Source organism: Dendropsophus ebraccatus, chromosome 3, assembly GCF_027789765.1.
Source record: "Dendropsophus ebraccatus isolate aDenEbr1 chromosome 3, aDenEbr1.pat, whole genome shotgun sequence".
NCBI classification, from domain to species: Eukaryota; Metazoa; Chordata; class Amphibia; order Anura; family Hylidae; genus Dendropsophus; species Dendropsophus ebraccatus.
Window position 1 is genome coordinate 147,289,297 of NC_091456.1, and position 72,089 is coordinate 147,361,385.

The window sequence follows — 72,089 nt, forward strand, 5'->3', positions numbered from 1 at the left end:
AAGTCGCAAGGCAATGAGGCAAACCAGAGTTAAAAAAAAAAAAAAAAAGAGGACAAAAATACAGACCAAGTCAGGAGACAAACATGTAGTCAGGGACACAAGCCAAAGTCAGGTAACCAATAGATCAGGGCAGTAAATCACAGGGTAGGAAGCGATAACAGGCACACAAAGTATACGCTATCACAGGCATCAGGCACAGTGAATGACTGAAGTCATGGTCTCATAGGTGATAGGGGCAGACAGACAAAAAAGAAGAGGGCTGTTAATCACCGGCAAGGCAAGGCGTTAATCATTTAGGTGCTGGTAGAATTTACTCCAGAAAATGAATGGGCGTTCACAATAATACAATCAACTAGGCCAGAGCCGACTCAACCCATGTTCACACTAGGAATATACAGAACCATCCCAGCTGTGTTGCCCATAATGAAGGATGCTACCGGGGTGCATCCTGGAAAGGAGTAGCAGCTGGAGGGAAGCAGGGATGAAGGTGATGAAGGTGAGCAGCAAAGCAGCTGCTCAGTGGATCACTAGAAGGGTGAGGGGAAACCTATACTTTAAAAGGATATTACTATTGCAAGACAGTATCCTACACCCACATGATAGGGGATAACAAATTGACAAGTGTGTTCTGTCTATTGTGACCCCCATGATCCTAAGAACAGGGGAAAAAATGTCCCCAGATTAAGTGGGCACATCATGCATACACACATAGTGATGTATTCTCGATGGGGCTTGCCAATCTCAGCTCTAGGAAACCCCATAGAGAAGGACTGGTCCGCTGGCTACATATGCATGGTGTGCTCTCTTTTTATTCTTGGGGCCATTTGATCTCTGTTTTAATGATCGGTGGGAGGTCTTTCAAGTTGGACCCTCACTGATTAACATGTTATCACCTATCCTGTGAATAGTGGATAAAGTTTTGAGATTGGAATTGCCTCTATCCCCTTTAAGATATATAAATATTCTATTTATCCTGCCTTTTAAGACAACCTGTTAAATTAAAGGGAAATCAGCGGTGGAAAAAATACAACTCACTTATCAACACCCTTCTACTTATATTCTTGCTGATTTAGGCTAGATATCTATGGTGAATAAGGTTTCCCAATGAACCCCTAGCAGAAGATGTTAGGGGGGAGATGGATCAGACATGTTTCTCTTCCCAAGTGGAGAGTAAATACCGCCAGATCTGAATTGATAGAAAACATGCATGCGCCACCATTTCAAACTGTGGCCAGATTGAGGATCTCTTATAATTTATGTTGTGGTTTCTTTTATAATGGAAAACCACAATTTAGTGTCTGATTCCTCACACAATGGACGCCATTGATGCCTGACTGACTCTTATGACTTACTATGGTGTCTGTCGGGTTTCACCAAGCTCTTTATTATTTTACTAGAAAAAACTAGCAAGCTATGTGGCAGAATCTGTCCGCAGTATACAGAGCCCAAGAACAGAAAGCGCGAAACAATAATGCAATGCCAGGAACACCTTCTAAGAGGCCGCTACTTTCTCATATTTATTTATAGCATAATACCTATTGTTTTATATCTACAAACTTATTTACCAATATACAGTTATTCATTGGAATTCATGAATATGTATTCTTTTACGTTTCAGGAGATTTCCCAGGTATAAATGCAATAGCTTGCCGCATAGGTAATATTTTATGTGGAAAAATTACATTTCGTTTGGCTCAAGTGGTAAAAATAGAAAAATATCTTTGACTATGTCAATGTGTTGCTATTTCGATGCCAGGAATGAGACGCTTCTCTAAGCTCATTCATTCTGCTTCGAATACTCTTCCATACCAGAGTCTATTGTTCTGTTTTTGGCAGGGATGGAGTCACAGTACAGTGCCCTATGTTATTACACTGGAATCAGAACCAGACCTCACATGGGGATTCTCTCGGTGACCTCACATATAACACTTTACATGACTGCTTCATTTTCTGTTTAAGAGCTATTAATTGTTGCATGCTTCTGGTAGACAGAGAGACATATATAGTGTCTGGGTGAGCCTGAAGGTCGCTCAGAGTTTCCCGAAGATTTATGGAGCCTTGTTGTGAGACCTTTTAATGAACTTTGACTAAACTTTGCTCTGTGTGCATTGCAGTAAGGTTAAGACTGGACAGCACTGGCATTTTAATGGCTGTGTTAAACACGCAATGGGCCGGTTATGTTATACTGCATGCAACATCATATTTAGGAAAAGTTTACATAAAGTTTCACTTTTGGAGGAAATGTAACTTTCGGTGCAATGATAGTAAATTACCAGTCTATTACCGAGCACCTGCCCGGGCTAAAACACTAGAGGCGGGCTGCCCGTCCGCCCTCCATCTGAGGAAATCCCCGCCCCTCTATGACGTGGCTCCATTGATTCTACAGGGAGGAGGCCCGCCTCCAGTTCTTTAGCCTGTGCCAGCTAATAGACCATTGCCATGCATAGGAACCAGGCCGCGGTTTAAAAAAGGGACCGCGGCATTGGTGCTGTTGTATTCAAATGTAACACTTAAATCGAATGTACCTATAAGGCCAGTTTCATACACCTGGACCCTCTGAAATTCTCCTGAACTGAACTAAGACCATAAATCAGACTTATTACTAAAGGACAGATGACTACACAAGTATAATTTAGAGACACATTTATGATGAGCTGAATCTAGACTGTCTCATAAACTGTGTATTATAAAACAATAATTTTCTGATCGTTTAGTGGCAATAGCAATGCAAATGGACTGGCAATTAGGGATGAGCGAACCGGCCGAGGTTCGGGTTTGTATGAATCTGAACTATCGGCTTCTGATTCCCGCTGTCTGCCCGCTCCGTGGAGAGGGTGGATACAGCCTGAGGACCACCTAGAAAACTGGGATACAGCCTATGGCTATGGCTGTATCCCAGTTTTCCAGGCGGCCCTCAAGGTTGTATCCACCCTCTCCACGGAGTGGGCAGACGGCGGGAATCAGAAGTCGAGAGTTCAGGTTCATAGGAACCTCGGTCGTTTCGCTCATCTCTACTGGCAACGTCAACATTCTTAAAATACAGCAATTAAGAATGTAAGTTATAGAGTATATATTTATAAGAAGGCATAGAAGAAACTGTTAAAAATTAAGGATTAGAGATGAACGAATCTTAAAGGAGACCTGTCACCCTGGCTGCTAGAGTAAAGCCCGCCCGACCCCTGCTGGAGCCCCTTATACTTACCCCTTCCACAAAGTCCCGGTCTCGGACACCGTCCTGCTGCCATGAAATCCCCATCGAAAGCCAAGCGCGCGCTCACCAGAGATGAGTCCGACACCCATAGAGAATGACTGGAGAAGTCATTCTCTATGGGCCTCAGACTCATTTCTGGTGACCTCTTCTGACGGGAATTTCATGGCGGCGGGACGGTGTCCGGGACCAGGACTTCATAGAAGGGGTAAGTATAAGGGGCTCCAGCGGGGGGTCGGACAGCCTTCACCCCGGCAGCCGGGGTGACAGGTCTCCTTTAAGCACACTCAGGTTAGTTTGAACTCGAGCATACGGCAATTACAGTAATTACCAGAGGCTGAAGAAGTTAAATGCAGAAATAAGGCTGCCTGGAGAACTTAGATAAAGCCTAAGGCTATGTTCAAACTGTGTAAAAAAAATATGTTTAAAATAACGTTATTACTAAGTTTTGATAGAAGTCAATGGAATGATGGCCGCCCAGTGCACACATTGCATTGTATAATGGATATCTTTTGCGTCAAAAAACGCAAAGTGACTGGCGCCATTTGGTACTCAAAATGATGGACATCATTTTTTTTAAAAAATAATAATAATGTGAACATGACATAGGCCATAGGCTGTATCCATGTTTTTCAGGACTCCCTAAGGCTGCATCCGACTTCTGCAGCCACTGGTAATCAAATGCCACAAGGACAAACATGAACATGCTCAATATTCACTAATCTGTTTTAAGGACCTCTCTCTATGTAATCACTAAGGCCTTGGTATGTACTGCATATCACTGTATTTGTATTACTATGTACATGATGTGTATGGCAGCTGATGTCAAAACTGCTGGTGGAAAGAGGCGGCCCTAGGTATGCTAAAGCCTAGGTAATGAAGTAATGACTGGTTTATAGGAGCCTCTCTCTCACCTGTAGACATCCTTGTAGCTGTCCGCTGGACACTAATTTAGTTCTTGTCTTTGGATTGTAATGACACTGAAATGTTGTTTATGTAAAAAAATGAAAATAAAATAAATTCTAAGGCTATTATGAAAGTTCTGCTGTATTCCGGCCTAATTCTATATGTTTACACTTTCTGGTCATTAGCAGGTATCACTTCAAGCTGAATGTTAAAGCCCTGAACATCGTGTTTAGTAGAAATCTGACCAGGAAAAAGGGCAAGACACAAATGCAACCCAGATGGCTTCTATTAGAGTGAATTACGTTTGCATTTGTCCGAAGCTGAAATCTCCGCATTTGAATCCATGTTTTAGAGGTAGCCTTATGGCTGCTTCCAACTTTTTCAAACACCGCCGATAATCAAATGCTGAGATTTCGGCTTCGGACAAACCTGACTGTACTCAAAATTTGCTCATCTTGAATTGCTACTTGTGGCTAACATGCTTACTAAACAGTGCACAATATATGTTTAGAATGAATACTTTCCTAATAACAAACAAATAAGATTACAATAACAAAAAAGTCCCAAAAGTCATAAGCCCCTGACTTACAAAGCGGACACTTAAATACTACCATGGAATTCACTATAAACTCTGACATCACTTAAAGGGAATGTGTCACCTAAATTTTCTTTTTCTGATTAGAATCAAATACTAAAACTTGTTCTTTAATTCTAATCTGTTTTTTTTCCTGACAGTATTTTTTTTTTCTATTTGTACATTGTTATGGGGGCTGCCATCTTGCCTGGGCTGTTAACACCTTTTGACATGCTTTACAGCAAGCCCCATGGACATACATGGTAATAGACAGACTCTGTCCCCTTGGGATGAATGTGAAACATTACTAAGTGTGCTCTGTGTTCTTTAAAGAGGATCTGTCACCCCCCCGTGCCGGGGTGACAGGCTCCCGACCCCCCGTTAGAGCCCCCTATAATCACGTGATCCCGCCGGGTCCCGCTTCCTGAGCCGGTCGGGTCACGGAGATATCAGCGCCCGAAGCCCGGCGCACGCGCTGACAGCAGAGTCAGATGCCCATAGAGAATGAATGGGGAGTCCGATGCTCCGTCATTCTCTATGGGCATCGGACTCTCCTGGCAGCGTGCGCGCCGGGCTTCGGTGCTGATATCTCCGTGACCAGACCGGCTCAGGAAGCGGGACCCGGCGGGATCACGTGAGTATAGGGGGCTCTAACGGGGGGTCGGGAGCCTGTCACCCCGGCACGGGGGGTGACAGGTCTCCTTTAAAAAGGTAATTCCACAGGGACCTGCTATTGTCTCCTCTATCTCTAGTCGTGTCAAATGTTCCTGCAATGCAGTACAGATCACTTTACAGCAATCTCCTCTTATCACCACAGATACAACAGGAAGTATCAGCTTAGTTTTAGCCCCAGTGGTGAGAAGGTAAACTGCAAGATCTCAGGATTATTTGTATGATATACTTATATAGATTATATAAAAATCTTAAAAAATAGCTTTAACATAATATTATTTAAACAAAAAGGTTATTTATTTTCTGTTGACACAGAGGAAGATGTACACAACATATGATAAATTCCCCAATGCACACCTCCTACTGTAGGATTGATCATTCAATTCTTTCAGCTAAGGATATAATAAAAGTTGCTGAGGTCAAAAGTTGATGTTGTGCTCTGACCATGCTTCCATATTGTTAGTAATGAAGGACAATAACTCTTCTCACCCTAGTATATTATGGAAACAAAACAAAAATTATTCCCTAAACATCCCAAATATGTTCTTCTTATAGGAAACCAAGACAACATTTCCTGATAGAGCCCCTATTCCAAATTCCTTCACAGCTCTTTGGTTAAAGACAGAAAGGCTGGAATGCACTTTTTGTTCTCTACAATTGCTGATTTAGAGCAAAGGAATAAGGCTGTCCCTTTAAATAAAATTTATGTAAAATTTGTGGTCACCAGACACTCGGTATGTTTTTTTTATTGACCTATAAACATGAATTTACTGCCTGTATTGCCACATTAAATTACTATATGAATAGCTATAAAAATGGGAGCCCTTCTTGTAAGATGCCAAACAGAAAGCAGCGCACCGTCAGGATACTCAGAGCTCCAACCAACCCAAAGCATATAGTGGATGAGTGGTGGTTTAAATATTATCATTCCTTATATAATTAAAGTGTGGATTCTACTATCCGTATTACTACTCCAATCAGAAATGTATAACCGAAAAGATAGTTTTTTCAGTTTCACCACACAAATATATATTTTTTTTGGTTTGAGGTACAATTTATGGTAAAATAAAGGGGAAGGCAGGGAGGTACAGTTATTGGGAAAAACAAAATACACTCCATTAACAACACTCTGATATATATCTTTGGGCCAACTACAATTCCATTTAACTATCCAGAGATTAAAGGAGAACTATCAGCAGGTTAGATGAATATAACCTGCTTATATGTCCCTATTGCACAGGAGGTGCAGAGGAGGAAGGTAAGTCTCTTACCTTTATCCTTGGCACCGTTCACATGCATTTAGTCGTTCACTCCACAGTCTAGTAAGACTGTTTGGAGCACTGCCCGGCCTTATAACAGTGATCTTGCACCAGTCGGCCCGCTGGTTCTAATGATTATTAATGGAATGGGCCAGATCTTCACTGGGGGGTGGGGCAGTGCTCCTATTGGTGCCAAGGATGAAGGTAAGAGACATACCTTCATCTTTGGTGCCTCCTGTGCAACAGGGACATATCAGCAGGTTAAATCTGTCTAACCTGCCGATAGCTCCCCTTTCAAAGTACAATTTTCACTAACTTCTCTATCGGCTCCACATGTGTCACTAATAATAAGTGTATACCATTTAAGTGGTTTTCACACTAAAACCATTAGTCACCTATCCACAGGTCACCTGGTGGTTTGATCACCATCATCAATCTTATATATGTGAATGGAGCTGTGGTCACACAGGTCACTTATGCTGCGTTTACACGGAACGATAATTCGCCTGATCATACGGTTAACGATTTCGAAGTAAAGATTTTTTTATAACGATCAGCATTTAAACGGAACGATATATCATACAGAAAAATGGTTTTGCGATCGCTTAAGCCTATCTCGCACATAAGTAAAATCGTTGAACGACTGTTTACACGGAACGATCTGCGAATTTTTTTGCGAACGACGATTTCAGAACATGTTCAAAGATCAAAATGAACGATTTCTCGCTCGTCGTTTGATTGTTCGCTGCATTTACACGTACGATTATGGTTCGAATTCGATCGTTATCGTTCAAATTCGCACGATAATCGTTCCATGTAAACACAGCATTAGAAGCCTCAGTTCTCATCCTCACTGGTGTTCCCACCGATTGAACTACCAGCCATCACACATCCTATCCTGTAGATATGTTATGAATAATTTTAGTGTGAAAACCACTTTATTTATATTTTTTAGCTTTATGACTTCCAGACCCTTATTTGTAGGTTATTTATACCTGATGACAATAGTGAAGAAACAGAAGAAGGAACTGCTTGGTATGCTGTATAAATCATAACAATTCATGTTTTCTGTTTCTCTTCATATTTGTATTTCTTACTGTTGGTAAGTATATATTGTGCAAACCTTTTCTCTTTTTCTGCAATTGTTAAACTGATCAAGATGTCAGCTGAAATGACAGCAGTCTGCATGTAGTAGAAAATCAGAGAGGGCAAAGGGGGACTAGCACCCCTAAGATGTCAGAACAGAATAAGATGGTTCAAGACCTGCGTCACGGGAGCTGTCTTATCACTATGGTTTTTCTTCCAAATCTTTGCTGAAGTGACAACCTGTACAAAACACCATACTGTATGAATGCAACAATATCACCTAGAGAAGGCTAAGGAGCCTGAAATACAATGAGAAATAAGAAAAACATCAATATTTTACCTATGCTTACACCTAGATATACAAATATTTCTTGATTTTTAACTTACAATCAAGTATCATTCCTTAATGCAAATGTACCACTAGTACATTGCTTTTTGTGTTTTTTTTCATGAATAGACCGGCACTGGCGCAGGGATGCATGAAGCACTAGAGGCGGGCCAGGCAGTCCCCAGTGTGACGAGCTGCTCTCTCCGTCACAGAGGGAAGCAGAGATTGCCTTGGCTAGACAAGCTTCTAATAAAAATTTCAGTCATACTCCAGGACATTTTATAGCCTCTGAGATATAATCCTTATTGTTAATATTTTACTGAGGTTCAAATGCCCATGAGGTATTCCCTAGCAAGGCAAGAGCCCAGGGTTTGCCAGACTCTCTCCTTTTTGTTCATCAACTCAATACCAATCAAAGTGGTGTAGGTGAATAAGAGAAGGCTGGAGAATGCCCCTTGGGCACAAAGGTCGCAGTGGCTAGCCATCACTGGCAAGAAACATAACTGGCACATTGACAACAAATTTCCTTCTGCTAGCCTGAAAATGGTCTAAAGAGAGATACAGGTGTATGATAAAAGTGCCACCTGTATCCAAATGGAGTACAAGGAAACTGTTGGAGCTGCTTGTGCTTGTTGGCATCTCTACAGGTGGTTGTCAAAATGTCTTTAAGTGCATTGTGGAGGCATGTCTAGCAGTTGATCTCTCACCAAGAAGTACACTACCCAAAAGTAGCTTCTGAGAGCTTTTAATTAGGACAACAGCTGAAGCATTTTTATGTTTAAGCAGACCACAACTTTAATCATTTGCATACACTATCTGCGTTAATGTTTAAGTAACTGTGCATCCAAGTAGCATCTATATGAACAGAAGCACGGCACCTAGAGTATCCAATTGCCTTCATTTGTTCTCCTGAATATGCGATTTAGCAAAACTTACACTCAAATGGTGGACAGGGGGTCAGCATGGGCACTCTTCACATCCTGTGGCTGTATCACCCCACACACAACAATCTGTAATACACAGAGTACTTTGACATGGTTTATGCTACAGGAGCTAAGAGATCAAAAGAGATTGGATAGCCTTCACTCTTCATTCACATAAGTGAGTCTTGAGATGAGCAAATCAGCTTTTAGCTTGTACAAAAGACCTTGGTGAGTGGTTTGGTGGCCATGGTACTAAGGACACGTTTTATGGGTAATCTGTATTGATACATTGTGTTTTTGGGATCTTTACATATTCTAGAGCATCGATCATATATACATACACACATATATATATATATATATATATATATATATATATATATATATATATATATATATACTGTATACACAGTACTTTTGTGTGTAAATTGCTTTTGTTATATCTATCTAACCTCTAGAGGATTTACTATGGCGCTTTAATTTACTTCCACCCACACCTAGGGGATATGTATATTGTGTCAGCTTATTATGATTTAATCTGTTTTATTATCTATGCAACATTTTTTTTTATATATATATAATTTGTGTGTATTTTAATAAAGGATAATATATTTCTACATCTAGTCCTATATCTTTTTGGGTTATTCCCTTTATAGGTTTAATTTATATTATGCATGTGGACTTGACAGCAAAGACCCTTATATAGGTGTATCTGCTTTGTACGAAGTAATACTGATCAGGGTATTAATCTGGAAGACTGGCGGCTCCGTGAAGAGGGTAGATACAGCCTGAGCAGCCAGCCCTGCTTCAAACCATGTGCCTAAGTTTAGTTAGGCCCAGCTAATGTTGCCAAACAGCCCTGACCCATAATGAGTGCACTCCAGATGACCTTTCGAGCTGCCCTTTCATATCTGTCATCAGGATGTTACCAGCATATCCTTATTTCTCCAAAACATGATCCGGATGGTCAGATGGATTACGAGATGGGTCTCCAAACTGTGGCCCTCCAGCTGTTGCAAAACTACATTTCCCATCATGCCTGGACCGCCAAATCCAAAGCTTTAGCTGTCCAGGCATTATGGGAGTTGTGGTTTTGCAACAGCTGGAGGGCCGCAGTTTGGAGACCCATGGATTAAGATCTGGGGAACTTTGAGGCCAAGCCAACACTGTGGTACTCATGTTCCTCAAAACACATCTACTCAATATTTACAGTGTGGCTGGGATATCGTCCTTCTAGAAGAGGGCACTATTATTAAGAGATACCCCTTCGATTAAGAGATGCAGTTGGTCTGCAACAATGTTTAGGTGGAATCAAAGTAACATTCATATGAATGTCTGGACCCAAGGTTTCCCAACAGAATATTGTTCAGACTTCCTTCAAAGTGTCGCACAGATCTGTCTATCCAGAGGATTAAAGAGAACCTATGATTTTGTCGGTATGCAGGTAGGCTGTCTCTCCTGATGCAAGCAAGGTACGGGAACTCACGGAAGTGCCATAGACTGCTTTGTAAGTGCATTAATAGAAGCCAAGTTACAAGCAAGAACTGCCTGCCAAAGTCTTGTTGTTGCAAACAAAAAAAAGACAGTAAAGCATTGGTGATCCAAAAAAAAAAAAAAAAAAATCATACCATGGAGCTGGGCTTATTTTCGCATTCGAGGGATCATTGATCATTTTGTATATATTGGAATACTTGATATCATTCTGCCCTTATGCTGACAAAGACCAACAAAAGAGTTACAAATCAAATTAAGGTAATGGGGTGGCCACCCCAATCTCCTGACACCATAGAAAACATGTGGGGTGACATTAAAAGATACTGTTTGAGGAGAAAAAATAAAATGGAGAAGAACTATGGAATGTAGCTTAATCTTCCTCAACTGGAATACCAGGTTGGTCAACTCCACGTAACACAGATGTCAAGCAGTTCTCAGAAGCAACAGTTGGGCTGGCTTCACACTGCCTTAAAAGCTCTGAAAAACAGCAATAAAAACGACAAGGGGTTTATTTTTTTATTTTCTTTTTGCACAAACACCAGCGGCCAGATGTTAAGTGGAAGTCAATGGAAGTTCTCTTTTCTGGCGTTGAGGCTCTGAGACAGTTTTTCCAAAATTTTGTAAACTGTGGCGTTTCTCTTCCATAGACTTCAATAGGAATGGCATTGGTGTTTTTTTTGCAGGCCAGAAAATTGTCCTCCCCCCCTCAAGTGTGTGAGGTCACCCTCATGACACCAATTTACATAAGTAGTGTGATTTTTTTTTTTTTTTTTCACGTTCATACATTAAATTTGAGAATAGACCACTGTCAGAAACCTACAGCAATGTCTTAGAATAAAGCTCGGGCATGTTGAAATGGTGAAATCCTTTACCATCTGCTGTCAGCGGAGAGGCGGTGGCCCCCACAGACCCCATTAGCTCATGCTCTGTTTTTCTCTAATGCATATGAGCAGCTTTTAAGGAGTAAGGCAGGTAGAAATACATGTAATCCTTGTTCTGTATACTTATACATAGCAACTTTTTATTGGTGAACATTTCATTTTGATCTATTATTAAGAAACCTCATGAATGCTATTGGCATGTATGCTTAGAATTGCACATATATTATTTTCTGAGAATACTTTCTATCACGCCATTGTAGTCCCAGATACGACTTGGATGAATTTCTGTCTCTTAGATACTCATGTCAAAAAGACTTTGTTAAAATGTATTCTGGTTTAGATGTGAGGAAAAGGAATAGATCAAAGAGAATTCCAGCATCTATTTTAAGCTGAACACAATAAAGACTTTTCTGACAGTATGTATCACTAACAGGACAAGCCCACCAAATATCTAATGTTAGACCAACCTGTCTGCGACCCCTCAGCAAAGGTATAATTGGTAAGGATTATTTGAGTTAGTCACTCAGGGGTAATGCGCTGCTTTCAAGCAAAAATAGCTGCCAACTAACATTGGTTTAGGTTTCACGTCTACGAAATCTCTACTGGCAGAAAAAGTTAGCACTTACGCAGAGCTACCAATCAAACTGGGCCGATACCATACAATCCCATGTATTAAAGCAATGCAAATTTCTTGATATATTAAGGGAGAAGTCCCACAAACTATAAAACGGCAGGCAGGTGGGGGTGGGTGCGAAAATAATAAACAAGTGAACTCACGCATCCTTGTGCCTTTGTAGTGCTTCTCCCGAGTCCCAGTCATATCAGCCCGGTACTGCAGTTCTCCTAGCTGCAACATCACAACTCCTGCTGAGTGATTGCCTGCCCAGCCAATCAGTGACTGGGGCGAGACACTGCCTCAGTCACTGGGTGAGCAGAGCAGGCACTCGCTTAGCCAGACCATGACATGCTGCTGCAAGAGCCGGGTACATGACATAATCTGTTTCCGGCAGAAGATGACAGCAAGTGACTATGAAGGGGACCTGGAGCAATGCAACAGAGGCACAGCCACAGTAAGTTCACTTGTTTGTTTTGTTTTTTTTCCTACCCACCCACCTTGTGTTTTTTCTGTTTAAAGAGGAATTCCGACCAACAGTAAAACAGTGTTGGCACAGCTCATACATAGAAAGTTGCTTGCTTGCAGCACAAGTCGGTGGTCTAATGCAGACTTCAATCTTTCTTTCTGAGCACTCATGCCCTCCCCACAGACTGTAATCTGATCTCCCACTTATAAAGACAGGATAGAATTTAGCTTTTTTAGCTGTTTTCCAGCCTCTCCCCTCATTTGCAGAGAAGCAGGTTTTCTGTGTCCATTGCAGTCAATGGAGGGGGAGGGGTCAAAGAGGGGGAGTGAGCAGGGAGGGGAGAAAAACAGCCTGTGTCTAGGAGACAGCACAGAATCCTGTAATCTTATGTTACCAAGTTCCCACATCAGCACTAAGCAGTCTGACCTGTGAATCCAGTATTTTGTGTACCCAGACAGTTTCCAAAGTGCACAGGCTGTTTATCTCCTCTTTCTGCTCACTCATCCCCCTTGGCCCCTCCATAGATTAAAATGGACACAGCAGAACCAGTCTTCACTTTGCTCCTTTGTAATGAATAAGGTTTTGCCTGATAATGCACTGATAAGAAGTGAGGGGGGGGGGGGGGGGGTGCTACAAAACAGCTTTTGGGAGTGCAGAAAAGCAGGATTACTTACGGGTAATCTTGTATTTGGGAGCCCATGACAGCACCCTTGGAGAGCACCTCCCACCGCAGGACAGGAAAACTGGGAACCTAAAAGCTTGACACACCTCTCAGACCTCAGTTCAAACATAAGTACTCCAGTGGAGGTATATACAAAATTAATAAACAAACAACTTAAAAGAAAGCAACCTCTGGCTATTACAATATAAGATGAATAAGTTTAAGAATAGGGTAGGGTATTAATGAGGGGTGCTGTCATGGGCTCCCGAAAACAAGATTACCTATAAGTAATCCTGCTTTTACCCTAACGCCCATGACAGCACCCCTGGAGGACTAGAATAGGAGAATTTTTTAGGGGGGGGGGGGGGGGACTACGGCCGACAATACTTTGCAGCCAAAGGCGAGATCGGTAACTGGTCTCAACTGAACCCTGTAATGTTTAAAGAAGGTGTGAGCCGATTTCCAGGTGGCCACTCTGCAAATCTGATCTACTGTGGCCTCTGCCCTTTCTGCCCAAGATGTCGCCAGAGACCTAGTGGAATGTGATGTAAAGAATGTAGGGGGGTCACTACCTGAACTAGAGTAAGCTATTCAGACCTGAGAATTGAAGCAATAGATTTTCAGCTGACCTGAACTCTCTAGTCTTATCTAGATATTTCAGCAAACACCTCCTGACATCAAGTGTGTGAAAGGTAGCCTCTTTCTGGTTCTTTGGATTATTACAAAAAGATGGTAAGATGATGTTCTGGTTCTTATGGAACTCTGATACCACTTTGGGCAAAAAGTTTGGTTCATCATGATAACCCTATCTTCCAACACTTGAGTATAGGGGGGATGGGCGGACAAGGATTGAATTTCGCTCACTCTCCGTGCAGTAGTAATAGCTAGAATAAAAATCATTTTGATAGTAAGCATTTTGATGGACAAGTCATCTATTGGTTCAAAGGGATCTGCTGTTAAGGCATTCAAGACCAAGTTTAGGTCCCACTGCGGCACCATCACTTTCTTAGGAGGATTGAGACGTGTGGCTGCGGTTATAAACCTTTTTACCAACGAGTTCTCTGCTAGTTTGTAGTTTAGAAAAGAGCTTAATGCGGAAATCTGAACTTTTAAAGGTGCTAGGACTCAAGTTCATATCTAGCCCCGCCTGAAAAAAACTAAGTACCAGAGGGATGTTGGGTTCATTTAATGGGTCTTGTTTACCTTTAGAGAATTTTAAGAAGGCCTGCCAGACATGAAAATAGATATTTGATGTGACGTCCTTCCTACTTGCCAACAAGGTATTGATGACACTGTCGGTAAAGCCTCTTCTCCTTAGGATTACCCACTCAGCATCCAGGCCTTCAAGTGGAGGCTCGGGGACCCGGGATGGCTTACTGGTCCCTGGCTTAGCAGATTGGCTGACTTACTGACATGTTTTTTAGACACATGAACCATGGCCTTCTTGGCCAAAACGGAGCCACTAGTAGAAGAGTTGCTTTGTCTTCCCGAATCTTTTTGATTACCTTTGGGATGAGACGAAACGGTGGAAAGGCATATCCTCTTTCCTCCTTCCAGTGTAGGGAGAAGGCGTCTATAGCTGTCGGGTTGGCCCGAGGGTCCAGAGAGCAAAACCTTCTTACTTTTCTGTTTTTCCTTGTTGCAAACAGATCTATTGATGGGTTGCCGAATCTTTTCCTCAGTAGAAGGAATATGTCGTCGTTTAGTGACCACTCTGCTTGGTTCGGCTGAACCCTGCATAGAAAGTCCGCCACCGTGTTCTCCTTGCCTCTTAGGTGGACTGCTGACAAAGACATCAAGTTTTCTTCGGCGAAAGAAAAAATCTGTGAGGACAGAAGCAAAGGTATCTGGGACCTTGTGCCCCCCTGTCTGTTCACATAAGCTACTGCCATCCTGTTGTCCGAGTAGATGAGTACGTGTCTGTGTTGGATCTGGGCTTTAAAGCCCTTTAGGGCTTGAAAGATTGCTCATAGTTCTTTGAAATTTGAGGAAGTCCGTTCGTCCTGAGGCGTCCAGTGTCCCTGTAGAAAACTGCTGCCCATATGAGCCCCCAACCCCAGGGGCTGGCGTCTGTCGTAATTCTTACCAGAGGGGAGGGAGACCAATGGATCCCTGAGGATAAATTGTCGGGATTCATCCACCATCGTAGGTACAATCTGGCCTTGGATGTTAGGAGGAATGGTAAATCTAGCGTATTCTGAGCACCATTCCAGGCTGACAGGATGTTCTGCTGAAGGTCTCTTGTCCTGCTCTGAGCCCACCTCACTGCGGGAATACAAGATGTTAAAATCCCTAAGACGGACATTGCCTCTCTTAAAGATGGCCTGAAGGTCAGAAATAGCATCTGGGCTCTTTCCTGTATTACCTGTTTCTTTTCCTCTGGTAAAAAGGTCATCTGTTCTGTGGAGTCTAGTAAATGCCCCAGGAAGATGCAGCGAGGAGACGGAACGAGGTTGGATTTCTTTATATTGATGTTCCATCCTAACCATTTTATTATCTTGGATGCTTGGTCCAATTGATTGATCAGAGACTGTTCTGAGTCTGCTATTAGGAGGAAGTCGTCCAAGTACGGGACGAGTACCATGTCCTTGGTCCTTATAAAGGCTGCCATATCTGCTATTTTTGTAAATACCCTCAGGGCCTGAGATACCCCAAAGGGAAGAGCTTTGTACTGAAAATGGGCCCAACGGCCCTTGATGTTTACAGCGAATCTTAGGAACTTCTGATGTGAGGGATGAATTGGGATGAATTGGCACATGGTAGTATGCATCCTCTAAGTCTATTGATGCCATCAGGCAGTGAGGAAATAGCAGATGAATGGCAGATTTGAGAGTCTCCATGCGGGATATTTTGTATTTTAGATGTAAGTTGAGTCCTTTCAAATTAATGATTACTCGGTATGAACCGTTCGGTTTTTTGACAAGAAAAAGAGGAGAATAGAGCCCCCTCTTTTGTTGAGAGACTGGAACAGGGAATATCACATTCTTCTCTATTAGAGAAAGAACTTCTTTCTCCAGAGCAGACAGTTTTTCCCCATCTGACATTAGTTTGGTGGGAAGGTACCTGTCCCCTGGGAGACTGTTGTACTCTAACAGAAGACCCCAGGAAATGGTATTTAGGACCCATGGACTGGAGGAAATTTCCCTCCAGGCTGGGGCAAAAAAGGACAGGCGGCCCCCCACCGGACAAACGTCATTGGGAGTCTTTTGGTTTATCCCTGGAAGAGAAAAGAAACCCCTTCCCTTTTCCAGAGACCCTGAATCTTTTGTTGGAGTCCTGTCTAGGACGAAAGGGCCTCTTGTATGGTCTTTTGCCCTGGGATGTCTCCTGCGATTTAGGCTGGGCCGGGAATGCCTTCTTTCTAACCGACGCCTTTTCCAGAATGGAGTCTAGAAAAGGGCCGAAGAGATGTTCTCCGTCACAAGGGATGGCACAGAGCTTCCCCTTTGAAGCTACATCCCCCTTCCAAGATTTTAGCCAGACAGCGCGTCTTGCCGAGTTGGACAATGCCGCTGCTCTGGCCGTTAATTTTAAGGAATCTACACACGCATCTGCCAGAAAGTCAGCTGCTTTGGAGAGGACAGGTAAATCTTCTAGGATCTTGGCTGAGGCATTTTCACTGACTAGCTGAGTCCCCTAACCATAACCTTAAGGAACGAGCTAAGCAGGTAGATGCTGTTTGTTCTTAGAGCCCCAGTAGTAGCCTCCCAGGTCTTACGATTAAAATGATCAGCTTTGCGATTCATAGGATCTGCTAAGGATCCCAGGTCCTCAAAGGGCAGGCTGTTCTTCTAAAAAAATTTTGCTACCGGGGCATCTAATGCCGGGGCTTTATCCCACGCCTTAGAGTAATTTTCCTCAAAGGGGTACTTCCTCTTAAAGAAACGAGGGACAAAGAACTTCTTATCGGGATTTTCCCATTCTCTCTTGATTAGTGCCTTTATGCTGAAATGCAGGGAGAAGGTACCCATTTGTTTTGGGGCCAGACCTTTATATAAAGCGTCCTCCGCTGTCTTGGGCTGCCTAACTTCCATATTAATGGAGGCTTGGATAGCTTTAATTAGCTGTTCCGTGTCTTCAGCTGGGCATAGAGCCTTATTAGGAGTAGCTTCCTCTTCCTCAGAGTGTGCTGCTTGCTTCACTTCCCCTTCTTCTAACTCTCTACATGAGACTATGGGCGCTGGCTCTGAAATATCCTTAGAGCCTGAAGGACCGGGCTCTGTCTGGGGGTTAGATTTAGCTGAGTTAGGGACGTATTTATTTCTTCCCTTATGATTTTCTTAATGCTTTCTGCAAGGGCTTGCGATTCCTGTGCTACCAGGTGATCCACACATGCAGGGCATACTGATCTGTGGTAATCCTCCCTTAACTCTCTTCTGCACTCCCCACATTCTCTGCGGCGATGCCGCTCCTTGCTATGGGATTTAGAGCGGTGTGGAGATCTCTAGAACAAAAACAGCAAGAATCCCCCAATTAGTAACACAGAACAAACAACCAGGGAAATCTCACCCCCTTATGGTCTTCACTGGTACCGGACTGGAAGGCCTGGAGCTTCTCTTATCGCTCCCTCTTTCACGATCATGGCGTCCTTTATCCACTCCTGAGGGTTCAGACATGCTGCAGGAGGTGTACCAGCAGAAATCCTTGAATTAGGTGTCGGCTGGTGGGAGTCTCGGTGCCTGTGGACGCTACAGGCTTGCGGACATTGCACTCTGTGGCTTTTTAAAAATGGAGCGATCCTCGGTGCCGACCGGAAGGGACGTTGCCGCCGGAAGTGATGCGGGCGTCTGACGTCATTACGTGCGCACGCCAGCCGCGCGTGCGCACTACGGACGCCCGGGAAAACCGGAAGCCGACTCACCACAGAAGCCGGCGTCTCCCCGCGAGTTGCAGACCCAGACAGAGCCACACTCCTCGCGGCCAGAGCCAGGTCAGATGTCCGGGGAGATTCCCATCAGGCTTCCAGGCTGCTCCATCAGTGGAGTCTCATGCCTGCAGGGAGCCCCACAGTGCGGCACGGCAGACGGGGGGACCTGCGACCACCAGGTGTGCCTGCTTCTTTTTTCACTCCCACAGGAGCGTCTTCCCAGACCTCCCATCCGCTAGGACAGGAAACTTGAACTGAGGTCTGAGAGGTGTGTCAAGCTTTTATGTTCCCAGGTTTCCTGTCCTGCGGTGGGAGGTGCTCTCCAGGGGTGCTGTCATGAGCGTTAGGGTAAAAACTCTTTTGCCTAATAAAACCTATTACAGAGTTTCTTAAAATTGCTTGTACTTTGTTTTAAAATGACAGTTACACTTCAACACAGGAAAAAGCACAGTCTGAACAGGGCCTTGTTGTGAAAAAAAATATATAATATAATATCATAAATTACACTTTTTATAGAACAAAGTTACATTTGTTTAGATTATCCACATAGTATATTTTAGGTAAGCTACATGAGGAAGCTGTGGACTTTTTTTCTATAGTTTCTGCATTTTCTAAGTATAATGTACTCAGAAATCATTGTAGATAGTCATCACAAACATGTTATTTCTAGAGATGAGCAAACTTACAATAAGTTCAGCCAAACCTGATTACAGCCATATGGCTGTATCCATGTTTTCTAGGCAGCCCTAGGGATGCAATCAATCTTTACCAGGCAGCATGATTCAACAACTGAGTAATTAGGTTTGGCCGAAGTTACTGTTAATTTGCTCATCAATAGTGGACTAGATACCCAAGAACATTTACAATAAGGCTGCATTCACATGTTCACAAATTTTGTGGCCCTACGGGCCGTTAATGGCTGTCCTGGATTGTTTCCCTGCCCAGCATGATGTATCAACATCAGGCTGGCATCGCGGAAAATGTTTGAATCTCTGCTGTGCTGTAGTGACAGAGCAGCCTTTGCTTGAACCAGTGTAATATTCATTCTATTGTATCCCAAGAGTGTTAAAGGCAGAAAGAACATCAGGGAGTCCATGTTTGATAAATATGATCTTAGATGTGATAATTAACGATATGCCTGGCATTTTTTCCTGTTTTGCCTTTATTGATCGTAGGCATACTTTAGATGTGTATGGCTATGCTACTATTTCTTTGTTGGATTATACAATGTGCCTTACTGGGAATGTTTCCCGTCCGTGGTATTGCCATTTCTTGCATTTTTTTCTTTTCCTGTTACGCTCTTAAAAACACTTTGAATAAACACTAATTACAAAAAAAAGGCTGAAAGAACTAAGAATCAGCTAAACATACATGATAAAATGATTTGGGGTCCATTTGCTTTATATCTAAAATCATATTAAATCAACGCATATAAAACCAGAGGCATAGGTTTAGGGTCCCCATACATGAAAAATATTGTTTTATTATATGAGCTATCTGCAACCAAATGAAATAGTGTTCATATGTTCCAGTCATATTAACTGTTTAATGCATAGAATTGTAACATTTTTCAGCAACATGCATGCGACAAAAATGATTACTTTACCTATCACAGTCAGAAATTCTTGTACTCTTTATGCCCTTTATACATTTAAAAGCATTTTACATAAAGGGTCTTAATTCTTATCACTATATAAAATTAAGCCAAAATATTTTTTTTTTTTTGTGAAATCTAAAATCTACCTCAATCAATAAAGTCTTCTTCTTTGTAAGTCCCTTACAGCCAGTGGTCTCGTGGTCTGAGCCCTGATTATAATAAATAATTGCAATTTCCACAACTGTATGACCAGTCTTAAAGTGAACCTGGCGCAATAGACATAAAATTTAATTTGTAAACTGAGAGCATGTTAAGAGAACTGGAGCAGTGAGAACATAGAGTATAATTACTCAGGTATCTATTTAAATATTAGATCTCTGCTTAGGAGTTCAGAGAGTGGTCCTATTCAGTTACTGAAAGTATTTACTGTATACTAAGATAGATGTCAGTCACTGGACCACCCACTGGACTCCTAAACCATGAGCACAGTCTTTTCACAGAAAACTATATAAACCAGTCTGCTCAGCTCCTCCAGCATGTGGCTGTGAAAATTCAGTCCAGTCTACAGGCACCAAGTTCCCTTTAATAGGTTGCCCTAGAAAGGGCAGTCCAGTGCTAAACTGGACATATCCTATGATAGCCTGTAATATTCCCTATAAGTATTACAGAGGAACAGCAAAATGTAGACTACTAAAAGGTGCCCTTACACAGTCCGAATAAATTTTACACCCAACTTTTTTCTGCAGTAAAATAAAAAAAAAAAATCAAATGCTTTTTAATAGAACCCAGTAGTAAATGACATTTGGTTCCCATATATATTAATTTTATAGCTGTTAAACTGATCGGCATGCCAGGAGAGTTCCCAGGTCCTTACATGTTCCTAGTAGGCAAAGGAAGATGATAAAACATTCAGGGAATTTTTAAATCCATTACTTTCCACATAAAGGTAACTTAATCTGAAGTTTCTCCAGTGCCGCTTATAACTCTGAAGAATTGTTTAAGATGCACCCCCTATATTTTTGGGCCAAAAAGCAGCAGGGCATAACTTGACACTAATAAAATTCAGAACTTATAAATTATATAAAGATTTTCTTTTAAAAGATTGCATATAAATAGCTTAGATATGAATTATATATTTATTTAGGTTTACAGCTCTACGTAAACCCCATTTGGCATTAAACCCTTTAAAAAAGGAATTGGAAAATAAATAAAAAGGCAAAAAGAAAAAATTTTACACATCCCTTCTTCAAAACAGGCCTTAATATGTAAAAACACAAAAACAAGGAAAAAAAAAACATTATACCCATCCGGCGGAACAAAGTTTCTTTCATATGTATTTAGTGTGTAGATTAAGCTTTGTTAAACTGCTGCATACATTTTACAAGCATACCCCCCCCCTTCTCATCCATATACATACACACAGTCCTATGTCTGCAAGTACTAGCACCAACACTTCAGTGTTCACGTGGTCAATGACTAAAGAGCTAGGATTCTGTCACCTTTCCTCAAGCACACCAGCCTGTCAGGCATAGAAAAGTCACCAGATACCAGGCAGTTGTTCACATACATTTACTGTAATATACAGTAGCAATACATTCAGTCCTGCTGGAATTTGTGTCACTAAAAACGGACAGAGCCAGCAGAAATAAAATTAGTCATCTTCAAGCCTCGACTTCTTTGTATGGCTCAGATCTCTACAGAAAGACACAAGGAAACGCTCATATGCTCTGTTGAGATGCCATCCGTGTTTTCAAAAAAAAAAAAAAAAAAAAAAAACACACTAAGGATAACGTGAGTGCAATACTCGCTAATCATAGATGACTAGGTTATTGTACATCAGTCCAATTATTGTTATAAAAAGCAGAAAAAAAAAAAAAAGAACCAAAACTAATCCTAGGTACGTGAATCAGCAGTTAGGTCTTCTTCGTCCTCTGAGGTAATGAAGATTAAGCTCACAACAGTGATCTGATACAATATTTACCCTGAGAATACAGAGGAAACATTGATACAAGACATGACGCTGCTGATATCTATGTGCTCTTGCCAGTGCAGCTTCTTGTCTTATACTTGGTCCTTTTTTTTTAGTATAATGCTATCGGGTTGATCATGCCACTATTAAATACTGATGATAAAACAAACCAAAGAGGCTTGTAGAGAAAAGGCAAGCTGCTATCCACCAGGTAAGAAAGGATAAGAGTCCCCGGAAGAGAAGAGGGGTAAATATGTTCTTTAAACCCCCCAGTGCCATTGTAATTTGTGTTACTGTGGCCTTCATTTTTTCTTCAGGACATGGCACTTCAGAAAAAGCTGGGCTAGAACCTTCCATTGCTTCTAATGGAGAATTGGAGTCATAGATGCCCCAAGAATGATTACCTAGAAAAAAAAAAAAAAAGCATGAAAAACATTTTCGCACACATGAATAGCATTCCTTCATCAGTAAGTGCATGGTGTATTTACTACTTAAAGTAGTATTAAAGTGCCATATTCATGCCTACCTAGTGTCTTCAGAAGCAGGGTTGTGTGCAGGAGCATCACCATAGGTGCCACATACTGAAGTGCAATAACACAAAGGTAATAAAACACTCGAGCCACCTAAAAAACATGACAGAATCCATTTGGATGCAGTATGAGCAATACAAAGTACCTACTTACTACAGACTACTAAAGCACTAACGGAAAAGGATATTAACCTATATTAGAAGCCAGCTAACACACTCTACAAACTATCATTTTGCTGGAATCACAGGGGGAGATTTATCAAACATGGTGTAAAGTGAAACTGGCTCTGTTGCCCCTAGCAACCAATCAGATTCCAACTTTCATTTTCCAAAGAGTCTGAGGAATGAAAGGTGGAATCTGATTGGTTGCTAGGGGCAACTGAGCCAGTTTCACTTTACACCATGTTTGATAAATCTTCCCCACAATCTTTTTACAGCAAAAATATAGTTAGGTATTATGATCTATCATACGTAAAAAGAACCAATGGTCGTCAATATATTATTTCGGCATGTGCAGTAGTAACGTTTTTTTGCACTATATTTCGACACTACATAAAATTGGCACAGTTCCAAGGTTTACAATAAGATTATCTACACTGATGAATGTGTTTGGATATGTGTTTATAGTCTCATAGAATGAGTTCATAGAATTGACATTATGGGGGACAAGTAGTGGTTTTTAATTTTATATCTCTATCTATCTCTATATCTATATACACACACAGAAATATACATCAGACCGGGGCCAAGTGCGGGTACTGGGAGCAGTTTGGAGAGAGAGGAAAAAAAGGGGGGAGAGCTGTGCCACCACCAATCGATTAAGGTAAAGAAAAAAGCAGCAATGTACTTAATGGTACTTTCGCCTTAAAGTGACTGAATTTGCAGCCCCACAGATAAAGTTGCAAAGCCTGGATAATCCCCTTTGGCCCAGAGATTTTATTGAGTAGTTTTCTAACAAAGTTCAGTTTAGATAGAATCTGACTAATGTTTAGGTGCATGAACCTATAATAACCTGAATTCTGGATGAATAGAAAATGACAGGCAATAAATGGGTTGGAAACTTTTAAATATATATTTTTGTAAGACTAGAGTAATAATTATAATAAAGCACCAAACAATGCCGCTCCACCACTGATGATCCCCAGGTCCTGGTGTCACAGCTGCACAGTTTAGCCCTGATACCAGGATGATCATAGAGGATGGCCCCGCAATGAAGGCACTCTGTATGAGTAAATGCCTTATTCAACCATTACAAACTGCCAACCCCTGTAAGACGAGTGAAAGTATATTTACCATTTTCTGCAATTCCATAGTGCTTATCCTTCCAGCTTCTTTCTTCATTTGATCCACACATTTCTGAGCCAAATTTAAGTAAGCCTGAAGGTGGTATCTCATCATTATTAGCCTTAAGCCACACAGGGAAATGATGATCCAAAGTCGAACTGTATCGAAGGCATCCTCCGTCATTCTGCCATCAAAAAGTCCCAAATTAAAGGGGAATAAAAAGAAAAATATTAGTACAGGAATTGCCATAAATATCTTATCATTTTGACCTATAGAGAGAGCATCTTATGTCCTCTGCTGTGCCTTTGTAGACGGCTGTAAAAGACTTGGGGATTCATCTTAGGTCTCAGTCACACATTCTGTAGACTGTCTGTAATTACAGATAGCACTACAGATCCATAAGTTTGAATGACCCTGTTCACATGTCTGAATGTGTTTTAAGGTCGTGATCCCTACCACAAAAAAAGGGGGCAGATCCTAGTATGCTGCAATTGCGGCATGGATCACTATTCTCTATTTAATAGGTTGTAGATTGCCGGCAATCTACTGATGGAGTTCCATAGGCCGTCCGTAGCTAGAGACAGCCTATGGAACGTGTGAATGTAGCCTTTAAACAGGTGAGTTTAGAGATTTCAGAAAAACAGTTCTATCGATACGATTTTACATGAATAGAATAGCTGTGAAAATGCTGAATGTGAATTTATCTTACATTAGGCAAACTTATCACATCTTGACCAGACATCTAGTGTAGAACTATTTAGGCACTGCACTACCCTCAAAAGACTAAGAATACACTTACAGAGGTACACTTTCCTTGCCCAGTGGTGGGTTCAGGATGTAATCCTTGGTTATGGGTTTCACCCACAACAGCACCATCAACAGAGGTGATAAAAAATTTATATGCAGCAAAAACCTGTAAAAGAAATAAGCAAAGGATTTAGCTGATTAGGTTAAATGACATAAAAAGGAGATAATCCTGGACCACATGACCAAAATAGAAACTAAAGGAATTATAACAAAGAGAAGAGAGAGTAAAACAATAAAAACATCCCTGCTTACAAGCTCCTCTCTTCACACCTTCAATAAAATGGAAAACGCTTTCTTTTAGATATTTTCACAGTATATACCAGAAACCTCTATTAGGCTGGTTCAAGTCATAGACTGAATGGAGAGGTGTATGTATAGGCGTAAAGGTTTCCATAATTATCAGTAAATGTAAAGTTTCCATCCTGCCTAGTAAAGCAGGTATCACAGATAGGACACCCCATCAGATAGTTGCAGCATATTCTACAGATATGTCATAAAGGGCGTAAGAACATAAGGAGAACTGAAGACAAGACAAGATCTAAAAGAGAAAAAAAAATCTTTGATTTGACCTTATGATTTGAACTGCTATAGGACCCTAGTCAGATATGAATGGCACAACATTTGTTTGCCATGGTAGTAGTGGAAAACTTTACGGTTCATAGATGGGTATCAGATAACACTTACTGAAGCCAGAGGCATTCTACTATCAAGGGCTGTGGTCCAATAAAAACACACTTAACTGGATCATACTATAACCAATACATATTCATCCCAACTGTAAATGGACTGAAACATGAGCCCAACTATGCTTCTTACTGTGTCAGGGGTTCTCTCGTTTGATTGAGGGCATCAAGGTGCATCTGAGCCAAACGCAGGCCCGGGAATGTCAGGAAGGCTCCAATGAGAGAACACAGCACCGCCAGGATTAACTTAAAAGTAAGCTTGGACACTGGACCTCTGCATGTGGAAGAAGAAAAAAAATTGAGTTTCATTTCTACTGACTTGCATAAAGATTATTTTGCAGTTGACAATGGTTTAAAATAAACCACTTCCATGGAATCCAACTAATCTGTTTTCTCAACTCCAGCACTGTCATGTTGACCTAAAGTGTGATTTTAGACCACAGTAGTGACCTCTGGTGACCCATCATCTATGCAGCCAGCGACTGGCTAGGTCATTGCTGCAGCCCAGTAAACAAAAATCAGACCACCTGGAAAGTGTCAGCACTGGAGCAGCAGGGGGTTGGTGTAGTGAGTATTACAGAGGGAGTATTTTATTCTAAATAACTGTCACAATTAATTATGACTGTGATAGCAACCGCTAAAAACATAAAGAGGATGTCCAGGAAAAAATTACTATCCAGTGGAAAAGTAGGAGGTTGCAGGGTGTCCGACCTCTGTACCCCCGGCCGATCACTGTATCGGGCCCCACCGGCTCTATTCATTCCTATGGAGTCGATGGAAAGAGCCGAGTACATTGCTCTTTCCAGCATACTTGGAATGAATACAGCTGCGGGTTGCGTGACGGACCCACGGCTCTATTAATAACAGAGTCGGTGGGGCCTGAATACAGAGATCGTGGGGGGGGTACAGAGGTCGGACCCCTGTAACCTTCTTCTTTTCCCCTGGATAGGGGAACAATCTATTTTTTCTGGACAACCTCTTTAAACATAAAACATTCACAGGACAAACTTTAAGTATCTGACCGGTAAGAGTCAACCACGAAAACAGGGGTCCCCTATTACAAATATGAACAGAAAGCTAGTGTGCATGCTCAGCAGCTGCTTTTTTTACTTGCTATGGGACTGCTGAAGCTAGCCAAGCACATACCATAAGTGAATGGAGTAGTGTCCAAGCAGGTGGCTGCTGAAGCATTTATCTTGGGGACTAGGTATTCTGATTAGCAGGGATGCCAGTGGTCAGACCCCACCAATAACGTATCACCTATCTTGTGGGCTGGTGATAAGTTTTGATCTTGGGTAACACCTTTAGCTGCAGTGCTATATTTTTCCCAATTTATGGGTATGTGCACACTGAGTAATTTTGACGAAAACTCCGTTGCGGATTTCTTAGCTCGCGCTCTCTTGCGAGCTGCGGCGGGTGCTTGTCTCAGACAGTGTCATAGACTCCATTCTATGCAAGTCCGTATTCTTTCATCCGTCCAAAGAATGAACTTGATCATTCTTTGAACGGATGAAAGAATCTGCCCATGCATAGAATGTTATTCTCCCAATACTAGAACTGTAGATTATTAAAGGGAGGATGTATATTACAAGGGTTAATACCTTAAAAAAGTAAAGTATACAACAGTTTATAAGTTACTGTGACCCATTCAACTAGAAATCCTTCCCACCAAAAAGATTAATACTTGGGCACTTTTTGTTTCTACAAGACACTGTACTAAACAATTATTGTAAATAAGTCATGGCTTCTGGGAAGAAGGATAATGATGTCTAGAAAGTAATTTAAATGCTGGCAATACTTACTGAGACTCCAAGCCTTGTTTTTGAAGAAATTTTACGGCACTTTCAGAAAAATTTGTAAAGCCTAAGAGGAAAAGACATTTCAGAAAACCAGATCAGAAAGCATTCAATCCTTTCACACAGAGTTCACTTCTAACCTGATGCTAATGAGTGAGGTGAGCGACTCCACAACCTGACATCACCTCCGCCTCGGGGTCGCAAAGTAATGAAGACAGATTTTTTTAAAATTTTATTTACAGCGCGAGTCATTGACCGATAGATGACCCTGTATACACCGGCCTATACATTGGTGGTATAGGTCTGGAAACACTCCTGGTGTATACCTCCAAAAGAAGGAAAGACTCAATAGGGGGCTAGTCTCTGGTACCAAGTCCACAAAGCTGTAAGCTAGGCCACCTTGGGCTAAATCCTTGCACTAATCTGTTACTTCAAAGCATCTGAGAGTCACTAGTCAGTTCTGTAGACACACACTGGCTCCTTCTGGTTAGGTCTTGTTCCCATATAGCCAGCAATCCAACTGTGGTACCCTTTGTAGAAAAATGCTGGAGAGAAACTGATGCCGATAACAGATCCCAATATGACCAATGGGGTATTTTCTGGCATTCATTCTCTCAGTTGTAATGCCAAACTGAAAAGAAAAGGGTAAAAAGCCAGGATGACAGCTGTGTTCAGTAGTGAATTTGATGCGCTGGCTATACATGAACCCTGCCAGGGTTGCAGTGATGACCCGCCTTAGTCAGATCCCATCTGGGCAAGCATTTCCTGCATGCCAAGGTATCAGCAGAAAGTGGTGAGCAGTGGGAACCAGGGAGCCATCAGAACAGAAGAGTGAGAAATCAAGCAAGTAAGCATCTGTTATTCTTTTATTTTTAAATTTGTTAGCTCTATATCCCGCTCAGAGCTGCAGATATGCGCAGATACCTGAGAGGGTGATACAATAAATGATGCCATTTTTTCAGCTTCTCTCTCTATCAGCTATCCATCTATGTCCGTTTTTTTGATCATTTTAAATATTCAAGAATAATCCAATCTTTAATTTGGAGTCACTGTTGCCTAGACAGAGCTGGTATTCATTTTTGTGCACAGGAACAGAGGGTGGATTATACTAAATAACTTGTGTGAATTTCTTACCAGTCTCTAGTCCGAACTCTAAATAGTTTTCTGTCACAATAAGAATCGCCATGGCTTTGACAAAGAAAAAAAATCCAAAAGTGACACAGACAGATCTCTCTCCGCCATCTTCAACTTTAAAGTAATGGGTTGTCAGAGAGAACAGCACTTTGCTGGATGAGAACAGTCAAGGAAAGCTACTGGTTTATATTGCAGCTTTAGGCTGGGTTCACACTATGTATATTTGAGGCTGTATAGCAACCAAAACCAGGAGTGGATTGAAAACACAGAAAGGCTATGTTCACATAATGTTGTAATTGAGTGGATGGCCGTCATTTAATGGCAAATATTTGCTGTTATTTTAAAACAACGGCTGTTATATTGAAATAATGGAAGTTATTTACCGTTATATGACGGCCATCCACTCAATTTCAACATTATGTGAACAGAGCCTTTCTGTGTTTTCAATCCACTCCTGGTTTTGGTTGCTATGAGGACCTGACTTGAGGACCAAATACTGCCTGAAATATACTGTGTGTGAACCCAGCCTAAGGCTATGTTCCCACAATGTCTTTTTAGTCTGAAAAAAGGGCTGTTTTTTTTCTGATAAAAAAAAAAAAAAGGACATTGTGAGAACATAGCAAGAAAGTCAAAACTATCAAATTCATGCATTTTTTTTTTTCATGCCAGTCTCCTCAAAGTAAAACATTTTTCATACACTCCATCATTCTGCACATGAGCCTGTTTTTTGTGGGATGAGTTGCATTTTTAGTACCACCCATTTATTTTTTATTTTTTTTAACTAGGATCATTGATAAATAAAAAGGATACACGGCAAATGCCAAGACAAGCATGCACCACACTATGCTGATATTCATCTCTTGTGATGGAGCCATTAAGCTGTAATATGCTTCAGTGATCAGGTACACAACGGTAGCAGCAACGGTGAAGTCTACCAGCCACTGATATTCAGGGAAATAATGGAGTGCTGGGGGGAAAAAAAAAAAAAAACACAGAATTATTGAACACAAATAGCCCAAAGTCATACAAGAACACCAATGACACAACAAAGTCTTTCTGACGCCATCTGCGCCCGGCCCATTCTAAGGCCCTCCTTCATCCTGTCGCCTCCTCTAAGGAACATTGACACAGCGGCTCTTCTTGGCTCAGTTGAAATCTCACACTTGCACAGACCTCTGGTTTTCTGGAATCTGCGCTATTTGATCTTCATATTCTCTGGCAACTTTACCATTCTACTGCTCTTATGAACACAGACAGGAAGTGCTAGAGGGAGAGGCGATCGAGCTATACTGTTCTGCCAGTCAGTGTCAGCACACGTGCTGTAGAACGCTGAAGTTGCCGGAGAACATGAAAAGCATGCAGCGCTCGCTCCAGGGAAGGAGAGGATGATGTGAGTACGAGATTTAAACTAGGCCAAGAAGAGCCACCGTGTCAATCTTCCACAGTGAGGGCAGGGGCAGCAGGATGATGGAGGGATGGTCTCAGAGCGGGGAGGGCACAGACAGTGTCACAGACCCGCTTCTGACACCCTCCCCTGCAATTAAATAGTTTCTTTTTTTTGCTAACTTGCTGCACCCCATCTACTAAGTAAAGGTACTTAGACAATACATGTAAAATAGGCTTAGTCACACATTACAAGTACATGTGTACTCTGAAGGAATATGACTGCAGGTTCAATAAGCCCCTTCCTCAAATAAATGCATATTAGCAAGACATATGTCCAAATAAAAGAACAGCAAAATACAATTTAGCTTCAAAGTGTAATTGTATTTAGTGGTTTCTGACAGAATTGTTAGTTCCGCACCTTGTAAGAATAAAAATAAATAAAATAATGATGTTCATCGATGGCTTGAGACACTGAAAACTTACCTAAAGTGTCAACTTCTGTAACAGTCTTTGTTTCTAAATGAAGGTCAATATCTTTGGGAATGGTGAGAGGTTTATTCTCGATATGGCCATTATATTTTCTGCAATAGAAAGAACTACATTCACATAGCTGTGCAAAAATCACAAAAAGAAAGGAAGATTACCTGGACTATATACACGCCCTTTGCCCCTCAAAAAGCACAAGATGTGCCTCTGGCAGCTGTACATTGGGAAATCTTATGACAACTGACTACTAAAGTGAGAAACCTGGAATTATGTATTTTCCAGCGTGGCCACTAAGCTTAAAAGTAAGCGTGTAGAGGAAAGTTTTCAGCAGTCTCCTCACTATCATCACAGGCAGGGTTACAGTAAAACATGACACCGGTCTATAGACCATAAGACGGCATCAGGTCCCAGACACAATGACATCTGCACAGGTCACACGCCTAGAAAACAAGTTTATATGGTGCCCTCTGGTGTAGTGTTTCCTATGGCCTTGGGGTTTGCTGGAAAACATCTCTTAATGCTATGGAAAAAGGTTCAGGCAATATGGCTGCCCCCCCATAAGGTTTAAAAAAAATACAACTAGAAAAATTTGTATTTAATTTCCCATGATTAATCATTATTCTTATAAATTGAGACTATAGATGGCATAAGGGATGCATTGGACACTCACGTAAATGCACAATAAAAAAATTACCTATCTTTTTTGCCCTTTCCTTTAAGTTGTTGCTTTCCAGCAAGTGTTCGTAACTCGTCTTCTGTAGGATGCTGGTACCAGTATAAGCTGCAGAGTACAAACACAGACATAACATTAGGTATGTCAGTCTTGCTAGAATAATGCAAAGTGGTGGTGAACATGGTTTGACCAACCAGGATAATAAATAGACACAGGTTTAGCAGTTAAAAGGATATTCTAGAAGCAGCAAATACATTTTAAATTTACAAAGAATAATTTTTTTTTTTTAAAGGGTAGCTTCACACGTACCAGATCTGCAGCGGATTTCAGGCTGAGTTTGCAGCTAAATCCCAGGGCCTATGGGGTCACATACCCACAGCGGAAAATTCATTCCGCTGCAGATATGCGACCTGGCCTCTTTAACCCCCGGAGCAGAAAGCATACATTACCTGCTCGGTGCCGCGGCTATGTGAGGCTCCCCGTGCTCCTCCTAAGCCAATCAGTGCTGCCGTGCACCGATTGGCTGATGAGGAGCAAGGGGAGCCGGGAGCTTCACACGGCCGCGGTGCCAAGCAGGTAATGTATGCTGTGGGCCGGGCAAATCTCAGCGTGAAATCCGCTGCGGATCTGGTATGCGTGAAGGCACCCTTAAAGGAGAAGTCCGGCGAAAATTATTTTTTTATATGTTATTACTTATGGAAAGTGATACAATTTTCTAATGTACATTAATTATGGGAAATGCTCATATACTGCTATTTCCCTTAATTTAGTGTATCAGGAAGTGTTAGAATTATCTCTGAAGCAGTGACGTCACGACCAACGGTGTAATTCCTATGGAGTGTCCAGCAGGGGGCGCTCTATATATAGAAGTCAATGAGTACCATTGACTTCTATATATAGTGCGCCCCTGCTGGACACTCCATAGGAATTACAGTGTATGTAATGTAATGTAATGTAATGCACTGTACTGTTGTGACTTTATGAATACATTTATGGAATACTTTGGGGAGCAAGTGTCCTTGCTCCCCAAAGTATCCCATAAATGTATTCAATGAATACATTTGCAGGGCACCGAGCAGGGAGGGAGAGAGGTGCCATCTACCTCCCCCCCCCCCCTTGCTCGGTGCTGGGAACATATACAAAGCACTACTCCCCCATTATCTGCAGATAATGGGGGAGTAGTACCTGTGCTATCCCTATCACCGCCTGCGCCGCCGCCGCTCACACAGGGGCTGCTATTCATGCCCCCCGCCGCTCTCCCTCCTCCTCCTCCTCCCGGCATCAAACTTACGATCGCGCTGCTGATTCCCCGCCGCCCGCGCCGCTCCTAACTACCCGCCCGCTCGCTCGCCCGCCCCGTTCCTGGCCGCCACTCTCTGCTCATGCCGGCCGCGTCAGCCCGCCCCCACCCCGGCCGGGGACACCAGGAAGCGCCGTGCTCCCGGCCGGGGTGGGGGTGGGCTGACGCGGCCGGCATGAGCAGAGAGCGGCGGCCAGGAACGGGGCGGGCGAGCGAGCGGGCAGGTAGTTAGGAGCGGCGCGGGCGGCGGGGAATCAGCGGCGCGAAGAATAGCAGCCCCTGTGTGAGCGGCGGTGGCGCGGGCGGTGATAGGGATAGCACAGGTACTACTCCCCCATTATCTGCAGATAATGGGGGAGTAGTACTTTGTATATGTTCCCAGCACCGAGCAGGGAGGGGGGAGGTAGATGGCACCTCTCTCCCTCCCTGCTCGGTGCCCTTCCTGATACACTAAATTAAGGGAAATAGCAGTATATGAGCATTTCCCATAATTAATGTACATTAGAAAATTGTATAACTTTCCATAAGTAATAACATATAAAAAAATAATTTTCGCCGGACTTCTCCTTTAAGGGGTACTCCGGCAACATTTTTTTTCTTTTAAATTAACTGTTGTCAGAAAGTTAAAGATTTGTAATTTAATTCTATTTAGAAAGCTTAAGTTTTTCTGTACTTATCAGCTGCTGTATGTCCTGTAGGAAGTGGTGGATTCTTTAGTCTGACACATTGCTCTCTGCTGACATCTCTGTCCATGTCAGGAACTGTCCAAAGCAGGAGAGGTTTTCTATGGGGATTTGCAACTGCTATTGGACAGACAGTTCCTTTCATGGACAGAGGTGGCAGCAGAGAGCACGGTGTCAAACTGTAAATAATCCACCACTTCCTTCAGGACATACAGCAGCTGATAAGTACTGGAAGACTGGAGATTTTGAAACAGAAGTAATTTAAAAATCTATATAACTTTGAAACCAGTTGACTGAAAAGAAAAAAATAATAATGTTTTACTGGAGTAGCCCATTAATAATGCATTCTTTTTTCTGTCACTTTGTAGAAACTTTCTTTATTGACTCTTGGGGAACACAAAAAAAAAAAAAAAAAAAAAAAAAAAAAAAAAGAGAAGCCTGTCCAAGTCATAGATAAAGGACATGAAACAGTCAATCACATGAGCAGCACTGATGTCTTAATTAAGGCATGCAAAAATCTTAAAAACCACAAGGAATCGATAGAGAAAGTATAGTGAAAAACTGCAGAGCTGTAGTCATATAGATCATAACTTATTTCCTAAAACCAGAGCCAATCATTCTCAGATAACAATAGGATTAGGCAACATCTACAGTATAAAGGTGTGTTATATCAAATTAGGGTTTAGGAAAGTTAAGTTGTGAGACTTGTGTATTGTAACACGCCAAAAGTGAATTAGTAAAGTCATTTAAAGGGTGCCTTCACACCTACCGTATCGCAGCAGAAAATCCGCTGCGGATCCGCAGCAGATATAACTAAATGAATGAACACAGCATTAAATACTCACTGTCAAATCCGCTGCGGATCCGCAGCAGATTTGTAAGTGCGGATTTGATGCTGTGTTCATTCATTTAGTTATATCCGCAGCGGATTTTCTGCTGCGATACGGTAGGTGTGAAGGCACCCAAAGGGGTTTTCCAGGACTTATTGATTGATGGCTTATCCCCAGATTATATAGTGAACAGGGCCAGAAGTCCTGCGCTGTTCATGGTATAGTGGCAGCGCTGAGTAACTGCAGCTCAGCTCCCACAGAAGTAAATGGGTGCTGAGCCAGTTACCCAACACTATCACTATACAATGATCAGTGCAGGGCATCCATCCCTGTTCAGGCCAATCAACCTGTATAATCCATGGCGCTGAGCAGCTGATCTTTAGTACATCTGGGCCAGTAATTTGCATATAGAGTGCAAACACAAGCTAAAAGGCAATTTTAGGTTACCTGCCATTGCAAAGGAGCCAGCGGGCCAAAGAGTAGTGTGGTATGATCTTTTGCAGGACACTGGCCATCACCATTGTGACAACCAGCTGCACACCTATGACACCCTGAAGAGAAAAGCGGATATACAGTATGAGATGAGGGTGGAGCTATTATTCAAGGTTATACTATAGACTTATTTAGATAGAACATTAATATTCTGCATTTGTATAAAGCAGCAATGGTTACGTTCCCACTACGCCAGAGACAACGCTCTGAGCCTCCGTCACAGTTGCCATTCAGACAGACCTCTGAACCAATAGACGAGAACAGTGCCAAACAGACCACATTGAATTTAATGGGATCCATCGGGTTTTTTTTGCTTGTGTCCATTTTTTTTTTACAGTGTAAACAAGTCAAATATGCTGCATACAGTTGTTTTTCAGACAAAATCAAACAAGATCCTGTAATGAATGGGAAGGGAGCCTCAAACACAGTGTGAACACGTAGCATATGTAAGGTAGCAATAAAACCTTTCCCAAGGGAGCTGTACTCTGCTATGTTCAGCAGTACCAAAGCAAATCAATGGAGCATTGAGTGACCATGCACTGCCGCTACACTCCCTCAGGGAACAAGACGGCCCTCATTCTCATAATCATTGAGGCTCCTGGTGTTCAGACCCCTACCTATCTGATACCGCTCACACATACTGTGGATAGGTGATACATTTTAATCCTGAAATAAGTCATCTACCAACCTTTTTATATACCCCAGTGTCTTAATTTTTTGTAGTACCCAACTAAAGTAAATTGATGCAGGCTGTGGCCTCCTATACAGCTGCCTTGTGAATGCCACATGGCAGATAAACTACGGCATTTCCGTGCAAATAGGTGAGCAGACCCTCAGGAGAAGACATAGGAGGTGGGTTCATTCCAGGTCATCAGTAGTTATAGACCTCAGATATTCCACTGGGACTCCAACAAGAAACTAAGAACCTCTGTTCTCACATCCCACAATATATATATTTTTCCATGTAAGACCACTTTGACTGTTAAAACTACATACAGAACAGTATATACAATATGTTCATTCCACCTTAAAGGGATACTGTAGTTATACTTGTAGGACTTATCAAGTTCAATAGTTTTGCCAATATATCCATTTAGCAAACTTGCCTCCTTCTCCTGATCTCCTACTCTGTGCCTCCTTTTGTTGACAGCTTATCATCTAGGTAACCAACCACCACTCTGCTCTAAAATCAGTAGTGAGAGTGAAATCAAGTGAATGTTTAAAAAAAAACACGCCAGTCATTAGTAAAATCCCTCTGCCGTCCTGTTGACAAACCTGAGCAGCAGCTTACCAACGTGTTGCACAGTGAAATCTTCCCAAAAGTTGGACATTTTTGTGCAGTAAAGCACTGCCTAAAAATATGTAACCTCTCTTAAAAGCTTGAGGGTAGCTTCACACATACTGGATCCGCAGCGGAATTTAAGCTGCGAATTCACAGCAAAATTCAGTGCGGATCCATTGCCAGTTATTTTCTATGAGAATACATACTCGCAGCGGTATTGACAATATTGTAAGTTAACCACCGGCAAGAGCATACTGTACCTGCTCCACACTCCAGCAGCAGCCACTGACTGGCTGAGCGGGAACCCCTGAAGCAAGACGGAGCACGAATCAAGTACAGTATGCTCCGGCCGGCAGAGGGTTAACTTACATACTCAAAGCAGGAGGTTAATCCCACTGCAAGTATATATTCTCATAGAAATTAACTGGCAATGGACCTGCAGCGGAATCCGCAGCGTGAAATCCTCTGCGGATCCGGTACGTGTGAATGCACCACTAGGTACTTCGCTTTGTGTTTTTTACATGAACAATCCGGAGCTGGTACGGAGATGCCGCTGCTGCGGACGGTTTTTTTAAACGGTTCCCCCCCCCCCCCCCCCCCCCCCCCCCCCCCGGGACCGGTCTATTCCACAGCATCTGCCCGACATGAAGCACTGGAGGGACCACACATCCTGCCACGTAAAAAACACAAAGCGATGTACCTAGTGCTTTAACAAATCCCGTCCATCTGTACTATATATGCTATAACACTACCGGCTGAGAGCTACTGTGTCACAATAAGTTACATACTCCACAGATATTACACGCTGTCAGTGAAAGGAGAACATTTCCTTCATTTCACCAACAATGAAACATTATCTTAAGGAGTGCGTCCTCTACAATAATGAGCAAATATAAATACGGAGTGATGAAGGACGAGATTACTTAGATCAACACAAGGGCCGGCCAGTCACAGAAGTTTATCAGCAAGGAGAAAGAAAGAAGGAGGAGAGAACAAGGTCAGGGAAGAAACTGCCTCTCATCGATTCTTGTTGCTTTTGCTACTGATGGAGGATAAAGAAAAATTCTGCCATTCTTTTCATACTGCCCTCATGATCCCATCTGAATGAAGAATATGTGTTACTATATACATATGTAGGATTAATCGCTGTTCTGCAGCACTTTATAATCAGCTACAGTAAGTACTGACCATATCGGCAGGGGGTAGTGAAGAAATGGCTAAACCCATTTTGAGATAAAGATGTCCGAGTAGCCCTTGCTGAATATATAGAAAATAATAAAGATTGGTTCCTCAGGTTATCGGTTTCTTTGTTCCACAGGGTGAAATCTGCCAGATTCTGCCGATTGAGCAGATAGTTGACTAAATAAACGGAGCGATGTGCAGTCGGCGGCCGATGATTTTTAAACCAGGAGAAAGACATCAATGAGCCAATGATCGGCTCCTCGGCTGATCCTTGTCGTAATTACACAGGGTGCGATATCTGCCCGACTGGGCAGATAGTAGCCTTGTGTAATAGGACCCTATCAGCATCCCTCTGATAACAGGATGACGACATATATTATGGAGGAAAGCAGTGAAGGCCATTCATTTCAATGACCAATAAAATAATTCATTTATGACTCAATAATGCAGGAGACCCGATTATTCAGTCCAGGTAAAACATGTATATGGCCTAAATGGGGTCAACTAAGGGTCTCTATTTAGCCAGCGAATTAAATGCCATCTGTTGCTCTCCACACACAGTATATGTTGGCATCTCATTCTCAAAGAAATGTTCAAGAAGAGAGATTTTCTTTCAAAACAACTGGTGCCAGAGACTTGTAAAGTACTTATCAGTTGCTGCATGTCCTGCAGGAAGTGGTATTATTTCCAGTCTGGAGACAAGGAGAGGTTTGCTATAGAGATTTGCTGCTGCTGTGGACAGCTCCTGACATAGACATAGGTGGCAGTAGAGAGAACTGTGTCAGACTGGAAAGAATACACCACTTCCTGCAAGACACACAGCAGCTAATAAGTATTGGAAGACTCGAGATTTTTTTTTTTTTAATAGAAGTAAATTATAAATCTCTGGCACTAGTTGATTTAAGTAACATGTTATCCTTGACATGCAGCACTGAGATGTGGAGCTTGCAGAGGAAATTCTAGGATTTAAAATAAAATACATAAATGCAACTGCAATTTATGAACGTGATTTTTACAATCCCATGTAATACCGGCATAATATGCATTAGAAGGACAGACCTTGCATATCACACATGTAAGGGTGCGTTTACACAAAGATTTATCTGACAGATTTTGAAGCCAAAGCCAGGAATGGATTAAAAAAAAAAAAAAAAAAAAAAAAAAAAAAAAAGGAGGATAGATCCCAGTCTTTCCTTTATGATCTGATACCTGTTTATAGTTTGTTCCTGGTTTTGGCTTCAAAGATCTGTCAGATAATTCTGTCTGTGTAAACGCACCATAAGAATGGCCAACCATTGGCCTGATTTCACCAGTGTATAAGTAAAGGACTATACTAGTCACCATGATCACCAGCAGCGTCTGATCTACTTACAGTAAATGAGGTGAAACTGAAGTGTCCAGACATCAGGGGGTGAAAACCCAGCAATGATCAGGAAAGGCCACATTCTATGCAGATTTTTTCACTTTGTCTATATGCATCTCCATTAACATGCTCAAGAAAGTACAATGGCAGCTTCGCATAGCAAATACGAGGTGTAAGCTTTTATCCCTATGAAGGGTTACCAACGTGAAACGTAGAAAGTAGGGGAACATTTACACTATTTGCACTGGATGTTGGGAGGGTTCTGTCAATGTATAACATTGACAGATGCCCAATTATCGTGCTGCTGTACAGGCATACAGTATGGACCATAGAAGATGGCCTTACCCAGTCTGTAACTAACAAGAACTAAATCAAAGACTGACACCCATTTAAAGATCATTCACAACACTAAATGAGTTGTGCGGCCCGTTCCTGCCGACAAATGCACCCCCCTATTACATGGGACAATGGGCAATGATATTTCAGCAGGTCAGTAGCTCACAAACCACAACTTGCTCAATTGTCAGCTGATCACTAGTTCTAGTACACTGGGCAATATTGATAACCACCCCAAGTAATAGGGCCTTAATCCCTTATAGCCCCTATATACTATGCAAGAGATACAAAAAAGTATAGGATAATATATCCTTCATAAGCATATATTCATAAGCACATAAGCAACATAGCATATCTTTGCGCAATGTTTCCCTCCCATTGCCCAGGTTACAGACTACCACATTATATATATATATATATATATATATATATATATATATATATATATATATGCAAGTGTAACTGTATTAATTGAGTCGGTCATCCATAGGCCACCTGCAGTCATGGACCATGCACAATACAGAAGTATAGGAACTTGCAAAGGCACAACATTTTGGGTCCAGGGAAATACATGAACTGATGGATCCATGGTCACGTGCACTGGCCCACAGACTATAATGCATCCTGAACAATCTGCAATTACTCACAGTATTCAGTACAAGAGGCCTCACAATCAAAGCTTCTATACAATCCAATACCAATAGATGACCAATTAATAACCTGATCTGGGAGATTTTTGCAATCAAAAACTTTTACTACTAAACCAAATGTGAACACAACCTGGATCTTTAAGATCGAAAAGAGAGGAGAAGACAATATTGTGGCGTAACCATCATGAAACACAAATAATTGTGACTATTTCGAAAAGAAATCAACCAAGCAAATTCCGATGTAAAGTAATCATCAATACACAATAATACATGGCTATTGTATACATTACATGCATTAATACTAAGACAATGAACAGAAAGGGACATAACGGCCACCTTACCATCTTTGTACTGAAGGCTTGTTCTCTAAGACTCTAAAGAACGAGGAACTTTGTTTGGATCTCATATATAGGCACTAGAAGAGAAAGGAGGAGAAGTGTAAGTCACACATGAAGTTACTTTCCAAGCTTTGTGACAATAACTAAAAGCACTCACAGACTCTCTAGGGACAGGCAAGAAGTGAGTCCCTCAAGGGCACCTTGGGCAGGAAAGCGTAAGATTCTTAAAGTTTGCATACAATACACACACCCACTGCTGGAATAGGATCTAGAGGTGTGTACGAGGAAACAATGAGAGGATGACTACCCTGCTGAATGTAAGCTATTGTCAGTGCAGAGATGCATACTGATGACTGTCTACAGATACAGTCTCAGGCATCGTTATCTTTATTGATACAATGAACATTTTGGACAGTCAAGAAGACAGCAAGAAACTGATCTGAAAGTGTGAAAACTCCTCCCCAAACTCTTGCATTTATGCGTATTGCTGCACTTACATCTGGTTACAATGGCTGAACAGACTCCATGATCACAGCACCAAGTCAGCGATTATCAGTGACTAATATACAAGAACCCTCAGATAATGCTAATAACACATCTCGCACCACAAGTTTTAGGGTAAGTCCATACAGAACATAAGAGCGGAGGATAAGGAATATACAGGACCACGGAAGTGGAGGAGCTCTTTGTAATCTCTTCCATATGCTGCAATTTTTTTCCATTGGGATATTGACCTGCGGCACAGACTTGTTGTGTATTATCCCAATTGACTTCAGTGGGGTAATAAAAATACATAATACATAAATAACATGTTATGTTGCCTGCAGTATTTAACCTCCTGTCACTAGGCTTCTGCAATGAGGCAATGTGTTGTCACACGACCAATGCAGCCAAGCACATGTATGATATGCCATTGCTGGAGCCAAAGGGACATAGAATGGCAAGGCACTGTTAAAGGGGAATTCCGGATAAGAAAAACGTATGGTAGCTAACAGAAATCCAGGAAGTGAAAAAAATGGCCACTGTGCCAATCCACATTTTCTCCTGCTCTTTCTGCTATCCCCCCTTAGGAGACAAATATTTCATTTCTCTGTCTCACATTGCGTTTATTTGCTGAGCACATGCTTATGATGCAGACAGGGGGCAGGGTGTGATTCTGGGAACTGCTCAACCAGGAAGAACAGAAACACAGAACACCCCCCCCCCCCCTCCTGAAACAAATGGATTTTTAGCAGTTTTAAAACTGGGATAGACAGATAAGTAATGCTATATGCTTCTGCAAAAGTTTTTTTTTTAACCTCTATCTGGAGTTCCCCTTTAAAGGGGTTATCTAGGGTTAGAAAAAGCAGTTACTGCCTTACAAAAACAGCACCATCCCTGTCCTCAGGTTGTTTGTGGTATTACAATTTAGCTCAATTCATTTCAAAAGAACTAAAGGCCCTATTCCACCAACAGATTATCTGCCAAAGATTTGAAGCCAAACCCAGGAGTGGATTTGAAAAGAGGAGAAATCCAGTGTTTCCTTTATGACCTGTTCTCTTTTTATAGTCTGTTCCTGGGTTTGGCTTCAAATCTTTGGCAGATAATCTGTCGTCAGATCTGTTGGTGGAATAGGGCCTTAAGTTGCACAACCCACACTCAAACTGAGGACAAGAGTGGTTTTGTAAGCCCAGATAACCCCTCTAAGACAAGTATATTCTAACGATATGTAGTTTGGTGCAGATTTCCACACATATCTGTTATTGAAGTATTCACAGAAGTGTGGACCCAGCCTTAAAGTGATAACAAAAGCAAAGAGGCCGAGGCAGCAGAGGCTTCCTGTGTAATAGAGAGACAGGGAGAGGGATCAAACCAGACAGCATCTTTCATTGAAGTAAATCATATATGTTAGCAAGGGACCAGTCAGCTGCAAATATCAATGTAATCCTTTAAAAAATGTTCAAAAACTGTTAGGTTAAGGAGGCAATCTGGCCACTGTATGGACTGGATGTGGGCCCGGCACCCCTGGTAAACCGATATCCCCTCCTTTATAATAAGGTTTGGCTGCGTCACTGAGTGGAGTGGATATTGCTCCAGTACATACAGCAACCCGTTTTGTATATATATAAAAAATAAAAAATGCAGGTGGCGGGAACCGGTTTGAAAAATGGACCACATCACCAGGATCTTCGTGCCAGCACCAACCAGGTGGTATATATAAAAAAATAATATGCCTTAGTGGTACATTCGCTTTAACATGTGACATTTTATAGAACATCTGTCAGCTAAAGAAGAGTAAGCAGATTTGTCTTTCTATAGCATTTATGAGGGTATCCTGGCTGTGACCCCTGTTTTGGCAATGCCCGAAAGAGGGTGGTTGAAAAGAGCCAAGGTGGCACACCACTACAACCACTGAATGGCTGAGCGGGCCTGCAAGGTCACATCTCAAGACCAGGGAGCGGCCGCACACCAGAATGCAGGCAGCAGTGCTGGAGCCAGGGAGATAAGTGGATGCAATTGTTTTCAACCACCCCCTCCCCAGGCATTTCAACAAAAAAAGGGGTCCCAGCTGGACTACCATTATGTCTCTTTAAAACATAATTCCTGACAAATCTTAAAGCGTAACTGTCATATTTATTTTTATTGCAGAAATCAGTAGTATAAGCGATTTTAAGAAACTCTGTAATAGGTTTCATCAGCCAAAAAAGCCTCCTTCTGTACTCAAGAAGCAATCTCCCAGCCTCCCCCCCCCCCCCGACTTCTTATCTGTGCATTATGAGGCAAACACGTCTTCATTACAGAGAAGCCAGTGAAGACGGGCTCTGCTCTCTCCATTGTAAGCCTATGAAGGGGGGAGGGGCTGAGGGAGATGAGGGAGCAGGAAGAGGTGACATGAAGGTCAGCTGTTTGTAGACTCTCTGGGCACCTAAAACGCTAAATTCAGGTGTCAGAAAGGTCAGTGCTTATCTATGAACTTACTGAGAGAAGATTGCAGGGTGTTGTGCTTTGCAGGACTGCTCCGTGCTCAGTCACTCCTAACAGCCCCTCCCCTCTCCATAGCCACATAATGGAGACAGAAATCCTGCTGCTTCTGAAGTGAGGGGGGAGGCTGGGAGATTGCTTTTTCAGTACAGAAGGAAATTCTTTTGGTTTATAAAACCTATTACAGAGTTTCTTAAAATCGCTTGTTCTGATGATATTTAATGTTTTCCAAAAAATGACCCTGAAATGACAGTTACGCTTTAAGATTAGGAATCGAAGGATGCAGTCCACGCTTTCAGGTTGCCATCCAACACTCAAGATCCATGGACAAGCCCTGTTAAAGAAGAGCAGCGTTTTTCAAAATTCAGCTCCCGGGCAGGGGGGGAATTTGTTTACAAGTACTAAATCCTCTCTCTGTGCCCGCGGCGAGCAGCAGGACTGGCCTCGAGATCCCTGGCGCTGATGGACTGGCCGCAGTCACTGATCAAGATAACGATCGCATTTGAGTGAGAATCAGCTCGGCAGCGAACGATCAAGCGACGAGCGAGAAATCGTTCATTTTGATCTTTCAACATGTTCTCAAATCGTCGTTGGTCGCTCGTTAAAAATTTGCTTTGTGTAAAGAGTCTTTCTCCGATTTACCCTATGTGTGAGATGGGCTTAAGCGATCTTAAAAACAATCGCAATAACGATTTTTCTAACGATTTGTCTAAACGCTGATTGTTATAAAAACCAAATCGCACCTTCAAAATCGTTAAATGATCGATTGGGCGAATTATCTCTCCGTGTAAACGCAGCCTAACGCAGGACGGAGAGACGCTTTATGATCCCCGCCACCACAGGATCCCCCAGCAGGGCTGATCTGCACTTCCTAGTAATAGGCAGAGACATAATCAGTTTCACAAATAGGTCACTGCAGTCTATTTTTTCTTTGAAACACAATATCAGGTATACAATATCACAATGCACATGTATGACGGGCTTGATCTCTCATACTGGTATGATGGTGCAGGACGGTGGTTATGGGAGTGTTGTACATCACTAAGATGATTTACAGAGGGAGGATCTCAGAGCTCTCATTCACACAAGTGACAGCAGTGTGTGAATATACACATATATACCAGCAGCTGTGTGTATATACATACACACAAGCAGCAGGTCAGGGGCAGCAGCAGTGTGTATACATATATACTATATGGGCAGCTGTGTGAATGTGTGTAATATCTATTTATACACACATACATTATATACAGGCATCAGTGCATGCAGAAGGAGCAGGTCTAGGTGACAGCAGTACATAGAAGCAGCAGGTCAGTGTGAGCAGTATAATTCTATATACAGGCAGCACACACAGGTCAGTGTGAGCAGTATAATTCTATATACAGGCAGCACACACAGGTCAGTGTGAGCAGTATAATTCTATATACAGGCAGCACACACAGGTCAGTGTTAGCAGTATAATTCTATATACAGGCAGCGCACACACACAGGTCAGTGTTAGCAGTATAATTCTATATACAGGCAGCGCACACACACAGGTCAGTGTCAGCAGTATAAGTCTATATACAGGCAGCGCACACACACAGGTCAGTGTCAGCAGTATAATTCTATATACAGGCAGCACACAGGTCAGTGTGAGCAGTATAGTTCTATATACAGGCAGCGCGAGCACACACAGGTCAGTGTCAGCAGTATAATTCTATATACAGGCAGCACACAGGTCAGTGTCAGCAGTATAATTCTATATACAGGCAGCACAAAGGTCAGTGTGAGCAGTATAAGTCTATATACAGGCAGCACACAGGTCAGTGTCAGCAGTATAATTCTATATACAGGCAGCACACAGGTCAGTGTGAGCAGTATAATTCTATATACAGGCAGCACACAGGTCAGTGTCAGCAGTATAATTCTATATACAGGCAGCACACAGGTCAGTGTGAGCAGTATAATTCTATATACAGGCAGCACACAGGTCAGTGTGAGCAGTATAATTCTATATACAGGCAGCACACAGGTCAGTGTCAGCAATATAATTCTATATACAGGCAGCACACACACAGGTCAGTGTCAGCAGTATAATTCTATATACAGGCAGCACACACACAGGTCAGTGTCAGCAGTATAATTCTATATACAGGCAGCACACACACAGGTCAGTGTCAGCAGTATAATTCTATATACAGGCAGCACACACAGGTCAGTGTCAGCAGTATAATTCTATATACAGGCAGCACACACACAGGTCAGTGTGAGCAGTATAATTCTATATACAGGCAGCACACACACAGGTCAGTGTGAGCAGTATAATTCTATATACAGGCAGCACACACACAGGTCAGTGTCAGCAGTATAATTCTATATACAGGCAGCACACACACAGGTCAGTGTCAGCAGTATAATTCTATATACAGGCAGCACACAGGTCAGTGTCAGCAATATAATTCTATATACAGGCAGCACACACACAGGTCAGTGTCAGCAATATAATTCTATATACAGGCAGCACACACAGGTCAGTGTCAGCAGTATAATTCTATATACAGGCAGCACACAGGTCAGTGTCAGCAGTATAATTCTATATACAGGCAGCACACACACAGGTCAGTGTCAGCAGTATAATTCTATATACAGGCAGCACACACACAGGTCAGTGTCAGCAGTATAATTCTATATACAGGCAGCACACAGGTCAGTGTCAGCTCTCTGCAGCTCATCCTCTCATACATTGCTATGTGCACTGAGCATGCAGTATGTTCGGCAGGCAGGCCTCCATCCATCCCCCACATGCACCCTCCTCACAGGGAGCCCGGCTTGCACCTGTCCCCAGTACACACCGTTCTCTGCAGTCACCGGCACCACTACACTCCTTGTGCTGGAGGTCATGCTAGGACCCCATACAACAACATGGCGGCGCGGTAGACACTATTTCCTAGTGAGCTGAAGGCCCTCTGATGACGTCATGTCCATGTGACCAGCCTCTTGAGTAGGAGGGCTTATTCTCAGTCGATCGAGACTACTTCCTAGTAGGCTGAAGGACCTCCAATGACGTCATGCCCACGTGACCATCCTCTTGCGTGGGAGGAACTATTCTCAGTCGATAGATGCTACTTCCTAGTGGGCTAAAGGACCTTTGATGATGTCATGTCCATGTGACCAGCCTCTTGGTGTGGGCGGGGCTATTCTATGACTGCTGTGTTCCCGGGTTTTGTCTTGAGCGCTAGAAGCAGAGAGCAGCATTCCTGCAGTCTGGGCAGAGTGTGGGTCTCCTCCAAGGTTCCTGGGCAGTGGAATAGCAGCACAGGAGGTAAGCCACACTGTGGGCTCCCTGCTATGCAATGTCCTGCATGGACTGTGCCTGCACTGTTATGTAATGCTCTGCAGTGACTGGAGGCACTATTATGTGTTCTTCAGGGACTCTGTGTGCCCTGTTATGCAGTGCTCTGCAGGGGCTCTGTGTGCCCTGTTATGCAATGCTCTGCAGGGGCTCTGTGTGCCCTGTTATGCAATGCTCTGCAGGGGCTCTGTGTGCCCTGTTATGCAATGCTCTGCAGGGGCTCTGTGTGCCCTGTTATGCAGTGCTCTGCAGGGGCTCTGGGTGCCCTGTTATGCAATGCTCTGCAGGGGCTCTGGGTGCCCTGTTATGCAGTGCTCTGCAGGGGCTCTGGGTGCCCTGTTATGCAATGCTCTGCAGGGGCTCTGGGTGCCCTGTTATGCAATGCTCTGCAGGGGCTCTGGGTGCCCTGTTATGCAATGCTCTGCAGGGGCTCTGGGTGCCCTGTTATGCAATGCTCTGCAGGGGCTCTGGGTGCCCTGTTATGCAATGCTCTGCAGGGGCTCTGGGTGCCCTGTTATGCAATGCTCTGCAGGCACTATGCAGTGACAGTTCCAGGAAACATGTTGGTTATGTTCTGCTGCCCTCTGTTTCCAGCAGTCCGTTATGTCACAGTTTTCCCCGCCCACTTGACAGATTTCTCCCTATGCCCAGTAATAAGGAGAAACCTGTCACTCATCAGAGGGTGGGCGGGGCAGCAGACTTTTCAGGCTACACATACTGCCAGCTTGTAGATGTCTGTTCTGCATATCTACCTAGCTGTCAGATTGCTATTTAAAGGGGTTGTCCAGGGGTAGGAAAAAATGTATATATGGCTGGGGGTTTATTGAAAATGAATCTGTCAGCTGCAATTTACATTCCAAACTGCTGACACTGTTAGATAGCAGGTAGGGTGAGAAGACACATGGTACCTTTCATATGTCTGCATCCATATAAAAAAAAAAAAAAGTTTTTATACTCTGGTGCAAAGTGTCAAAGAGGCGTTCCCAAACTCCTGAAGTGCAGCAAGCTGATAGTGCTCCTCACTACCCTTTCATGCTATTGATTGACAGTCAGCTGGGGGGTTTGGGAGGGGTAAGGAGCAGGTGACACAACCAGCAGCAGATCAGGAGGTTGGAAAAGCCTCTTTGGCACTTTCTACTGTAAGATAAAAACATTGGTACATAATGGAAGCACAGGCAGATATAGGAAGGGAACCATGTGTCTCTAACAGCAGTTTGGAACCCGAGTTGCAGCTGACAGATTCTCTTTAAAAAACATAATCTATATTTGTCCCTGTCCTCTATATTTGTCCACAATCCTTACCACTACCTCCTGATGACATGTTCTCTAGTGCCCACTGATTGAGAAGGGACACCACTGCAGCCACTAATAGGCCATGCAGAACTTACCCTCCAGAAATTGTGTGGTCAAGATGAAGGAAGTAGTGGTGGGAACTGGGCATGACGGCTGTAGTGGTATGTGTGTGGTTGGGGGGGAAATGGGAGAGGTGAGTATAGATGGTTTCTTATTTTTACCCACCCCTTGCCATGTATGTGTGTGTGTGTGTGTATATATATATATATATATATATATATATATATATATATATATATATATATATCCAGCTGTGCAATGTTTCAGTACTTGTTGCACAACTTGCTGTTCTCTAAAAAGACGTTTGTTAGGTGGTGGTGGTTGTGTGTTACAATCTGGGCAGATGTGTCTGGTCAATACAGAACTACCCTACATTGTGTGAATGGTACAGTGACAATCCCATGCTATTTGTATACATCACTAATCCAGTCATTGTGTCTCTACATGAACATGAACACAGCCGCCTAATTTCATCATCGTGGAGGACGATGCTCCAGCTCATCCAGGTTGCATGATTAGGGAACGGCTGCTGGAGACCGGGGGACCTCACATGGAGTGACCTCCTGACCTGAATCCCATAGAAAACCTATGGAATCTGCTGAGTCTCTGAGTAGAGGCTCGGTAACCCAGAACCTATAAGTCCTGAGGGTCACCCTTCAAGAAGAGTGAGATGAGGAAATCAACATTGCTGTTTCTACTTAAATGTCCTACTTTCATGATATAATATCACTGGCTCATTAACTTTGGCTCAGATTTAGCAAAGGGTGTAAACTGCACACAGCAACCAATCACAGCTTCTCTTTCATTGTACTTTCATTGAGCTGTGGCTGTGGGCAGTTTATATTTTACACCCTTTGCTAAATCTCCTCCGTCATGTTTTTAATGAATTTCACCCGGAAGCCAAATAACCCTAACTTTTTGTAAGTAGTCTGTATATTATGTATGTATTTCTTTGTTTTAATTCACAGACAACCACTTTAAATGGAAACTACCAGCTGTTTAGAGGTTCTGTAGAGTGGTGTTTTCCTACCTTCATCCTCGGAACCAATTTTGTGCCAACCAGGGTTATGTTATTAGGCTTTTTGGCGCACTAGGGGCTCTACTACAGCCATTGGTGCACCAATCCAGCTCATAAATATTCATCATGAGCTGTGTGGTGATGAACGACTGAAGTGAATTTACTGCCGAATACTGTGAGGGGTTGGCTGATCAGTAAACCCAGGGCTGTTGGTTGTATGTGTAAAAGAGGAAGTTGTGGGAAGCAGTGTGTGTACGGAGAGATCAGTCTGTGTGCAGAAAAAGGAACACGTCCCAGTATTTGGCTTTATATATAGAAAAAAAAATAAAATAAATCTACGTTCAAAATTTACGTTCAATTGATTTTTTTTTTGTGTTTGTAGGTTCTTGGGGATATGAGATGGTACTGCGTCATGGGAAGACCCACTACAAGCTGGTGCTGTCTACTGATAATGTGTCATACACATTATCCCCTTCTCAACCACCAATATGTGTCTCTAAATGGGTATTGTGGTGATTACTAGGTCGGCTGGGGGTATACAGACACCACTGAGTTGCAAAAAATTAGGTCAAGAATTTTTAGTACTAGTGGGTTCATTTTTTTTTTAAAGAAATGGTATACAATATGTTACTGCTTTTACGTAGTGGTCCAGAAGTGTGGAGACACCTGAATAGATAGAAAATCATGGTTGAGAAAGCCATTCTATGTGTGGCCATTCTGTGTGTGCCCCACCCCTCCACCTGAAGGGCCAACACACATTATGTACATGATGTCTGCAAGTATTTAGATTAGCTGTTTCTAGCGGGGTGGATCTGCCTTTGTGGGCCCTATGCCAGATTTCACATTCTTGGACTTCTACCTGTGGGGTGTTGAGGATCATCTTGACAATTCAAAACAGTCTTGAGCACATTGAGCATATCCGGTAGTGGATCTTGTCATGAAAAAGTTTACTAATGGCAGGGATAAAGGTATGTACATACATTTAAAGCGACTCTGTACCCACAATCTGACCCCCCAAACCACTTGTACCTTTGGATAGCTGCTTTTAATCCAAGATCTGTCCTGTGGTCCATTCGGCAGGTGATGCAGTTATTGTCCTAGAAAACAACTTTTAAACTTGCAGCCCTGTGTCAAATTGGTGTGGCCTAGAGTGTGTGTCCGCCTTAGGATTGCAACGCCTCCCAGCCCTCCTCATCACTAGGAATGTCCCCAGGCAGGATTTTTCCTTTTCTTTACCTGAACACTGTATAGGTGTTTTAACGATCCAGCTCATGTGCAGTGTTCACACAGGTGATGAATAGGTGAGAAATGGTTCTTGGGGAATTCCTAATGATGAGGAGGGTGGGGAGGAGGGATGGAGGGGCAGTGCAAGCCTAGGGCATAGACACTCTAGGCCACACCAGTTTGGCACAGGGCTGCAAGTTTAAAAGTTGTTTTTTAGGACAATAACTGCATCACCTGCCGAATAGCCCCCAGGACAGATCTTGGATTAAAAGCAGCTATCCGAAGGTAAAAGCAGTTTAGGGGGGTTGGATTGTGGGTACAGAATCTCTTTTAGCACATACGTATATGTCACAATGTATGTATGCATATGTAACCCGCACCCCTTGATTGAAAGCATTGATGACCGCCTTGTTGGACACTGCCACATGCTACACACACAAGGGTGTTCATAAATTCAAGTTTCTCCATACTTTTGGACCACCCTGTACAATCTCTCATGTATTACATCTCATAATGTCATTTTGTATTTGTGTTGTGCCTTTATAGAAAATAAAAAAACTTCACCAAAAATATTGTCATTTTATTGTTGTAATAAAAAGGTCAGAGAAGACCCAGTGGTGTGTAGCTACACTATATTTATGTTTATGGAGAGAGCCAGTTCAGCACTATATAACCAATAATCACGAGAGCGCTCACATGTGCGGCAACTAGATGATAGGGGGCACAGCACCTCCACAATATGCTTTTACTATTTTCTCTCCTCGCACTATGACGGCAGCCCTGGAGAGGTCCACTCCCTGTTCCCATTGGACAGGAAACCGGATTACTGGATCTTTAAAAGAAGCAAAAGCCCCACCATCACCAGTTTCTGTTTCCTGTCCTATGGGAGCAGGATGTGAGGTGGGCTCTCCACCCCTACTGGATCAATGAAGCATGTGATTGAGGGTCTTCTGAGCTGGATGAACTCACCGGTACCCTGGCCTGCAGAAGCCTCCTCCAGGAGCCACGGCCTAGACTCCACCCCTACTGGATCAATGAAGCATGTGATTGAGGGTCTTCTGAGCTGGATGAACTCACCGGTACCCTGGCCTGCAGAAGCCTCCTCCAGGAGCCACGGCCTAGACTGGTCCTGTCCCACACACCTCCTGTAGAAGGGTGCCTGCTGGCTCCCCTGGTGTTCTGCGTGCTGTTTCTCCCCCGCTCGCTGACTGCTTGCAATTTGTGCGCGCAGGTAGGAGGCAGGGCGTGCGTATGTAAGCTGGGCCGTTCCAGGGGCCTGTCAGCGGGAGGACTTGATCCTCGTCGCGGGAGGGTGTGCTGCATCAGCGCCTCAGCGTGGGCGGGGCCAACCGGTCATCAACACTCTTGGAGCCAGAGGCACAAGAGGTGAGTGCTATGTTATATATTTTTCTTTTTTTGCTGTTTAGTGTAAGGTATAAGTAACCTGTCCTGTTTATTCCTATCCTATTTGTGTCATTGTGAGAGAGAAAATCATAGCATATCCAATTCCAACTTTAGACACTTTAGACACCTTCTCTAAACTCACTTTGTACACATATCCATGAACATAATTACTGATCTGCTGCGTTCTTTTAAAGCTGTATGAAAAGCATTGATGTACTTTATTAAAACCTTTTATTAAAGAGGTTGTCGAACTTCTCCTGCTGTTATATAGAAAACAAAAAAAGGGCCTATGTTACTTCTCTGCACTCCTCCTATGGGTCTTTGGTGTCTTTCACTAATCGCAGCCACCCCTACTTCCGAGTTATCTAATGCCGGACAACCCTTTTAAGAGTCCATATAAAGTGCTGAAAGGTAAGCTCATGAAAATTGGTCTTAATGGAATATGACATCTACAATACATGTTCCAAACTGACGACAGTATTAAAGGGATTATCAAGTGCTACAAAAACATGGCTACTTTTCCCCCTCTTTGGTCTTCAGTTCAGGCGTGGTTTGCAATTAAGCTCCATTTACTTCAATGGAACTGAGTTTGAAACCCCACCCAATCTGGAGATAAGAGAGATTGAAAAGTAGCCATGTTTCTGTAGTGCTGGATAACCCCTTTAAGCCCCTATTAAATGAAGTGATAGTCTTCCCAATCAAGCAGATTATTGCTCTGTCTAGTAAAGACAGCGATCAGCCGAAGAAACCATCATCAACTCATTGTTGTCTTTTAACCAGCTGAAAAATCATTGGCCGCCGTCCTTACATCACTACATAGTAATAGTAATGCGTGGCCAACAGCTGATGATAGTATAAATAAAAAAAAAAAAAACTTCATACATTTCTGTCCATGCTCCCCAGGGTTCTTCTAGCTTCTGCCCTTTGCCTGCAGCCGCTGTTGGAACGTCAGAGTCGTTTTCTGAAATGACAGGTTGCTAAGCCAATCACTGGCTGAGACAGGACAGCGCTGTGGGTGGTGGCTGAGGGGCCCGTCACCTCACAGACTGGCTCTGAAGTTTCAGCTGTGGCTGCAGGACTGGACAGAAGTTTGAAGAACATCGGGGATCATGGTCAGGTATGTAAAACCGGAATAATGTCAAAAGTTTTGATTGGTCTGTGTCTGAGCACCGATCGGGAGATAGAGCAGGGAGAAGATGCACTGCAGCACACCCACTCTCTGCTCTGAATTTTAAAAAGGCGGCCTTATAGGCTCCTATGGAGCTCAACTTTTTTTTTTTTTTTTTTCTCTTTAGTTAATGGTGCGTTCACACCAACAGGATGTGCAGCAGATTTCATTTAAATAACTAAACATAGCATCAAATCTTCTGCAGATCTGCTGCAGATCCTGTAGGTGTGAACGCACCCTTACTCAGAGCGAGGAGACGATGTGCTGCAGCTGCAGGGCTCTATCTCCTGATCCGTATCGGTCTGAGCACTCAGACCTGGGCCAATCAAAACCTTTGACATGTGTCTCTGATGTCTCTGAAGCTTTTTCTTATAATGACAGGTACACTTGAAGGATAGTATCAGAATTTTGTTAATGGTGTGTATTCTGAACAGAGACTGGTCAAAAGTGGTGTCCTACAGGGTCGGTTCTCGGTCCTAAAATGTATTTTTTCCCTGTAAGACAGTTGGCAAATCTAATCACTTGGGTAAAATTGTACTACAGCAATCACTTAGTAGCATCCATTCAGGCTTAGCCTTCTTGGCGTGTGGACAGCATTCCCTTGTGCATCTTCCTTTGTCTGTCCTCACACTGCACTTAAAGCTAAGGCAACCCACCCAGACTTTCTCCACATGTGGATGAGAACCATAAGGGGGTGGCACCCCATAGGAGTTATCCGCATCCACCTTTTTATCAGATTGTCTATTTTTTAGGAAAGTATACAATAAAAAGTTAATGTTTTGTACGCTTACCTTAAAGCGAATGTAGATCCTGGTCCATTTCTCAAACAGCCGCCTGGTACCCGCCATCTGCGCCAGTTTATTTATATGCAAAGGGACAGCCCCTCTGGGACATGCAGCAGAATTACATGCATTGAGAATCATGCCCAGAGGGGCCATCCCTGGACACCAACGCTCCCAGAGAGGCGGCATTACAGCCAACTCAAGCGTGCCATCCGCGACTAGTTCGGCCCTGTGGAACGCCCACATGACTAGTTGTATTAATTTGTAAATGGCACGGGGCATTTACAAACCTCGATTTCAGGAGGTATGTGCAAGGCGGTATCATTAATAAGTGTATTAGGGTAAATATTTGAAAGGGATGAACCGAGAGAAAGACAAAATTAAGTTTGGAGAAAGTTCTGTTAGGAGAACATTCAGTGACAGGCCATGTACATTTAAGACCCATTTCATATCACGTCTCGGTGCTTCCTTTAAGCTGTATGATGGCAAAATGTCTAAAACGTACAGCAGAATGTATTCCTGGGGGGGATCCATTGACTTAAATAGGCCAAATCTAGTCTAATTGGTTGACCAGGTTTTTCAGTCCCACGTAGAAAGTGTATACGTTTGGGAAATGGACTGAACATAGTCATAATTGAACTACTTTCAGGCCATTAAAGTCAAAGTCACAGACTCACACTAATGGCTTATTAAAATTAACACCAGTGTACTGTATGTGTTCTGTAGACATGAAAAAGATTTAAAGTGACCTCTCTTATTAGGTATCATTGCTGTAATGAAGTAAAAAGGCTCTCTTTACTGGGTAAGGGTATATGCACAATTATGGAATCCCAAAGGAAAATCCGTTGCAGATTCCGCAGATATGCACAATTATGGAATTCCGATGTAAAATCTGTTACAGATTCCGCAGCTCGCACCCACTTGTAGACTCTGGCAGCCACGCACGTCTCTGCCCATGCCATAGACTCCATTCTATGTACGGGCTGATTCCTCCGTGCGTCAAAAGAATGAACCTGTTCATTCTTAGGACAGACAGCGGAATCTGCCTGACCACAGAGTCTATGCTAGGGGCGGAGATGCGCACGGCCATCAGAGTCCACGAGCTGCGAAATCCGTGACAGATTTTCCGTCAGGATTCCGTAGTGTGCACATACCCTAATAGTGTTAAGCAGGCCAAACAAGAACCTACTCCTTGAATTGTTCAGCCATGATGTCCCAACTTAAATTCTTTTTTTTATTTTTTTATTTTAAAAGTCTATATTATTTTTTCCATTAAACACATAATATTAAATCTCGAAACAATCGCCACAACATAGTGACCGATACTCCAATATTACAAAATCACATTCCCCCCCCAACCCCATGCCCTCCTCCCTCCCCCTCATCAACCCCACTGGCAGAGGAGAGGAAAAGAAAAAAAAAATTCCAATCAAGTGTAATGTGATTCATAAACTCGCACACATCCTTCCCAATTGTGTATTGTAGGTGATTTTGGGAATATCTACTTCCAGACAATCACTAGCCTGGTGTAGAATAATAGCCTGCCAATTTTCTTTTTTAACCTAGCCTGTCCCTGTAAGGCTGATACCTCTCCCAAAATAGTTATTTCTGGATTTGGGGTGGATTAACATCCCTACAGTAACTCCAGACATAACCATATCATATGAAGGAGCCCAGCCATAGAGCTGCCACATCTGGGACATTCTTTCACTTTACTATTTTTAAGTTTAGACAAAAATCAAAGTGAGTAATATAACCTATGTACTATATTAGGTTGTATGATGCGATTATTTCCTGACTTAGAAATATACCTGATGTTTTGGTAGATTTTTAACCATTGATGGTCTGACAGCTCTAATCTCCTCCTGCCATTTCCCTGAGCACATAGACCAACTACCTTCTTACTAAGCAAAAATGTATAAATATATGAAATTACTTTTACCTTAAGAGACTGTTCCCTACATTTCTCCACCAAATAATCATCCGTCAATCTCAGTTCCTCTTTTTTCTGTACCTCCCATAAAGCACTATGGAGGTTATTTATCAAAGGGTGTAAAATTTAGACTGGTGCAAACTGCCCACAGCAACCAATCACAGCTCCTCTTTTCTTTCACCAGAGCTGGAAGCTGAGCTGTGATTGGTTGCAGTGGGCAGTTTGCACCAGTCTAAATTATACACCCTTTGATAAATCTCCCCCTATGTATTCGCCCATAGTAAAACCAAGCTTCCTCTGGCAGTAGAAATTCGGCCCGTACTTGTGCCCAATTTTTTATCGTTCCATCAGACACACACAACATCAGAACTCTCCCTAAAACTGGCCTTATACAATCTAGTAATAACCCCTATTTCTGGTGTTCCCAACCAAGGGGATAGCCAGATTGGAGTAAAGCGGAAAAAAAACTCAACCCTGATGTACTTCTTAAAGGCCTTCAACACCCGGTGCATAGAGCTGACCGTTGTCTTCCCAATACAATCGCTCATGGCGAATATACCAGCCTCCAAACATTGTATAAGATCTACACAAGGGGGAATACTACTTTTTACCTGCCCACCCAACAAATTCCTTACAGGCTCCTCCTGAAATCCAGAACAATTGGGTTGCCATATAATACAGTTTCACATCTGGGACCCCAAGACCCCCTCTCCCCATCGGCAAGGTCAAAACATCCAATTTTAACCGGACCCTCTTTCTACCGCACATTAGGTCATTTTAATCCACTTATAAAAATGTATCCCCTATCCATTGTGGAACTACACTAAACAAACAACAGTTTGTACGAAGTAACACAATCCTATCTTTTTTAGAAATAACTAACTTTTGCCAAACCTTCACTTTACACTCTAATTCCTTAATGACTCTAGCGAGATTTAACTTAATAAAGTCTTGAATCCGTCTTAAGATCTGAATACCTAAATAACATAACTCACACCCTTTTTCCAGCACTTTTACGGGAAGGTTCCTAAAGTACCATCGTTCCCTAAGAGGCATCAGAATATATTTACTCCAATTTATTGAAAGACCAGAAAACCTCCCATTCTCTTGGACTAGCTCCACTACTTTGGGTACAGCCACATTAGGATCTTTTTAAAAAAAGTAATACGTCATCTGCATACAAGTCACCTTGTCCCCTCCCCTCCCCAAAACCTTCCAACAATGGATTGTTCCTAATTTTTACAGCAAGAGCTTCTACATATAGGGTGAAGGGGAGAGGGGACATCCCTGCCTAGTTCCCCTTCCAATACTAAATCCAACCAACTTTGCCCCATTGACTAGGACCTTAGCCACTGGATCTCTATACAGGACCTTAACCATCTCAATAAACCTAGGGCCCAAACCAAATTTCTTAAGGATCTCCCATAAATAGTCCCACTCCGGCCTGTCAAACGCCTTGGCTGCATGGAGTGGGACCCAGGTGACTCCATCACCTGAAGGTTCTCAATCTTCTAATATTAAACTTGCCCATACGACCCGAAATAAAACCTGTCTCATCCTGATGTATCAGTAAGGGAATAACCTTACCCAGTCTTGTGGCCAAAATTTTTGCCAGCAATTTTGCATCGGTTTTTATCAAAGAGATCGGACGATAAGACTCAGGTACCAATTTATCTTTATCCTTTTTTAATACTAATGTAATCAACGCCTCTCGCATTGATGGAGACAAAGACCCCCTCTCTATAGAGTAGTTGAAGACCTCAAGCAACAGAGGGCCCAACACTCCTCTGTGTCGCTTATACAAATCATGCGGCAAACCGTCCAATCCTGGAGAAGTACTACCTTTTATAGCATCAAGGGCAGCACTTATTTCTTCTAACGTTATTGGAGCTTCCAATCCCTCTCTCTGATCTTAGTCAATCTCTGGCAACTGAAGCCCCCCAAGGTACTCCAATAAATCCCCCCTCTCAAACCTCACCTCTGACATATATAAGACCTGATAGAATAATTAAAACTGGGACAAAATATCTTGGGTGCTGTTAACTACCCTCTGGGGTCTTTAAAGCAGAGATATAACAGCTCTCTTGTTGGTTTTTTACATTTGCCATCAAACACTTATTGGGGGTACCCGATTCCATAAATCTTTTCCGCCCTTGAAACAGAATCTGGCTTTGGGCCGTATCCCTGAGATAGCAGTCCAGTTCTTCCTGGGAGGTTGCTAAACGTTCCCTAGAATCCAAGGAAGATCCCAACTTAAATTGTTATACACGCAACTGATTCATGGTTTTCCATCCATAGTAGAAAGAACATAAATTCATTGGCCAGAATTTAAAATAAAAAATTTTATTTATTTTTTAATTGGATAAATTTCATGACTTTTCCAATCAGAAAGTCCTTGTATACAGTCTTTTTCCCAGAAATAATGCTTTTGAGGCTGGTATTATTCTTTATCCTGTCGTACTTTCATCCTTCCATGGCTGTAGTTTATGCCCTGAGAACCCGATTGCACGTGCATTCACCACACTGACGCATTATAATATATTTACATATTAACTGGCATCAGAAGCACTGTTCACAATAATGTGCTGTGGCTTTCATTTCTGTATAGGAGATAACGTACAGCAGGATAATTGTAATATACATTGTGAAGCCCTACTGTACACACTAATCTAGTTAGCATTGCTTCATGAATGATTAAGAAGGGAGTGACTGTGTGTTTTCCATAAACGAAGGTTATCCTTCTAGGTTTGAAGTACCCTGTGATGTTTTGTGATGTATATGAAAAAGTCGATCAAAATCATTATTTACATATAGAATATAACTGTTTGATGTGAATGACATTATTTATTTATTTTATTTTACGTTGTTTTGATCAAATACCATATGTAAAAAAATGTTTTGCAAATATCTCTTAGGCCCTTTTTTTTTATCCACCCAGCCTTTGATCTTACTCTTTGATGCATGGCAGCTCATCTTGAGAACTATTGTAATTTGCATTTGAATGACCTTTATTTGAGACCATTACCTCAAGAGCAAACCTAAGCTACTAACATATAACTTCAAACCTTGACTATATTATTTGTCAGTTGGGAGATGGGAAACAACAAGGCAAAGGATAAAGGATACAGATGGCCAAGTTCGTTTTGGAATGACAAGTGATTAAATTATTACGACATATTGTTTACAGTAGGAACTCCGCTGAGGATCATATTTTTTTTAAGAAGACCATAAAGGGCTGGTCGCTTTATGGCTAATGTAAACCAATGTCTTTTAATAATGATTATATGCTACTTATATTCATTATAGAGGTTGTGTCCTGTTTTCTATATTTTACATCTTTAGGCCATGTTCACCCATTGCAAATCAGCGGCCGTTCTGTGACACTCACCGTTCATCATGAAGCTCACAGTTTAAGGGCCAGGGCAGGGTTTGCGGCACTGAACACTGGCCGTCTGCAGAGTCCGAGTCGATAGCGCGGCCGGCCGCGTTATTCTTGCTGCCTCTGGTAAGGGCTAGCGCAAATGTTCGTCGGGACAGGCGGCCCACGGACTGGTAATCTTGGCAGCCCACTACTCGGAACTGCCGCGCCGATCTGCTGCTCAGAGTTGGTCTACAAATGCTTTGACAGTACAGTTTCTGTGGAGAAGCACACCACTGTCCCGGGCCTATCACTGTGAATTAAAAGACAGTGGAGATTGCATTCTGATTCCACCAAGCAATATATGAACATTCTCTATATAGAATACTTAAATAGATATTATGGGGGAAATTTATCAAACATGGTGTAAAGTGAAACTGGATCAGTTGGTCCTAGAAACCAATCAGATTCCACCTTTCATTTTCCAAAGTGTCTGTGGGGGATGAAAAGTGGAATCTGCTAGGTTGCTAGGGGCAACTGAGCCAATTTCACTTTACACCATGTTTGATAAATCTCCCCCTATATGTTTATATTTACGCTTATATGTTTAAATTATGCTATTCCATTCCAGTGATGGCCTGTAAATAATAAAAAATGTTACGTTCTATGTATACATTTTTATTACATACATTTGAGTGAAAATTAGAATCATCAATTCAACCCATTAAGCCTTATGTAATTTTGATACCACACCCGTGTTGCAGTGCCCCTGCAGGGGAAATAAAGCACTACACAATTTCCACCTAACTCAATGGGATGTCTATGTATGTATCATTTTTTATGGATAAATAGTTAAGTTATATTTGATGTCAATGACATCTCAGCTAATATATGTGATCTTACATAATGTGGCACACTGTGAAGAAATAAAGACAGGATATAATAATTCTTATATAAGCTCTGTAGTTCTGACATTCAGGAACAGATGCACTGTATACAGTCCCACTCTAAATGTCTATATAAATTTTTCTAGCCATGATGTCACTGCTTCAAAATCGATACAACATAAATCAGTTCATTTAGATTGGTTCACTGTTCTCCTTCATATGTCCCTTTGAATGCTAAAGTTTCTTTCCTCCTCCTTTTGTATTCTTACTGTTGTAATGATCGAGTCCCAAGGCGACCCACGAAAAGAATCATCTGGTTGCTAAAATTCATCTGTATCAAGCTTCAAGCTATTTACTTGGTTTCTGGACTTAAGGTGGTCCTACACCTTCACCTGCAGTTAGTTGTATCTCCTGATTTTCCATCACATTTGACCCCTATCTCCACAAACGTCACTGAGCGCCAGGTACAGACAACAAAAGTATAACGGCTTTAGGTGCCCCTAACACGTCTGATAAATGACTGCAGGCGTAGTACCATACAATTTGGTTGCTATGGGTCATAGTTTAAGAAAAATCACAAAAAATGTATTTTCCAAGTTAGGACAGAGATGGATGCAGAATGTAGTTGAACAGTCCAGTGGAGGGGAGGACTAAATTTGAGCAGTCGTACAAGCAAAGTGTTAAGTAATGGTGGCCAGAATCATGTCAGGGTACAGTGGGCAATCCAGGAGAATGATTGGGAAAGCTAAGTCACAACAGGTAACGTGTGGTCAGCAGCTGGTTTACAAGAACAAGACAAGAGCCGGTGCAAGGCGTCGGGGAACAGGCCAAGAACAGTAGACAGCAAGCCGAGTCATCAGCAGGAGAGTCAGTATCGGGAATGAGAGAGATATCATAGTTAGACAGGCATAAGAGCAGAGCAGGAGGTTTCAGAGGCAGGTCAGACAATCCAAGTCGACAACAGGAGAGGTACAGACAGGGCTCAGACAAAGCATAATCCAAAGAACAGGCACAGGTCAGAATACACAGGAATACAACAGAATAGCAGTAAGATACCTTCGCCTGCAACTAAGAAATTCAACAATGCTCAGGCAGGGGAGGAGCTGCTAGAGCTTATTTAAATAGGTGCTGTTGGCTGTGGCTTGGCAGATGGCAGAATCAAGTGAGCACAAGCTGAATGGCCAGAGGTGTCAGTGCAGCAGAAAACATGAGAAGTCCCAGGACGGCGCAGTGCGGCAGTGCTAAATAAGGTTTATCTTTAATAAAGCATACTACTACATACTATCACAGAGACCACCACCATTGGGGAGACAACCGCACCGTTGTTAATTCCTTTGCCCACTCTGTGTGAGACGGATGACTCCATAGACTTACATTAGGCAGCCGTCCAGGTCACATGACACAGAGCCAGGAGAAACTGCGCTGCGCATGGACTTCTCGTCTTGTTCTCCTAGGGTTACCGCCATTCGCATTAACATTGGGAATAATTTTTATTATTTAATAGTTCATAGCTTAATATGAAATCTCTATTTGTATGATGATAGGTTTAGAATGGCACCAATATCTGAGGGATTACACCAGGTAAGTTCAAGCGAACAAACCACGCTTGTTGTTACAACAATGTGAAATGCTTTCAGAATAAAACGCTGCTTCTGACCTAAGGTTCATCTACAAACAGATATCCAATTATATTATTGTATACTGAGCAACCCTTGACTTTGAAGAATGTTGAAAAGTCACATTACCTGTCGTTCTATGTAAATATAGTAAAATTCCTTTTTGAATGACTTCTTTTTTTTTCAAATTTTGCATCAAAATGAAAAAGAAATATTCTTTGTAAATAACCTTTCGTAATGTTTAGACTCTGCTTCCTTTTAGGTAGAAGATACAAAAAAAAAGAAGTAAGCATTCCAGTCAAGACATAAAATAATATGGCTGATGCAATGAGAATGAAACGGGAGAAGCTGCTCACAACCACCTCCATACAGGCATTTCCATCATAAATCTGTGGTAGGGGTAGACAATTAATTTTTCCATGAGAAGTTGAAATGGTTCTTGGGCCAGACTGGTGGGGACAGAGGTAAGGCAGGTGTCTGTGTCCATGGGGGAAGGGGTTGGGGGTAGAGCAGTCTCACAGGTGACGTCATCTTTCCTGTTTCCTCTCCATCTGGCCCAGATCTCCATGATGATTTCTTCCAGCTACAATTCATCTTTTCAGAACCTGCCAGACATTTTATGTTCTACAGTTTTCCTTCAAATTCCTTCCCTTTTTCCCTCCTGTGGGGTCCCATACAATAGTCATAATGCCCCCTGCTATGACCCCCCCCCCCCATATAGTTATAATGTCCCCTGCCATGCACCCCCCACCATAGTAATAATGGTCCCCTGTTGTGTACAGCACCCCCTCAGTAATATTGCCCCCTGCTTGCACAGCCCCCCACCCACAGTCATATTGTCCCCTGCTGTATACAGGCCCCCACCCATAGCCATAAAGCCCCCTCTCAGTAATAATGCCCCCTGTTGTGCTCCAACAGGACCTTCCATCTTCTGCTGGCAGTATCTTTCAGCTCGACAGATCCTCCAGCAGGCGCGATGACGCCATATTATTGCGCCTGCTGGAGCGATTGCATCCCGGCTGCTCATAAGCTATGGGCATGAGGTGCCTACAACCTATGACAATGAATAGAGCAGCAGGACACTGGCATGTCCTGCTGCTCTATTCTTATGTTCGTCCTGCTTACCCTGCACTAAACATAGCAGCAGGACATCACTAGAAGCTGAGCGGCCGCAGCTTCTAGCATACCTCCCAAGTGACCCTCTTTTGGAGGGACAGTCCCAAGTCCCTCTGTCCCTCTTTTTGACCTAGGGATTAGATTTTCATTAATAAATTTATGTTGCTCTAGAAAGTGTCTGGTTTCTTGCAAACTGGTTTCTTCCAAACTTGCATATTATTTCATTATGTGGGGCAAGTTGGATCCTAAAAATTGTTATATATTCAGATGAATTATGGCCCCTTTCACACATCATTTCACACATACAGACTAATTAATTTCTATGGTCCCCCCACACACATCTGTAGGTGTTACAAATCTGTTTTGGGGACATGATCCGTGACGCAAAAAAATTATTAAGCCATTGTGCGTCTTTGTCATCTATTTGAATCAGTGGGTCCTTGTAATCGTAATCCTGTCCATGGTTGTGGGTCTATAATTACAGACAGGGTTACTGATGTATGAATGGCACCTAAGAATGCAGTCACACATACAGGATCTGCTGCAGATTTGCAGATATCCATGTAAATAAATGCATCAATCTGCAGCAGATCTTGAATTAAAAAGTATAGAAATATCTGTAAAATTTTCCTAGACTGAACCACAAGTGTCCCTCTTTGGCCATCCAAAAAGTTGGGATGGATATTCTAGGGATCCTGAAAGGGGGGATGCAGATGTTGGCTGTGAAAAAATTTCAAATGTTTTTTGATGACAAGTAGAGATGAGCGAATACGATTTGATCGAGTAGGTATTCGTTCGAATATTGCGGAATTCAAAAGATTTGAATTCAATCGAGTAGTGTGACGAATACGTTAATAACATTCGAAAGCCCTCCCATCTCACTTGGCGCTTTTTTAAAATCCAATCACCATGCAGGGAGGCCGTGAGGGACCTTGGGAGTACGAACCCAAAAACGGCGTCTACCCTCATTGGATGGCTGAACCACATGACCCCGAATATTTAATAATTGACTTCCGCCTCTCGACTGCAGATGCACTTTCAACCTAGTCAGGAAGAGATCTTCGAGCAGGGAGAGATAGGTTTTAGTAGCTTTTTTAGTTAGGCAGGATTACTACTGAACCCAAAAGTCCTTTTCAGGGCTAAGATCCAGCGAAGTCAGTCATCTTTGAATCCAAAGCACTTCTCAGTGCTAAGACATAGATGATAGAATAGCAGCAGCAGCAGGTGTATTCATTCCAGTACCCTGTGTGTACAAGTGACTTAGTGTCCCTGGTTTAGCCCACTAAGGGCACGTAAACGTTATACATATTGTGCCAGTTGCCCAGTAAAAGGCACATGATACCTTATTGTGCCAGTTGCCCAGTAAAAGGCACGTGATACCTTATTGTGCCAGTAGCCCAGTAAAAGGCAAGTGATACCTATTGTGCCAGTTGCCCAGTAAAAGGCAAGTGATACCTATAGTGCCAGTTGCCTAATCTCTGCGTGAGTGGCATTATACTGCAATTTTGGGGTGTTAGGTGCACCCAGGCATGCTCCCCCTGATGTCACAGTGTCACTCCGGAGGTGTTGGCATCGTTTAGGGAGGTTTCATGGGGAACTTGGTGACCTCCAAGTGGTCGAATTTGGATTTCCAAGTGCCAAGATTTTTTTTCCCATAGACTTTAATGGGATAGAATATTCGTTTGAATAGTCGAATATCGGTGCCTATTCGATTCAAATTCTCGAAAGTCGAATACTTCACTACTCGCTCATCTCTATTGACAAGTCATTTTATTATGTCATTAGTTATAGATGCTCCATATGGCCCTAGTGACAGAGCCTTGACTGCTGTTTCAAAAGCAGATAGTAAATAGTAAATCACCTCCTCTGTAGATTTAACATTATTTATTGTTAATTACAGTGCCCATTTAAAAGTCTTTTTTAAACTGATACATATAAAAGATAGATAGAGGGCTGCTTCTTCTGCAGATTTTGCAGTCCCAGAGGGGGTGGCACAATCTTTCCCATCAATGTCATTTTACCTATGTTTAACTTAACAAAAATGACAGCAGCCAGGGCCCCTCTCAGTTCCTCTCATTGCTGTCCCCACACAGGGCCCACGTCAGCACAATCGGGCAAGTGCCAGGGCCCACAGTGACTCTAGGGCCCAGAAAAGGAAAAGGGCCTGCAGTTGTAATTTTCAGCCTGCTCACTGTAGTGCAGGGCGAGCGCTGAACATCAGGAGCAGGACCTGCACACATAGAGATAAGGGTGAAGGACCTGATAACATGACCTGAAGGTTCTCCACCTTACAGTGTGGAGAGCAGCCCGACAGAGAGGAGGAAGACTGAGCTGTAAGTGCTGTGTGTCAGTGTCTTTGTCAGTGTCAGTCAGTCTGTGTCAGTCAGTAAGTGTCTGTGACAATAATGTGTGTTTGTGTATGTTAGTAGTGTCTTAAAGGGGTTATCCAGCGCTACAAAAACATGGCCACTTTCCCCCCTACTGTTGTCTCCAGTTCAGGTGTGGTTTACAATTAAGCTCCATTTACTTCAATGGAACTGAGTCTCAAACCCCCACCCAAACTGGAAACAACAGTAGGGGGAAAGTGGCCATGTTTTTGTAGCGCTGGATAACCCCTTTAAGTGATATAGTGCATAGTGAGTGGATAATGAGTCCATAGTGGATGGATGAGGGGCCCGCCAAATCTCTGTTGCCCGAGGGCCAGCAAAAACCTGGAGCCAGCCCCGTCCCCACATACCACCGGGTGTCACTTGGACCGAGAACGGCCCGCCCGGAGCAGTGAGTGTGTGTGTGTGTGTGTGTGTGTGTGTGTGGGGGGGGGGGGGGGGGGTGTTATGGAAGTAAAAGATCAAAGGGGGGACGGGTGGGGGGAACAATTTTTAGGTTTGCCTCAGGTGGCAGAAAACATAGAATCGGCCCTAGATAGATAAATAGATAGATAGATAGATAGATAGATAATCTGGTATCCATGTAATTGTAAGGCATTTGTAAATGCAAGTTACATTATAAGTGGCACAAAGAAAGAGCACTGATCTTAATATTTCTATCACTCTTTCCAGAGGGTCAGAATATTCATTTAGAACACATGGAATATGCACTAATAACAAAAACTGAAAACCCATGCATTTATTTTAGCCTTGGAGCATACCATAGCTAGAAGAGCAGATTCCATTAAATACGGCACAAAATGTATGTTTTATTGGCAGGCCTGGCGCATTAAGACATTGTAATTCTTACAGGTTTACTATGAAAGCTTCACACCAAATGTCAAGCACATTTCACTGCTGCCTGTTCATTACATCTAAATGTATAATAAATTAGGGCTAGATGTAGATTTGTGTTGATGGCAGACCTACTTCACAAGCCCGCAGTATGCTGGCCACACAAACAGCAAATACAATGCAGCCTTTGGTTTGCTTTTGAGGCTTTATCACTTTTCTCTGCACATTATATATAATAGTTCATAAGTCCTTGAGATGTAAAATTGTACAGTATATCCAGCTTTCTGCTTCTTCATACATTCTTTACATGACCACAGGCTGCGGAGATACAAATTTTTTTCTCTTGGCAAAATCTGACGCATAGCCGATGTTTTATTGTTTTCTTCCCATTTTCTCCCAAAATGAAATAATGTGTATAGTATATCCCCATAATACCAAATAAAGCATCAAAAAATATTTCACAATTTTTTCTTGTTAGGTGGGTGTAGGGTCACTTGGGCACGGTAGCCTGGGGTTGTTACCCACCCCCGGTCTATTGGATAACCCAAGTGTACGCTGGTGTACTGTTGCAGAGTCCAGTGACCTAACCAGAATAACGTCAGTTTACTTAGTTCTTCAGTGCAATACACAAAAAAATACAGCTTCAGTAACTGCAGGTGCAGGTGATATGTAGTAGTTTGTTAGCAAGAAGTAAATAGAGTAAAGAAGCGTCTTGAGGGCCCTGTCCAAAGTAGCACTGTACTCTGCCAGGATAGTGTAGCTGAGAGTAGTAGAGGAGAAGAGAAGATACTCGTACTCATGTTTACTGACCGCCTAATACCCTAAAGTGTCGGGTACAAGGTCCTAGGTCTGTGTGCTTGGTGAAGCAAACTTCCCAAACCTTTCTAGGATAGCCGTGTGTTATGCAGTGGAATATGTAGGTTAACTACAACTTTGTTCCACTGGGGTCAGCGCCTAACTGAAAACAGGTCCCTGCCCTGTACTGTGTAGAGAGTATCCCTGACATGAACAAGTTGATCCTCAGAGGACGTCCTTTCCTCCTAAGGCATCTTGTTTTAAAAAATAAAAGCTTAAGTCTCTCGATCCCCGACAAGGGTCCTGGCCGGAGCCAGGCCCTAACTTTACTACAGCAGGAGTGGGCTTTGGCTGTCTGGGCATGATGGAAATTGTAGTTTTATTCCCTGGAATAAAGCATAGAAAAACACAGTAGTGACACCTAGTGGGAAAAACAGAGAATATACTCAGACTATATCCCACTATGTGAACCTGATACGAGTTACTTTGCCTTGGGGCGCAATCGGAACTTAGTGGCACACCTGTGCTGGGACACTACACCAAGCCCTGCTAGCATCCCATGCATGAAGATGCGGCCTTACTAGTCACCCTCATAGGGGGCAGGGGTACACAGGTGCAGAGTGGTGTCCTATACTAAGCTGTGTACTTGTGTGTCCATTACATAACATAAAGGTCCCAATGGGATCTCTAATCCTGAGACTCGTTGTTAATTGATACCGAAAGTATATTAGAACATTGGAGAACTCATTATTTACAATAAATACATGTCTTTTGCTGAATTTTTAATACCCCCTTTACCCTCCTGAAGATTTAGTAACCCTACATCTTTCCCATTTTTATTTTTTTCATCCTCTCTTTGCCAAAACATTTCCATTTTTTCTGTCGACAAACAATGAGAAGTTTCTAATATAATATGTTTCAATAAGGCATGGGGTGCTGAGGATGAAGGTAAGTTTCTTACCTTTATCCTTTGTGCCATTTCTGTGATATTCACAGTTTATCCCCTATGCTAATTAGGAGGGTGGGACTACGGCCTCCAGTGCACTGATCCACCCCAGCCAGCCCGCTTTGCTTGTATACATTAGAAGGGATGGGCTGGCCGTGGGAACATCAGTGCATTAGGGGAGGTAGTCCCATCACAAGTGCACCGTAACAGCTTATTAGCCTAGGGAATAAACTTCTAATATCCTGGAAACAGCCTTGAGGATGAAGGTAAACTTACCTTCATCCTCAGCACCCCAAGCTCAAAAGGGACATAGGTTTTCCTTTAATTCATTTTAGCAGTCTCTAATTGTTATTATGGTAGACTTGTATAACTTCAGCAGATCCCTTGGATATAGGCATTTCCTGGAATTTAAAAATTCCTGCATATAAACTCCAAATATAAAAATAACAACCTGATTTATTAAAAAACAGCCATCAACAGATTCCAACAATTTTATCAGCCTTAAACTAACACCAAAAGAAACTATTGGTCTCCGTTACATCAGGGCTCAGGCTGATTTCACATTGTAGCAGGGCCCCGATGTTGTCGAGACCAGTGGTTTCGGTGCTAGCTTTAGTCTGGTAAAATGAATAAGATCAGTTGGCTACTGTTTATTCAATAAATAAAAAAGTTAAACAAAAAAAGATGCATTAACGCAATCAACCGATGTGTGCACACAAGTCTTTGAAATCTCCACTTTTGGGTGTTCAATAGTACTTATTGGTCATACAAATCTCAGTGTCAGGGTTAAATACAGGCATATTGCTTTAACAACAATATTGCAGACAATATTGCCGTCAATTTGCTTCATTCTGCAAAGCCAATTCCCACCCATTCGTTAAGGAAATTTGCAAAATACAAAATGGTGGCCGCACATGCTGTCTAGAGCATCACTGGGTGGGGAAAAGGGAGTAACCATAATCCCTTGAACCCATTCAATCTTCTGCAGGCCCCTCTGTGATGTCAGCAACTCACCCTCTATATAAGGCGGTTCGATTATGCAGGCGGCCAGTCGGCTGTGTGTAGAGGAGAGAGCAGGATGGCAACAGGCAGTTAGAGCAGAGCAGGGAGAAACTAACAGAGTGATATAGGGACAGACAGGATAGGATAGGTGATTGTGGGTGATTTTTTGTTGTAGCTGTCAAGCAAGTGCCCAATTTACCAAGTAACTGGGTGGCTATAGGAATTCACTGGGACCAGTGAAGACACAGTCCATATTATTCATTCACTGGGCACTGTAAACTCCTATTGAGTTATACCAATTTACTGGGATTAGTGAATGGAGTGTGCGCCTTACATAATCAGTTAATAAAGAATACGAATGCAAGACCAATGTATATACAAATATTTGTCGAGGGTCCTCGATAAAGCAACACGCGAAACGCGCGTCGGGTGGATGGTGAGGTGGACTCGTATACTAAGGACATGTATGGGTAACATTTATTATCTTTGGATGGTGTTTTTTTTCTTTGTACTCACTGTGAGGTTTATTTATTGTATGTAATACCAACCCAGTGCCCAGTATATATGTATATATAGGCTCTCCATTAACTGTTATTTATTTTGTGATATAGCATTTTATGTACAGGAACCTAGTCAATCCACCGTTTTAATGGGGATTTGTATTAGCTCCAGCCCCCCTGTTATGTATTTTTAATTGAATTAATATTTTTGATATTCTAATAAAAGACAAATATTTGTATATACATTGGTCTTGCATTCGTATTCTTTATTGGTTTTTATGTTTGACAGTTTGGGTGCGCATAGACCGCACTATTTGAGCCTTATATAGGATTATTACATAATCAGTTGTCGCACTCCACTCCTACTGTGTTCTAAAAAATAATTTTCATTAGTAGTGGGTCACTTTACGTCTACATTAAAATAAAATAAAAAATCATCAGCACTTATATTGGTGCCTCTTAAACTAAATGGGGATACTAAGGGTCCGTTTACACACACAGATTATCTGACAGATATCTGCCAGATTTTTGCAGCCAAAACCAGAAATGGATTTGAAAAAAAGAGAAATCTCAGTCTTTTCTTTATGACCTGTTCCCTGTTTATAGTCCATTCCTGGCTTTGGCTGCAAAAATCTGGCAGATATCTGTCAGATAATCTGTGTGTGTAAACGGACCCAAAGGTTGCCATATAAGGGAAGGTGAAAGGGTACTTAATGGGGGATTGGACCACCAAGGTCCACTGCTGTCCATGGCTGAAATTGGATGAGTGACTGGCTTATTGACATTTTTTTTTTATTGTAATTTTCCAATCTTGGACTCTTTTACAAGAACATATGTTAACAAATTCGTCATTCTGTAATAGTCCCAGTATTGTAGCTACTATAATTTGGCTGTTTTATTGAAATTCGTTAAAATTTAATTTGCAAATCTTAACGAGTTTGAAACAAAATTTTCGAACCTCCCGAAAAGAATTTTCGGCTGCTGTCCTCATCTCTAGTAGACACCATTCAAAATAGTTTTTTTTGCAAATTCTATTCTTATAAAATTAAATAAAAAAGGGTGGGAGAATAAAACAAAGCAAAAAAGTATGTAAAGTAGTTGCAACTCAAGTCTTGTTGTATAAGCAATTTTTGGCCGCTAGAGGGCTCTGGAGATCAAAGGCAGTTCTGCTCCTAGGCCTAACACAGCAGCAGCACCTATAGTTAGGGGTTCTACTTTAGACTGTGTCCTCCCAATCAGACTTGCTGTTTTTTTTTCAAGGTTCTAGCTGTTTTGTGCATGCAACATTTATTTTTAAATTTAATTGGAAATTCTCAGTTTAATTAAATATCAATTAAGACAATGGAAATAAGATTAAAGAGGTACTCCAGCTAAATGTTTTTTATTCTTTCAAATCAACTGGTGTCAGAAAGTGCCAGAGATTTGTACCCCTTTAAAGTAAAGTAGAATTGATGGCCTGTGGATAGACCATCAATGTTAGATAGATCCATGGGGGTAGAAACTCTAATTATTGTGAGAGCATGTGAGGTGCCTGGGGAACCTGGTGTTGGCCTATTTGGTTTTAGGCCTGGCCTTGCCTATCCTAAGAGTTACCTCTTAAAGCTTGTTCATACTACAGAATCGGCGCCAAAATTCATCTTGGAAACCCTGCCCGCGGACTCGGCACCGAATCTTGCCTGCTATCTTTTTCAGTGGGAGGCCTCTCACCATGTCAATTCTTGGAGAGGGGAGGCACGCAAGGCCTTCCATTGTAGGTCATAGCAGGCAGGATTTGGTGCAGAGTCCACGGGCAGGGGTTTCGAGGGAAATTTCGGTGCCGATTCTGTAGTGTGAATGGGCCCTTATACTTGGTGTCAAAAAACAGGACTGCAAAACCAGAATGTCACACATCTCTGCTGGTCATGTTAGAACCACAGGTGCTTCATCTCTCACTTCTATCAGTTTTCTTAGTGGAGACGGCTGCAATGTTCCAAATAAACAGTGTTTATTTTATTGATGATTCTTAGTATTACACAATTTATTTATTTATTAATATTTATTTATTTCTAAAGCACCCTTAATTCTAGAGCACTATACAAGCGATGGGGGTAGCAAACAGGAATAATACAAGATCAAAACACATTACATGAAGGCAAATGGCAGACTGGTACATGGTGGAAGAGGACCCTGCCTGAGAGGGCTTGCAATCTATAATTCAATTCAGGATTTATGAACCCCTCCATCAGATACAGAAGAATGGTTCCATATTACAACCAATAGTATAAATTAGACCAATAGTCTGCAGTTATACATTTACATCATAGGGGGAATTCCACATCACTTAACCTTTTAAGTCCCTTTGCAGGACCAAAGGTACTTTGTAACAACTTCCTTCATTTTACCATAAAGCACCCAGACCACAACCTGTGAAATGTCAAAAGTTTTTATAAAATGACACCAATGCCTTAAAGTGAATCTGTCACATTTCATACTGCAGGCTATGTTCACACGTTTATTCAGCTCCATTTAAAATGACGTCCGTCGTTTAAAGTCTAAAATAATGGACGTCATTTAGCTGTCTGGCCTCCCCTTAGTGCAATGACGGCTGCTGGTACATTAATTGGCCTTTGGGTGTGGCTTAATTGAAAAGTCCATTGAATTTAGTAATAAAAACTAAGAAAGAACGGTGACAAAAAAAATCTGTGTGAACTAATAAACAATATCTACTGTTTGCAAAAGACGTCCAAAAATAATGAATATGCTCATTATTTTGATGTCTGCAGTAAAACGTCCGTTATTCAATACATTGTGTGCATTGGACGTCCGTCTTTCCATTCACTTCAATGCATTGCCCCCATTTTGATGAAACCACTCCCCTCTGTGACGTGGCTCCATAGATTCTAATTAAGCTGCGGCACAGAGGGGAGGGCCAGCCTCCAGTGCTTCAGTGTGGGCCGGTGACCAGGAATAAACTGGCATCATGTGCGGGAAAACGGGCCACCGTTCAAGGAAAGGACTGCAGCATCGGCATCCCTGCACTGGCGATGGTCTATTGATGTAAAAATCTTAAAGCGATGTACCTACTGGTACATTCGCTTTAAGGCTATATTATGTCAGAGCCTACACCTGAAACTTTCTGTAGTAGGCTCAAAATGTCCCACTAGAAATGCCCCACGGTGGGTCCTGAGCTAGTGAGGACTCCCCAAACAGGAACTGTGGCTATCACTTTAACTGTAAATGCTTTACAGTGCGAGGACCCACTGTCTTCTTTCCCTGTCAATCACTCTTGTAGCCAGAGACAGCATACAAGAGAACACTTTCTCCCCCCGTGCTCAAGTGACGTCACTCATGCACCTGAAGAGCGGGGAGGAAGGTCCCAATGGCTTCTCCTTACTCCACCAACCTAGATTGATACATTTCTGCCTGTTCGGGAGATATCTGCTTAGTAAATCAAAATGCTTGGCTTTATCTGATACAGTGTATGGGGTCACCTGAGCCCATGAGAAAAATTTGGGAAAGGGAAGGGTGCTACAGCATCTCGTGACTACTTAATAATAATGCTTATTGTTTCAGAAGCGTCTACATTTGAAGTTTGCATGTTAATAAATATGGTCCTGTTGCCTCGAAAAAAAATATAATTTTTTCAAAGAGTATTTCAGCCCGGTATTTCTTCATCACATGAAAAACAACACTAAGTGCATGTACTGTAGAAATACATTTACCAAGTCCAAAATCACTTTGCAATCTACTTATTTTTTCGGCATGTGTGACAAAATTGTTTACTATTGTAGTTATGCAGTTATTTCTGTTCAAATTTTCCTTTTTATTGCTTGCTATTTTCCTTGGCTTTCTGTTCAGCCGACATGGAGAGGTAAAGCCTTCCAAAGGCATGTAGCAATTAAGAAGATGTCCTGGTCGGGAAATGGCTCTACATTTGTTTTTTTATAGGAAATGCCTGAGACAGTCATAAGCAATAGCGAGGGGCTGGAGTGAAGGATGAGGCTTTAGATGGTGGCAGTGAATGCAGATTTTGAGGGATATGTATTTGGTCCACAACTTACCGATTTTGATCTTTTGAAGATGACATCTCAGCCTATGAAAAAATGCAAATGTCGTTATTTATGCGCCTGTTCTTGAATTAACAAATGCATTTGTCTTGAAAATGGGAAATTTATTATGTAAGATGGCATCATGCTTCAGGTAAATTTTCTTTTTTTATTCTTTTTTTTTTTTTTTAAAGGAATTTTGATTATTCTAAAATCCAATGGCCTCCTGCATGACACTACATTTTATTTACTTAACGTATTCATGCAATGAATGATTCCAGTCTTCTGATAGGGATGTGGGAAAATTAACCCTCCAGGTGCTTTCTGTGTTGTTTCTTTAACACAGTCAATCAAGTGTCCATGAATTTTGTTAAATAATGTTGAAAAATTTAAAAATATAATACATTAAGGGTTGCTGCTAAACATTACTTGGTGTAACCTAAGCTAAATACTATATCAACCTGTACAGTATATGCAAATGCAGCCATATAGGTAATTAAAAAAAAACTGTGTAAATGCTTCTTGATCTTAGAAATACATTTACATAAGGAACTGCGATGGGCATGTGATGTACATGTACAAAACAGGGTTAAAGCTGGCCATAAACATGAGGTTACTATTACAGATGTGTAAACTCAGGATGGCTCTCTGTTGTTTTGGGAGAAGGAAAGAAGGCACTTTTGCCAGTGGCTTATCTTGCAGTGG

At 42.3% G+C, this 72,089-nt stretch overlaps 1 protein-coding gene across 2 annotated transcripts; it reads right to left on the reverse strand.

Annotated features, from left to right (window-relative positions):
- Positions 1 to 21,295: 21,295 nt before the first annotated feature.
- On the reverse strand, positions 21,296 to 44,669 carry TMEM161B (transmembrane protein 161B). 2 transcript variants are annotated; one of them, XM_069962884.1, is made up of 13 exons: positions 44,537 to 44,669; positions 38,745 to 38,818; positions 33,546 to 33,649; positions 30,307 to 30,393; positions 29,610 to 29,707; positions 28,551 to 28,707; positions 27,741 to 27,892; positions 26,613 to 26,673; positions 24,944 to 25,084; positions 24,120 to 24,233; positions 23,330 to 23,504; positions 22,034 to 22,130; positions 21,296 to 21,911 (listed from the first exon to the last, which is right to left on the reverse strand). In XM_069962884.1, exons 2-13 carry the CDS (start codon positions 38,745 to 38,747, stop codon positions 21,643 to 21,645), a joined length of 1,458 nt encoding a protein of 485 aa, XP_069818985.1. In that variant the 5' UTR covers positions 38,748 to 38,818; positions 44,537 to 44,669; the 3' UTR covers positions 21,296 to 21,642. The 2 variants fall into 2 exon arrangements, with proteins under 2 accessions (XP_069818985.1, XP_069818986.1); XM_069962885.1 differs by lacking the exon at positions 44,537 to 44,669 and adding an exon at positions 38,899 to 39,070.
- Between the last annotated feature and the right edge of the window lie 27,420 nt (positions 44,670 to 72,089).

Excerpts from the sequence above, each read along its gene's own strand:
- TMEM161B (XM_069962884.1), bottom strand. Across the intron at positions 29,708-30,306 it reads GGAAAGGGCAAAAAAGATAG|AAAATATAATGGCCATATCG; the intron begins GTAATTTTTTTA and ends TTTCTATTGCAG. Across the intron at positions 26,674-27,740 it reads AGAGTTCGGACTAGAGACTG|GCTTTACAAATTTTTCTGAA; the intron begins GTAAGAAATTCA and ends TTTTCCTCTTAG.